The sequence below is a fragment of the Alosa alosa genome, chromosome 7, assembly GCF_017589495.1.
Source record: "Alosa alosa isolate M-15738 ecotype Scorff River chromosome 7, AALO_Geno_1.1, whole genome shotgun sequence".
In the NCBI taxonomy this organism is placed as follows: domain Eukaryota; kingdom Metazoa; phylum Chordata; class Actinopteri; order Clupeiformes; family Clupeidae; genus Alosa; species Alosa alosa.
In genome coordinates, this window is record NC_063195.1 from 12,013,967 (window position 1) to 12,086,055 (window position 72,089).

A 72,089-nucleotide genomic window follows, 5' to 3' on the forward strand; every position below is an offset into this window, starting at 1 on the left:
TTTGGCCACAGGGAAGAGTGCCACCTACTGGCCAGCCGCCAACACCACTTCCAGCAGGAACCTACTCTTCCAAGGAGGTTTCTTATCCAAGTACTAACTAAGCCTAGCCTGACGAGCCAGACTCACATTAAAATGTAGGGTCTGGGCACTCACCGTTTGCAGTGCTCAGTCCGAGGGGCGGGATAATCAGTTGTCTTTCAAATTCCCTCTGCACGCAATAGGACAGCGGCAGCGCTATGAGTCCCATGCGTTTCCCACCAGTGGAGCTAGTTGGCTTGTTCAAACGTTTGCCAACTTAATAAAAGCTCGTGTCACACTGTTCGCCAACAGCAACATCCATCTTATTTGTTTTCAAGTAGCAGGGAATTCAAGCCCAACCGTTGCAACTCTGCCATCCATCATTTTGTTAAGCCCACCTAACGACTCTATACACGATTTCATTGGCCTGATTGAGTTTCGATTTCTGGAGCTCACAAGCCAACGGAGAGTTGCTAGACTAGCCCTGGCAGCAAATGTAATTTGCTGCCGCTAGGGGCGCGTCTAGATTTCTAGGCTAAACTAAGCCTGCTTAGCTTCAGTAATTCAGCAAAGTCAGGGCACTGCCGGTCTGGCTGCTGGCTAAAAACAAAAGGGGAAAGGCATATACGATTCTAACTGTCTCACTGAATTGCATTATGCACACTCAATTCTCACTGGTATCTGCTAGACAACAAGTACCAAAACATGATTAGTTCATAGATTTCACATGTAAAATACATTTTATACAACCCCACCCCCAATTATTGAATTGTGTGCTTGTGTGCGTGTTCATGTGTGTGCATGTGCTTGTGGGTGTGCCTGTGAGTGTGCATGTACATGCATGCATACATATGTCTACTGTGTGTGTATGTGTCATCCGTATGATTACTGTGAATGTATGTGTGTGTGTGTGAATGTCTGTTTATGCACATGTGTGCATATGGAATGGGTTAACATGACCCCTGGAGGCAAACATATGCAAAAAATGGTCATCCTAGGCCCTACGGTTCTCAAGATATTCACAGAAAACTCTGTTGGTGTACGGTCACTAAATGTACACATAAATTAATTTATTGTATGGCCCCCCATGAACAAAAATCCACAAAACTTGGCATGCATTCAGAGGGTGTCATAATGATCCTACACTTTCAATTTCGTGCAGTTTTGACTATGTTAGGTCACAGATACCTGCGATTACAACACCTCATTTTTACTTTTTTGTTTTTATCTAGGTGGCGCTATACATGAAATGAGTGGTTATGGAATGGGCCCCTTAAGATCAACATACAAAAAAAGTGGTCCTCCTAAACCCTACGGTTCTCGAGATATTCACAGAAAACTGTGTCTGCCCTACCCTCCTTTCGATCAAAACGAAAAACGATGGTTCCATGCTATCCTTGTGGGGCTACATGCCCACCAAGTTTCGTTCACCCGGTCTTTGAGTGTCCCGGGAATCCTTGACGGAAAATTGGCCATACGAAAAATAAAAATAACAAATCTGACTAAACCTATATGACCGCCGCTTCGCTGCACGGCGGTCATAATTATTAGTAAAGGTCTGTTCATTCACATTAAATCATAGTTTTCATGCCATCAGAACTGGACCCTACTGAGAAACACACTTGACTAGCAAACACACACGGGCAAGAGTGCAGTAATATCACACTATACATCATGACATATTATTTCAATCATTATCACATGTACTCACCTCTGCACTGTGGTAAATCACTACGTTTGATCTATCTGAAGAACACAGATATACTGTTAACATGAGGAAATGTAACATTTTGTCTAAATGTGTGTGTGTGTGTGTCTTATGACTACCTACCATGTTTCCCTCTCTCTCTGTTTTTGTAGCACAGGAAAAGGGTAACTGCTAACACCAGTGCTACTATCAATACAGCTGTCAGTGTGTTCTGAAGAATCATTTTGCCATCTGTGGGAACAGAATGCATTACGTGAAAAGTGGTATATCCAGGAGGATAAAGGACAAAGTAAACTGCTGTCTATCCTACTGAGTGGCAGTGGCATTCTGATTCCCGCAAAACTTCGTCAGAAACAGAAATGTTCAGACTTGGGGTCAGACTTCACCTACAAGGATATTTCAGGAGTAAGAAGCTTGACATTGCGATGAGAGGACTGAACTATTTTGCATGTGAAAATGTAACTATGAGGCACTTTGGTTTTTATCTTCTAGTTTTTAAAGGGATATGGTTATGCACAACTTTTCCTAATTCATCAAAACCAAGGCTAAAATGATTTCCATTCAATGTTTCCTTTAAAAAATCAAGTTCAAGGTCAGGTGTGAGCTTGATGACATTAGGTGTGAGGAAGTGTATGACACTCTGGTGCATACGAGGAGAGTTGCATAAATACTTCCTTTCAATGTTTTTTTTTCTTTCTGGCAGCTAGGAGATCATGAGGAGATGATTACTGAATGTGACAAAATATTATGGGCTTGAAATCACATTATTTATATATAGAGGGAGAGCAGCTTCACAGAAGAGAACTTCTGACGGCAAATTTGAGGAAAAGTTGGTAAACCACCCTTCTCACCTAATTCGAGGGTGCTGATTCTGAATATTTTGTTTACCAAGCTCAATTCTGAGTTTTAAGCTGCATAATCAGCATTTTAACATAAAATAGCGTTTTTTTGCTTATGTTTCCCTAAATTGGGTTTATTTCAGAAGTAATCACTAAAACCAAATAAAAGTGTTCTTTAAATACATGTTTGAGCATTAAAGAAGCCATGCTATATTTTATTAACATATTTAATGGGAACATTATTACATGTAATAAACTCGAAAATTCTAATCAAAACACAACCATATTTTTATTGCTAACATAGTGAGGCACTCATGTGGTGTTCAATGCATTTCATCACAATAACAAGTTGCACAGATAACCTTCAACTCAGAATATATCCTACAGTACATATGAACTTAGATAGCGGGAACAAGCCTAATGCAGAACTGCATCTACCGTCAGCAACAACCGACAACACTGGATTTGGTATGTGTGCTTGCCTCCATAGAGCTTGATAATGTGCTCTTCTAATATGCCATTGAGAAGCATCACTTGGTGGTAGAGCCTCTGATCCTTGACGTCTAGAAAACAGAGTGGCTCTGGCATATAGTGTTGTCACGATACCAAAATTATGACTTTGATACGATACCTGCCATAAATATCTTGATACTCAATACTGAAACGATATCCAAATCACACAGGCCTCCTCCAAGTGTATTGAGTCATTTGTGTTGAATTTGGTGCACTTTTGGTCAATTCTGGGTTTTAAACTTCTAAACTACATAATTATTATTTTTGTAGTCAGTAAAATAGTAGTTTGTGTGTGATTAAGTCCTTTATTGTTTGTTATAGCTCATTTATATTGTGTGGTGTTTTGGCAATAAATTACCTTTAAAGGTGCCATGTGTAATGTCTGCCAAAAAATTAATTCATACTCCACATTCCATAAAAGATGGGGCAGTATACCTCCAGAAAATGAGTTGGTCTACCCTAGAGTAACAACCGAGACACGTGTGTTGCAGTTTGACTGGCTGTTATGTTGCCCGCATACCGCCTCCCATGGCCGAAACTGGTATTATGACACCTGTCGGGCTGTGGCTAGTAATTTAGCATGCTAATTTAGGTTGATATCTCTGCAGCACTATACCTTGTCATTTTTTTTAATGACACCATCGCCCTTATTTCTTCTGATTCTTTTGATGCGTGTAGCTCATTTTTTGGATATTTTTACCTCAATTCTTACACATTGCACCTTTAAATAGCCAAAGTAGGCTAGATCAAGGTCAGTGTTCAAATTACTGCATGCAAATCACTTAATGCTATGCAGAAGAGCCTAATCTTTAAGCCATCTGATGTAGGCTACCCTAGGCCTTCCCGTGTTTATGGGATTTCTTTGACAGTTGCAAAGGGAAAAAAGTGAAGAAAGTCATCTTAGTCAAGAAAGTCAGCTCCCAGACAGTGTAATTTAATAAGTATGTTTCAACCACTCAGGTCTTAATCAGAGGCCTACACCATTATCTGTTGCAATATCTGTGTGCATTCCTACATTAGGTCTATTTCTTTGATAGTTAACATCATTTGCTACCAAACAACAAATACCAATACGAAAGTTTCTCACAAACTTTCCTGCATACTTCTTAAATGTGCTGCAGTCAGATGGGTGTCCTAAAGACATAACTAGATCTTGAGCATCTATTACCAGTGTTGAATGAGCAGTTTTTGCAGTGATCACTACTGGACATTCCACATCGCGAGACAGCACCTGAGTGAGGATAGACTTATTTCCACTTCACAAATAACCATTGCTATCTGCAATAGCTACAGGGACATTAATCAGTTCATAGCTGAGGATTTGTCCTAGGTCCACTTTCCTTTCAGCATCATATGTAGTAATGATGCACTGGAGAATGTTTCTTTTTGTTGCACTATAAAGGATATCTTGTCTAAATTCTTTGCAAATAATGCAATCTCCATAGCACTCTTCAGCACTCCTCAAACATGCACACTCTTCCATTTTTCTGCATTGCTGGAATTTGAATGATAGGAAAGAGATGTTTTAACTAGGCAAGCACAGTCGCTTTTACAGTAAAAAAAAACAGTGTAAATCCTTTGTAAAGACTGACAACTGTTCATGATAGTTAGTGACAAAGGACTTTCTACAGAAAAATAAGCAGTCACCTACTATTCTATCAATTTATTATCAAGGAATCTATTTTGTTTCTAAACGTCATACTGAATCTTTATATTTTAATTTTAGCGTATTTTTTTTAGGAAAGAGATGTTTTAACTAGGCAAGCACAGTCGCTTTTACAGTAAAAAAAAAAAATACAGTGTAAATCCTTTGTAAAGACCGACAACTGTTCATGATAGTTAGTGACAAAGGACTTTCTACAGAAAAATAAGCAGTCACCTACTATTCTATCAATTTATTATCAAGGAATCTATTTTGTTTCTAAACGTCATACTGAATCTTTATATTTTAATTTTAGCGTATTTTTTAGGAAAAAGATGTTTTAACTAGGCAAGCACAGTCGCTTTTACAGTAAAAAAAATACAGTGTAAATCCTTTGTAAAGACTGACAACTGTTCATGATAGTTAGTGACAAAGGACTTTCTACAGAAAAATAAGCAGTCACCTACTATTCTATCAATTTATTATCAAGGAATCTATTTTGTTTCTAAACGTCATACTGAATCTTTATATTTTAATTTTAGCGTATTTTCATTTGCTACTTGAAGGTCATTGGGATAATTCCTGTCCTGTCCTACAACATATCTGATACACAGAGTATTAATGCCTTATATTTTTGCAATTCCTACGATATCTGATGGCAAAACCAAAAAGTAAGTGAATTATGCTAATTAGCAAGCTTAAAACTCAAAATTGAGCTTGGTAAACAAAATATTTGAATTCAGCACCCTCAAATTGTGTGAAACAGCCCCTTTACCGACTTTTCCTCAAATTTGCCAACAGGACTTTTTCTGAATGTTTGTTAGCTATCTGCTCTCCCTCTAATACCTTTAATGCCTTGCCAGGTACAGTCATGACTAACACTAAATGAATTCAAGCCTCCCTTTACAGAAATTTCAGGTTTCAGGCAAACAGCCATATTTTCACTATTATTTATTCTTAAATGCAAATATTTTTGTATAATATTTTTGTATTATTGTATATATATATATATATATATATATATATATATATATATATATTATTTATTTTCACATGCAAATTAGGTTTCTGGCAAACAGGTGTGTTAACCTTTTGCAATGTTGCAGCAAGTTTGCAGCAATGTCATATGCAAATTAAATTTGTCACCAGAATTTCACTGGAAGTTTGCCATTATTGGCTAAGTGTGGTGGCAAATCACTGGCGAACACATTCGCCACTAGTGGCAAACTTCTCATTGTTGCCAGAACTTTGCTGGAAGTTTGCGTCTAATGGCCAACATTGGCAAACTTCTGGCAATATTTTCTAGTGCATTGGTTCCCTAAGACTGGGTCCCGACCCACTGGTGGGTCGTAGGAGATTTTATTTGGGTCGCCAGCATAGCTTAGTGACCATTTATGTTGTGTAATACCCCTATCTTATACCTTATATAGCTTAGGAAAGCTAACAGCTTTCCGTTAGGATCTAGTTTGTTAACTACCACAGTCACGAGTTGGGTCGCGATAGTCTGTCATTTTTAAAAAGTGGGTCCCCAGAAAAAAAGTTTGGGAAACACTGTTCTAGTGAACTCATTTGTTTCCCACAAATCACCCACAAGTTTGCTGCAAATCTGCCGCAAACATTTCATTTTTGTAAGGGTCCTTGTTGACTGACCCTAAGGGTGGCTTGTTTTGTTGTTCGTGGCTCACACCTGTCTCCAGGAATCTCCAGGCTAGTGTGCAGTGTGGATATGAACGTCATTTATATTAATTTAGCCAAAATGCCCTAAAAGTCAAAACAACAGTACCATGATTTAGATTTATCTGGGTTTAGTCAGGTTCAAGGGGTTGACCTGTATATGCAAATATATTTACAGATGCTGTATATGAGCTAGACATGGATGTTTGCGTTTGTGTTAGCTTTACTGCTATCATTTTAGAAGCCTCTATACAAGCAATGGGTGATACAAAGCACTGGGTTCTAGCATTTTAGCAGCCCCCATGAGAATGCAGCAATAGATGCTAGCATTGTAACAGGTTGGACATCTAACACACACGGCTTACTTCTCGCATTCTTTCCATGACTTTCATTATATATAAAGCTGATTCGTTTTGACTGGATCTACTGCATGTTTCTGTCCATTATGCAAAATATTGGAATTCTACCTGCCAGCTTATATTCCATCACATGAATTCAGTAATGGATGTGGCATGATGGTTAGCATGTAGCCATTTCTCAAGTCAAGAAAGGATGTGTGAAGTAATAATGCCTTGCTCACCTGAGACCTGCACCTGCAGCTCCACTCTTCTGAGTAAAATGACATAACCTTCACCAGGTCTAACTCCACACGAGTATTTACCAGCATCCTCAACCTCCAGGTTATAGATGGTCACAGTAAAGACTTTCTCAATTTTGTTGTCAGACAGAGAATACTTTTGATTTACTTTTGATATAGAATCAAGGTTTTTACACCCCTCACTTGCTTTACAGAAATGCTTGGTGTGGTTTGTAAATTCCACAGAATATCTGCACTGAATAGACACATTTTCTCCCTTGTCTCCAGTTGCTTCTATGGGTAGGTCACAACAGTCACCTGTCAAACATTAAGACATTTGCCAAGCTTAAGTTCTCAGTGAGCTTTCAACAGTTAGCTGCATTGAAAAACAAAAATTACCGCTAGTTACTTTTCCACAGCATTAAATTAAACTAATTTTAGGTCAGTAGTCTCAAAAGACAAAATAAACAAAAGACAAAATCTGAGTTATATAGATTACTAAACATCTTAAATAAGGATAGCTATTCGATTTTACAGTGTGGTGTTTGTGTGTGCATACGTGCGATGCACTGAAACAATAATAACCGCTGGATTTACCTGATTTTATTGTGTACACTGGTTGCACATGAGTGACATGTCTAAAATCAGTCTGGCATTTCTCTTTCAGTTTACAAAATTGATTCATGCCGTGATTACACAATTTGATCAAGTTATTTCAATTAATTGTTTAAAGTTAAGTTACATGAAATATTCATGTAATTTCAATGTCATTGTATTTGCGCTATCCTCTGGCTAGGGCTAACAGCAGTTCCTTTTGAACTTGAATATGCTCCCAGCCCCATCCTCCTCCATCTTCTGGGACTAACCCCCTTACACTCCTGTCTGTCCTGTTCTTTCGTCCTGTTTGTCCTGTTCGTCTGGCTAAGGAGCATAGTTTGTATGTTAGCAGTTTGGCTAAGGAAGCAGCAGAGAGTTTGTATGCTAGCAGTTTGGCTAAGGAGCGGAGTCTGTATGCTAGCAGTTTGGCTAAGGAGCAGAGTCTGTACTGCTAAGGAGCAGAGTTTGTATGCTAGCAGTTTGGCTAAGGAGCAGAGTTTATATGCTAGCAGTTTGGCTAAGGAGCATAGTTTGTATGCTAGCAGTTTGGCTAAGGAGCAGAGTTTGGATGCTAGCAGTTTGGCTAAGGAGCAGAGTCTGTATGCTAGCAGTTTGGCTAAGGAGCAGAGTCTGTACTGCTAAGGAGCAGAGTTTGTATGCTAGCAGTTTGGCTAAGGAGCAGAGTTTGGATAAGGAGCAGAGTTTATATGCTAGCAGTTTGGCTAAGGAGCAGTACCAGAATCCATGAAAAAAACCTTTGTATCATTTTTTTTTGACGTTGAACCCTATATTGACCCGTCTATAATTTGAGTTGCTTCAGGGAATTGGCCCTGTATTGACAATAAAGTGTCAGCCAAAAAGATAAAGATAAAGCTGTGAGAGTCATTCCACCTGAGTGCACTCAGTAATCGAGTGGGTGTGAGTTGGGATAGTTTTGGAAAAGGCTCTCTCTTTCTCTTGTTAAGTTCTTATTAACCACACAGAACAAAGTCATTACCCTCTTCTATGCTGAGATGGATTTCAGTGTGCACTTTTTCATCTTCTACACAGTGGTAGGTACAAGCATCATCTGAGGTGAGGTTTGTAATAACAACTGTTAGGTAGTCCAAGAGATCATTGTTATGCTGCTTAAATCTGCTGTCATGTTTGAGGTGATTAGAAATGCAGGTTGTAGCATCTCCTTTGCAGAAGTATCTGTTCTTGTTTCGCTGACCAAATTTGCAAAACATTACGATGCCTCCCCTTGTAAATCCCTTCACTTTTCTTCCTGAAATTGCATACCAGAACTAGATGTACCGCATAGCGGTACAAAATATGACCGCCGCTCAGTCCTGTACATCCGTTCCGCGAAAATAAATCACACTTCAATTTGTCTCCATATTTTACTCCATCCCCCACTCTTGAAACTTTTTTGTGTATGCTTGTTTGGCATGCCTGAGTGTGTGTGTGTGCGGCTGCACAGAAAGTACCCTACTGGTGCTGAAAAGGTGAATAGATTGTAGAATAGCCAAAGAAGATGTAGAATTGTTATAAAACCTTTAAAATCTCTAAACAATCACAAGTAGGGCAGTTCATCACAGTTCATCCATTGCAACTGGATTGATGAAAGGTCACTTACACCTGTAGGCTACATTGTATTTGGGAAAAGCAAAAGGTATCAGCATAATGTTATTTATTTATTTATTTTTTATGTATTTATAAACAAAAACATCTCTGTCAGTTCCATGCCGTTTTCAACAGCTATCAAAAACAAAGGTCATTTTTTGGATGGATGGATTTTTTTGTGAATGTTTCTTCTTCTACATAAGATTTTAGTCATCTTTAGTTCATGTAATACTTTGTTGTCAATGCACAAATTAAGTAACAGTAGTCTGAAACGTTATTCTTAATGCACAAATTAAGTAACAGTAGCCTAGTCTGAAACGAAATGCTGTTTTACATCTAACCAGTGGTGCAAATAACTGACATGTCCAAATGGGCCTTGATGAAATGCGCCGCTAGACTGTTCATACACATTTTAACGGGCCAAAGTTGAAGAGCTTTTGTCCGTTATTGTTAGTGCAAATATAGGCTGATTCATGTTCCCTTGCATTGTTTAACTGAGGTCCATGGCTAGTCTGGCTTTCATCAGACCAAGCTCAATCTTTTAAGAAATCAAAAAATAAATAGCGGGCAGATCAGGCTGGGTTCACCCAGCCTAGTCCATAGGCACCGATATTGTTTAATTTTCGATTGAGATATACACGCTCTGGCTATTCTAAATGCAAAAATGCATCAGGGAGTTATGACAAAAGCGGTAACTAACAAACTAGATCCTAATAGAAAGTTGTTAGCTTCCCTAAGCTACAGGTAGGATTATAAGGTAGGCCTATTGACAACATAAATTGTCAATAGGCTATGCTGGCGACACAAATAAAATCTCCTTTGAAACCAATGGCTTACGCCTTACAGTATCAAAGCGGACTTAAACTGTCATATCGTGGCGAAAAGTTGTAATAACATTCACGCAGCTCCATGAGTCAAGGAAAGCGCGAATGAAGTAGCCACTTCTAAATGGGACCCACTACACAGTAGCTTAAGGTGTTTTGCTAAAGCAGCCATAATGAAATGAAGGTGTCATTGTTTGGATACTTCACACACGTGCTTTTTAATTTCACAGACTACAACTACCAAGCTGTAATCAAAGCACATCGATTCCCCTCTCACACCCTGCACGCACTTAAAACAAAATAAACAGGCGCGTCTCAGTCTCACGCATGTATAGGCAAAACTGTATCAGACCCGGTGTAGCGTTGGTAAATCTTCCATTGCACAGAATGATTTTGTAGCACGTGCAATAAATGACAGTCGAAAGATACAAAACAGTGCTGCTATACATTTGCTTGGTATAACCGCATTTATAGTTTTCTACAAATGCAATAAATCAAATGCCTCCATCACTCAACCAACGCTAACGGTAACATTACCTAGGTCCTTATTGATATTACAAGATTAACATTACCTGCAGTAAAACCAAGCATGTCCGATAAACATCCTCAGATTTATTTCGGCTTCAAGAAGAAATGGGAATTACACTTCATGTGAACATCGCCCCTATCCTTATTAGATGTTCGCTGCGGTAAATTACAGTCCTTGTATGAAGCCCATTGTTTTTTCAACCCACTTTTAACTTCCAACAAAATTACGTCTCACTGCAACGATCGCCATCTAGTGGACAAGCGACTACTTCTAGCCAATACTGAAAATGCAGCCATGATGATGATGATGAATATTTATTTTGGCTTTCTTTTTTAATCCTACTGATTTTTTTTTTTTTTACCGGGGGCAAATCACAAATGAGTGATTATGAGCCAGGTTGATGTGGGCCCTTGAGACCAACATACCATAAAAGATTCACAGAGAACTGTGTCTGCCCTACCCTCCTTTTAGGGGTCCAGTCCAACGGGGGCTGCAGATGAAAACGAAAAATGACGGTTCCATGCTATCCATGTGGGGGTACATGCTCACCAAGTTTTGTGTGTACCCGGTCTTTCAGTGTCCGGGAATCCTTGTTGGTGTACGTCACTAAATGTACATATAAATTATTTTATTGTAAGGCCCCCCATGAACGAAAGTACACAAAACTTGGCATGCATTCAGAGGATGTCACAATGATCCTACGCTTTTAATTTCGTGCAGTTTTGACCTTGTCAGCCAGAGATATTGAGATGAAAACACCTAATTTTTGCTTTTTTAATTTTTAACTAGGTGGCGCTATACATGAAATAAGTGGTAATGGGATGGGTTGACATGCCCCCTTAAGACCAACATACAAAAAAAAAGGTGGACCTCCTAGGCCCCTACGGTTCTCGAGATATTCACAGAAAACTGTCTCCGGCCACCTACAGGCCAGTTGGTGTATAGTAACATAAATTAATTTATTGTGTGGCCCCCCATGAACGGAATTCCACAAAACTTGGCGTGCATACAGAGGGTGTCATAATGATCCTACACTTCCAATTTCGTGCAGTTTTGACTATGTTAGGTCACAGATACCTTCAATTACACCACCTCATTTTATTTTTTGTGTTTAACTAGGTGGCTATACATGAAATGAGTGGTTATGGAATGGGTTGACATGGCCCCTTGAGATCAACATACAAAAAACAATGGTCCTCCTAAACCCTACGGTTTCGAGATATTCACAGAAAACTGTGTCTGCCCTACCCTCCTTTCGGGGGTCCAATTCAGCGGGGGGGCTACAGATCAAAACGAAAAACGATGGTTCCATGCTATCCATGTGGGGTTACATGTCCACCAAGTTTCGTGTACCCGGTCTTTCAGTGTCGGGAATCATTGGACGGAAATTTGGGCATCGAAAAAAAAAAAAAATCTGACTAAACCTATATGACCGCCCGGCTTGCGCTTGGCGGTCATAATAAGTGTAAAGTGCAATGAATCCAAGAATGTGCATTTGGTCGGGCAATATGTAGTTAGACAATCAACAACAGCAGGACAATCATTAGGTTGCAAGCAAGATCAAACAATAACCTCCAAAGTGGCTAGGTTGAGAATAGTGAGAATATGCTAATATTGTTTTGAAAAATAGGTGTGAGTTGTTGACATCATCACATATTACTCTCACCTGTGAACTTTAGATCCACCATTCTGGTCAAAGCCACATTATCCTCACCAGTTCTTAATCCACACCAGTAGGTCCCAGCATTCCACTTCTTCAGGTTATGAATAGTCACATTAAAGATGTTTCCATTTTTTTTGTCAGACAGAGAATACTTTGCCTTATCTAAATTGATTAGTTCCGACACGAAGACGTTTTTATTTTGCTTACAGAAGTGTTTCACAATTCCTTTGGATTCCTCAGGGTACCAGCACGGAATGTTGATATTGTCTCCCTCACGTCCAATAATTGTGATAGGGGAGTCACAGCAGTCACCTGTCAAAAAATAACAAAGTACTCAGATCTATACTGATAGACATTTAGATGTCAATGTCTGTCTGTTGAGCATTGCTAAATCGACCAATTTAATGTATGTATTTCTTCTGATGTTTTCAAGCTTCCGAGTTTGGGTAACCCTGTGTGTTTATGTCTCAGCGTTATGAGGGTGCGAGCAAGCCCTATGTGTATGTGTGTGTGTGTGTGCGCGTGTGGTTGTGTGGTGATGGGGGTTGGGTGTAAGTGTGTCAACAGTCATGCAACTGAATTACAGCATTATATTTAATTTTCATACAAGAATGGCTTTTTAACAAGACAACAATTAGTACTCTGTTCATGGCCGCAGATTAAAATATATGTAAAAAGTCAGTTGTCATAGGAAAACTCGTCTGCTACTGTAAGTAAACATAATCATAAGCAGAAACCAGTATTTTGTGAGATATTAAACCAGGTGATGCCTTTACTGCTGCAGAGGATCCCCAGTAATTTGTTACAATTACTGAATAACTTTAACATCCATTCCTGCGTTCAGGCCCGTCGCTAGAAGGCAAGCAAACCAGTAATGCAGTAAAGTGCAACGACACTGTTACCGGCAATACCGGGATCCCCCTCAAGGGGGCCCCTCTCAGTAGTCGCTGACAGCAGCCAGCTAGCCAGGTTTGTGGTCTCTGCTGCTGCAGCGAAAATATAAAACCTCAGGAGTCATAATGAAGCGGAGTTATGCGTCCGGAAGCCAGAAGAGAAAGGAAGAGGATGACAATAAAAAACAAGATAGTGGTAAGTGATAAATTACACTGGATAAAATAGCTCTACTTGTCTTGTACAAATGGTGTAATGTCGCAGCAGGAAGGCTAGCCTAGCAAAAAATGTGTATGTTAACTACCTGCCTGACGGCCCATGCTGCTTGTAACAAACTAGAACAGTTAAGCTTAACTTTTTTTTTTTTGAGCGGACGGAATATGGTTACATACTGTAATATGTTTATTAACGGGATAAGGAAGACGCAGATCTGTTCCAGAATCACTGTTTATCGTATTTAATGACATAACATTGCTATAGCTTTGTAATAGGTTTTGATGAAAGTGGCATAGCTTCTCTGCTATACTAACTATTCGACCGTGATAATCTATTTACCAAATGGGGGTTAGGAAAACACGATAAATTCCGTCCATCAAAGCAGACTGCAACATTCATGTCTAGTAGTATTCATGCACGCCAGCTGTTTACTGTCTTTAAATCATCAGGTGCATCTGTCTAATTCTCAAACAGCAGAATGCTTAAATGCTATGTTAAGCTACAAGTAGGCCTAGGTCAATGTATAACATTAGCTTGGGATGTTTTTACAGTAAGCATCGGTAGTTGTGAAAGAAGCTGCATCCCTTCTAAATATCAAAATATGGAAATGCTAACATATCTTTTCTTTCTCCCTCAAGGTGCTTTGCTTAAATTTCTCAGCCCTCAGGCTCTTCCTAAGGATACCTCCACTGATGAAGATGGCCTGAAAGGTTAATCTTATGTGTGTGTGTGTGTACTTGTATTTATGTTGGATTTTTAAATTGCTATACAACCTGCACTCTTTATAGTTTGAACAATGCATCCTTTTTCTGCATAAGATGGCAGTGTTTTATTTTCTCACTTTGTGAGAACTAAAAAATGTTAATGTGAGTGTGTGTGTGTGTTTAAGTATGTTGGATTTAGTTATTGTGCACTTTTTTACATTTATATTGGATTTTATGGTGGTGGTGTTTTTGCAAATGTTCAAAACTAATGCACAGTAGCCTATCTATATGCAACAGCAGTATTTGCACTGCCAACATGTTTTATTTATATAAAGTGTGGGTGAACTTAAACTGTATGGCTATGCGGTGGTTCCTGTAGGCTTTGTGTGCGGTGGGGTGGGTGGGGGGGCCTCCATGTCTATTTTGCTTGGGGCCCCCAAATTCCTTGAAACGGCCCTGATGAGCATGAGGAGATAGCACCTATCAAAGCTGCTAGGAGGCTATCGGAAAGGAAGGGTCATGTTGTAACACCAGTACAAATATCCCTCCGTCAACTCCTTGTCACCACAAAGACACAACAACATGGAATACACTGAATACATGCTGAAAGCGGAGCGTCTGCAACAAACTTCCCAGAACCTCAGCAGGCAGATGGAGACTCTGGATCAATTTTCAACCCCAACCTCCTTGATTCCTTGATCACCACCCACACCAAATCATGTCCCTACCCAATCAAACTCCCCAGGCCACCCAAACCCCCCTAATCTCCCATCACCATCCCCACTTACACTTAATAGGTTTATTCCACTGTATTGAAGCCACCAAATTCAACATGAAGAGATGAGCTATCAAACCCTACTTGACTGTGATCGCAACTTAAAGGGATATTTCACCATTTGGGCAATTACACTCATTTCCCACCTCCCTGACTTAAACAATTGAGTTTTACCTTTCCCCAGTTCATCCAGCCGTTCTCCTAGTCTGACAGCAACACTTTTAGCTCCAGCTCATTGAATCAGATTAGACCGTTAGCATCTCTCCTATAAGATAACGTTCTAATCTGATTCAATGAGCTGGAGCTAAAAGTGTTACTGTCAGACTCAGAGGCCTGTTAGAGGCCTCTGAGTAGACCTGTTCCAAGACATTGAAGACATAACATACATGTCATATGTACATGTAAGTAATTAACTGGTACACTTAATAGGTTTATTCCACTGTATCAAAGAGTAACAAGGTTGTAGCAGCACAGCTGTTACATGTACACTGAAGACAATGAGGCCTTGACTGGAGCTAAGAATGGTTTGTATATCAAATCTATCATGACCAGATGTACCCCATCCAGCAGGTCTCAGGTCAGCTCTTTGCCTCTGATGAAAATTTAGGCAAATTGGCAAAGTTTTGTAAAAGCACTCAGTATTACAATGTAACAACTATATGTAGGTACCCACAAACACATAATGCAAGAACAATGATAGTACCTGATAGTACATGTTGTTACACAGGTTGTACCACTGTACCTAATTAGGTAGGTACACTGTAACAGCGACACATTAAAATAAAGTGTTACCCTCAAATACATTATACTCCTTGTTTTATAACAGTTTCCATGTTTAGCGCTAAACTACTTCCGAATTTGAAACCAGTGCATCTAACATGATGATTCTTTTAACCATGGTTCCTGACCTGATTGACACCTGTTTTATCCAATAGTACTGGTTTTCAGCTTTAAAATGGTATGACAATTGCCTGACTTCAAAAGACATTAAGGTGTGATTGGTTGGTGCGTAACCAAACTTGACAGTGGTGCGTCCTGTTCTCATGTGCCTTGTTTACAATAGAGCATCACAGTCCCGCCCACAGCCGAAATGCGGTTAGGTGCCGGAAGTAAGATTCTCATTAATTTTTCCCATTGACGTTTTGGAAAAATCTGTATCTGTATCTAGGCTAACCAGCTATGGCATAACTCATAAGCATACAACATATAATTTCGAGTGAAAAAACGAAGAGAAAATCCAAAAAAAGTCAAAGGTACAAGACTGTGTACATATTTTCATTTCCGAGCGAAGGAACTACTCATCCCATAAACCACTGCGCCTCACTGAATAATTGAAAAACTTGTTTGGAAAAGAATGGATAGGCTATCATGTGATGTCGTGGTCTTATCGCCCTCTCACGGTGAATTGTACGGATGAATATTACATGATTTTGTGCTTCTTTGTCAATCGGACCTTCGTCAAAATGAAACGCCTTTGTGTGACAAGTGTAAAAATAGCCTGTTTGAACATGCACTGAAATAACCGAACATAATTGAACATAACCTGAACAAAAACCTACCCCCTACCACAAGTTCAGAGCCTATGTTACCATAGTTACTTACATAGCCTGATTATTTTTGAGCTTTCTGGAACTGAAATCCCAGGTTTACCGTTTACTTCTGGAATACCCCCCTGGCTTTCAAATGTGGATTCTACTGTGAAAAATAGCATTAACTGTTGATAGTATATGTTATGTTACCCAGGATTTTGTCACAGCTAAATCTAGCTTCTGTAATCTTTCAACCAAGGTTAGGAGTCATGTTGATTAGGGGTGTGCAGCACAGACACTCGCATATAGCACAACAGAATAGAAGCCACATAGTTATTAGCTGTTTCTCAAAGTCAAGGATTCGTGCTTGGTAGAACGAGCCCTGTCGATTCAAATTCTTGAAAGACGAGGCAAGGCTTTTTCTTAGCATTCGGAAAACCCACAATGGAACAGACGAGCGAGTGTGCAGGAAGCTGCAAATTGGTGGCGATGCCGTCAAAAAGTGTGATAACTTAACACGTAATAACCCCAATGAGAACAGCACAGAATCCACTGAATACATTGCAAATTACACACAAACCATTTATGACCAATTTAGTGTCTCAAAACAGGGGTCAGGATTTGGAGGGCTAGCTTCAGACAATTTACAATGCAATTGTCCACCGACATTTTTTAAAACGTAGTTCCAAGATTAATTTGAAATGTACACCGGTATATAGGCTATACTTTACATTGGGATTATGTAAGTCTCCCTATAACGTAAGACAAAGACAAAATAAATGTCTATTAGTTTGTCATGATTGCCAAGTTTGCCATTGACATGATTAAGCTACATATGTTGAGTAAAATTAATTTATCAGGATGCCAGTCAAGGCAATAACCAAATAGTCAACAACCCATCTCCCCTCTGCTAGATGTAGCACCACCTGATTAGTTCTATGCTACATTAAGCAATAGCAATAATAAACAATAATGTCAATGGAATATCAATGATCAATAACCCTGTTTATTTAAACAAATACCGTAATATACAAACATCACTAATAAGAACCACTTAATTAATTAACAGATATGTCTTTGGACCCCTCTTGAAAGACTCAAAACTATCACAGGAATGGAGAGCACTGGGCAACTCCTTCCACCAACGAGGAACCACTGAGGAAAAGAGTCTTGCATTTGACCTAGTGTTTATGGCTGGTCGACACAACAATAAATAAATAATACATAGGTTCATCATGAAAGCTGAACTGCCATCACTCTTAGATAGGAAATTAGACATACATTACCTTCTTTTATCTCCAAAATGAATGAAGTATGCAAGTCTCCATCTTCAACTGCACAGTGATAAGTCCCACTATCCTCTGAGGTGAGGTTTGTGATGAGAATGGTTAAGGAGTCCTTTTGAACACTGTTATACAGGAATACTCTGCTGTCGTTGTGGGTTAGTCGATTGTAAGGGCAGGTTGAAGCATTGCCCTTACAGAAGTACTTCTCCTTATATTTATGCTGATAAGTATATTTGCAGAAAATGAGTATTCCACCTGTCGTGAAACTTTCCAGCTGTTGAATTCCAGTTCCTGCGCCTCTTCCTGGCACTAAAACAGTCAAAAGATGATATCAACTCTTAAAACGTTGCATAACATAAACTTAAAATGTTGAACGTTACAGTCAAATGGGTTCCATTAGTGTGTATTTTACCTGTGATGAGGCAGAGAGAGAAAATTATGACCTTCATTGTGGATGTTTGTCGTCGAACCGTCTTGCTTTAGGTAGTGTGTGTGCTGCTGGTGATGTGGGTGGCTCTCTTCCTGTGTGTGGCTTCAAGTCAAGATGCATCCTGGAATGAAAACACACGTCATTTATGTCTGCCATTCTCTCGCTCTTACAGACCAGTAGTAATCCCTCACCGTCTGCTGTTTTACACAGCAAGCTCAGAGGTATGAGGCCACAACAGACTAACTTGAACAGAAGCATAACAGGGCATTCAACACATCAACTGAAGACAGACATGTTCATGATTTGTTTTATTGTAGGATTGGTTGAAACTGAGTCCCCATCAATGATACATAGTTTTATTGTTTTGCATTTATTTCTTTATTTAGAATATGGTTTCCATTTTACTGGGTTATCTAGAGGGAGGATGTGGTGAAGAGGCTAGGCTGCACTGCAGCGATATAGATAAATAGCCTCCTCTGTACGCTGTTGATGGTAATTCTGATAGCACATGTGTATTAACACCCAATAAATGTGATTTGTAAACAGAATGAGGTGAGTTTTCACATGAGGTTTCACTTACATCTCTTTGACAGGTAACTAACTTGGAAAAGGGTGTTATCCAATGCTCCAACCCTGTATGTAGCTAGGATCTACATTACGTAATCACAGCCACAGAGGATATGAGTCTGTCTTGCCATTTGACCTTTGACATCGCTCACATCATGCATAAATTCTAAATAATCCTTCCGTAAGACCCAGTGTTTGCGATCCAAGTCGCAACAGCAATACATTTACCTCCTGTGAAACACTGAATGGAAAGTTTCTGTCCTCTCAGAGAACCACAAACCCAAACCACACAGTTTCCTGATGACAGCATGATGCTTGCGCAGCCACAAGTAGAGTGACTGACAGACTGACAGTGACTGACAGAGCCCTCTGCTGGAAGTTATGCGACATAACAACTGGTCAACCTCTTTAACCAGGGGTGGGCAATTATTTTCCCCAGACTTGAACAGAACCATCAAGCATGGCAGGTCATGGTTTTAGTTTATGTATTTATTTATTCATTTAGAATATAGAATATAGAATATAGTTTTGTAGTTTCGAGGCGTATCTGCACGGTGGTGATACAATTCCTCTGTAAGCTGTTGATGATAATTCTGATACCACATGTATGTAAACACCCAAGTAATAGGATTTATAAACAGAATGATGAGAGGTGTCACTTGCATCTCTAACATGGATAATGGTTTGTCTTTTCTCACCCATCAACTGATTTGATCGTTTATTTGTTTGTTTATGCAAGTCCCTGACAGCAACAAAGGTTTGTAAGCAAGTAAATAAACAAGCCAGCGATACCACATGACACATTTTCAGAGCTGCCAACCCTCACGCGTTGGATTAGCGTGAGAGCCGTGGAGCCAATCAATTTAATGAATCTCACGGCCAGTGTGTGAGTGTTGGCAGCTCTGCATTTTGATGACGCCATCACAGAGAACCACAAACCCAAAACCACCAGCATGATGTCAGCACATAGTGACTGATAGACTAAAGAGCCCTCTGCAGGAAGATATTTGACATTACAACTTGTCAGCCTCTAACCAGGGGCAATTATTTTTTTCCCAGAGGGTCATATTGACATACTTGTGACATAAATGTGTCACTTTATAACGCAATCTACACATCTAAATGTCTATTAATATGAAGCCTAGGCTGATTTTTTTTGAAGACAACAATACTTTCTTGGTGTTTAAAACATTTGACTTTTTAACTGACACTTTTTAGTAGAAATGTATTTACAGCAAAGGTAGACCCACATATATAGTTTCTTGACTGTTGATGCTGTTTATTGTCAGTTTGTAAAGTTTAGGCGTAGTAGAAAGTAATGTTCAGAATTTCTGATCAATGTGATTGTCCTGTGAGACTGTGGGATCATGAATGCAGAGAAGGTCCTCTGGTTAATGATAATGAGCATGATGATGGTGATGATGAGGTGGAAGAGGATGTGGATGAGGATGTTCAGATTGTGAGGTTACGGAGGTTAATGATACAAGGATACAAGGAAGTTTATTGTCACATGCATATAGTTACTGGAAGTAAGAAATGCAGTGAAATTATGTCTGGTGTCAGCCTATTTGTGCATTAATGGGGGCTGCATAAAAAGGTGGGGAGGATTGGGATTGGGTGGGGGGCACCAACAAGGAGCACCCAAGAGCAACAGGGGCAAGGAAAAACCCCTTACCAAGGAAGAAACCTTGGGCAGATCCACGGCTCAAGGGGCTAACCCAACTGCCAGGGGTCTTGGTGTGTGTGTTGGGGGGATGACAGGGGAGATGGGATAGTGTGCTGTGTATGTGGGGAGAGGGCAGTGTGCAATATGTGTGTTGGAGAAGCTTCCTCATGAGACAATGTGCTGTGTATTGGGGGCAGTGTGCTGTAAGTATGTTGGGGATGTGTGTTGGAGAAGCTTCCTGATGAAATAATATGCTGTGTATGTAGGGGGCAGGGACTTACTATTGCAAGCAGAGTACTGTATGTAATGTATGTGAGTGATGACAGTGAAGATGTGTGTGTGGGGCGGGAGGGGTGGAGCAGTGACTGTGTGTGTGTGTGTGTAGTGTGTAGGTGGGGGCAGTGTGCTGTAAGTATGTAGAGGATGTGTGTTGGAGAAGATCCTGAAGACAATGTGCTGTGTGTGTGGGGGGGGGGGCAGTGTGCAGCAAGTATGTAGAGGAGGCTTACTGTAGCAAGCAGTGTGCTGTATGTATGTGAAGTGATGACAGTGATGATGTAAGTGTGTGTGTTGTTGTGTTGGGGGTCAGGGACTTACTATTGCAAGCAGAGTACTGTATGTAATGTATGTGAGTGATGACAGTGAAGATGTGTGTGTGGGCGGGAGGAGAGTGGAGCAGTGACTGTCTGTGTGTGTGTGTAGTGTGTGTGTGTGTGTGGGTAGGTGGGGGCAGTGTGCTGTAAGTATGTAGAGGATGTGTGTTGGAGAAGATCCTGAAGACAATGTGCTGTGTATGTGGGCGGGCAGTGGGCGGGCAGTGTGCAGCAAGTAAGCTGCAGAAAGGCTAGGCAATCAAGGACATGGGTAGATGGAGGAGAAATCAAAAATAATAAATAAAAAGTGTGCAAAAGTTGGAGAAAGTCAGATATGTGTGTGTGTGTGTGTGTGTGTGTGTTTTGACGTGTGATGAAATAAGAAAATAAATAAAAGGTCTGTAGCATAGGGAGAGGGATGTAAAAGTGCTAAAAGTCTTGTAGGTGTGTGTGGGTGTGTGTGTGTGTGGGGGGGGGGTCATGAGTGCTGAGGAGTGAATGAGTGCAAAAGTCAGTATAGTGTGAGTTCAGAGTTGGGAAATGTTTGAGAGTGCTGAGGAGTGAATGTGTGCAAAGTCAGTATAGTGTGAGTTCAGAGTTCGGATGGCCTGGGGATAAAAACTTCTCCTGAGTCTCTCAGTTCTGGCTTTGTGACTACATAGGCGTCTTCTTGATTTCAGCGGCAGGAATAATCCATTGTTAGGATGAGAAGAGTCCTTCAGAATCTTTTGGGCTCTTAGGAGTACTCTTCTGGAATAGATATCTTGTAGAGCAGGGAGTTGAGTTCTTATAGTACGTTCAGCTGAGCGCACTACTCTCTGCAGAGTACTACAATCTCTAACTGTGGAGTTCCCATACCAGGTGATGATGCTACCAGTTAGAACACTCTCAACCGCTGAAGTGTAGAAGGCCTTCATGATGGATGTAGAAACTTTGAATTTCCTTAGCTGACGAAGGAAGTAGAGTCGTTGTCTGGACTTCTTCAGAACATATTGAGTGTTAACAGTCCATGTTAAGTCTTCAGTAATGTGGACACCAAGGTATTTAAAACTTGTGACTCTCTCTACAGGTTGCCCGCTGATCATTAGTGGTAGTCATTAGTGATAATGAGCATGATGATGATGATGAGGTGGAAGAGGATGCAAATGAGGATGATGATGTTCAGATTGTGAGGTTACGGAGGCAGCTCAGGAAACACGGCTATAGATCACTGATGTGTCATCTTCTGGTTGCCCCAAATGACTACAGAAAACAAACATTAAAAAAATCAAGAAGAAAAACAAGAAACAATTGTTAATTAGAAACCAGTGTTAATTAGAGTTGTTTTAGGACATGTTTGAGTAGCCTACAGTATGCCTGCTGGCAGCCACTCGTGATTAAAAACGAGTCAGAAAGGTCGAGACAGGACCAATCGTCAAAATTTCAGTGTCCACCACTCTAGTTCATCCAAAACAAACCAGAAAAGGGAGTCAAAGTCAAATTTTCCTTTAAGATCAAAATATCTATTTGGTATTATTTTTAGTATGAACATACTTACATAGCGCTCTCTTAATTTAAGAAGATTTTGACTTATTTTAAGGAGTCTTAAGGAGTCAAGGCAAATGTACTCAACGCACTTGCAGACAAATTTGCTTGTTTTAGGACAAATTTGCTTAACGCACTGGCAGGCAAATTTGCTTGTTTTCAGGATGAATCTTAAAAGGAGGCAAACTCTTCTTAAATTAAGTCAAATGATTTTACGAGAAAGTGCTAGTTAATGAAAACAATACCAACTATAGATTTTAATAGATAATACGTTTTTGCAGTGTACAAACATAATATAAGTGAATCATTCTACATTATAAACACTAGATGGCAGTAGTGTGCCACTTGTTGGACATGTGACTGTCAGTATCCAACCTACAGTATCTGTCAAAGCACTCACATCCTTGCGTATTGAGGAGCCAATTAATATTATTATTCCCTTTAATGAGTTGTTCATCCGTGGATCAAACCTTTTTATTTGTAACGTGATTTAAGCACTCCTAATGTATCAAACAGGAATCAATCAATATTCTGTTATTGGTGTACGCCAGAGACTTGTATTATCCAACGGCCAGACACTCACCTCGTTGTTGCTTTATTGCCATTGAACTGGACACTGGCATACGGTACATCATCCCCCTGAGCTCCTGCAGTCTGTGTGGAGCCGTGGGGCTGGATGTTGGAGTACTGGACATCATCCTCTGGTGCTCCTGCAGCAGCAGCACCACTGGGGGGAGCAGCAGCTCTGCTCTGGAAGTTAATGTTGTAGTACTGGACATCCCCCTCTGGTCCTCCTCCTCCAGCAGCATCAGCCCTGAGCGCGGCACTGTGTGTTGCCCTCAATTGCTAGCCATGTTGGGAAAACAAACAAACACAGACAAAAACAGACAAACAAACAAACAAAGAAAATTAAAACAGTATACCGCTATATTATTTTATATGTATGTATGTATGCACGTATGTATTCATGCACGTGTCAACAATTAAATAATCTTTATCTGGGACCATCAACTCTGCATAAATAATTTCATATAGTTTATTAATATACAGTACTGTATGACATAATATGATGAGGATTTGTGGCTGCCAGTGAATGGTGGAGTTGAATATCTCACCTCTAGCTCGCCTTTGCTCTCTTTGTGCTTTTTGCGAAACCTAATATGATTTAACAGAATTTTAGACATAGTGCATTTACATTTACATTTAGTAACTTAGCCAGCACTTTTATCCAAAATGACTTAAAGATGAGGAGTGACATGAAAGCTAAAATAATGATGATAATTAACATGAAAGGGCAACCAGAAGAAATAAGCTGCTCCAGCTGGCTTGTCATTATTGATATCTCCTTCTTATAAGAAACTTTTAAAAGGAAATCATGAAGGCAACAGTAGTTCCCACTACTGACCATTTAAACACTGTGAGAGGGCAAAGCCATAGGGGCGCAAGGGGCACGGGAGTAGAGATGACTTAGAGAACGAGGGGCACGAGGAGTACTGTATGTGTCTTTTGCACCAGTCTTCTCTACTCACCAGACCCAGAAAACGGCACAGAGGACCACAACAGCTACACAGACTGCCACAGCGATCAGCACATTCATCACAGCACTTTGGCCACCTGGGAAAGTACAAATGGGGAAAAATAGGGACCGGTGAATAACATAAAACAACAAAATAATAAGCAACAGTCAGTATCTCTGTTCTCTACCCTGCATATAAACTTAAAGAACAGTAATAGCACCTCTCATTCAACATAATGCTGTGGTCACCCAGTATCAAACATAGAGAAGTGCGTCATAATTCATGTTTCACAGCGCAAAGATGATATCTCTCTAATTTCCATTTAATTTCAAAGATGAATTTCAGCGCAAAGATCTCTAATTTCCTCCCTCTCCCCCATGTCATTATTTCCTTTTAGTTTCACAGAATGGTTTGTCTACAAGAAGTGACTTCAAACAATGCCTACCAAACAAAATACACCACAGACTCTGGCCTAACCTTTCTGAGTGTCAAACTGATACTTCTGCTTGTTCCTCTTTTTCATCTTCCTCTTTAAAAAGAGCATTTTGGTAAATGAGTTGGATGACACAATACACCACTGTCTCTTCTGTGCGTTCCATCACCCAGTCTGACACTGACTGGCACCCAGGCTAAGTTAGCGTAATTCACTGGCAGTGGCTAACACAAGTTAGCCTGTGGCTGTTTGTCTCGCCCACTGAGCCGTCGGTGTGTCCCTTTAAAGGTGTATGCGCTAATAGAAATCAACAGCATGTTTCACATACATTTACATTTCAAATACCCTGAAAGTACCCTGTAAGTATGCATCATCCCAAAATGACACTTTTGGTCCTAATTTAGATGATGGGCAAAGTGCAAAGTCACTCATGAGATAAGATACGCTACATACGCAATTGTGTGGCTTGTGGGAGCATTGAACTGATTAGCATGCATTTTGGAGGATTAGACTTTTGGAAATTACGCTGCTGTCGGCTGGAAACCTTGTATGTCTAAGTCCATTCGTTTTCAGGGAATTAAAAAAAAGTGTATTTTGAAAATAGTTCAACATTGTGTCGTCAAAAAAAAAAAAAAAAGAAACGGATAAATATGGAGTTAAGCGGTTTCCGACAACAGCGATTAGGGACTGTTCGTTATGTATTTAAGGGGCTACCGAAGGAGTTTTGGGAGCGTCAAAAAAGACGTGACCCTCCCCTGCCAGCAAGACATTTTTCTATGACCCTCCAAAGTGATTGAGAAAAAACGCATGACCTTCCCCAGTCCCAACAATTTATTGATGCCTTCTGTACTGTGTCAATTTGGGAGCTTGCATGCTACGACTCCTTCCTTGAAATGCCTTGGAAAGGCTGTCGTTTGCACAATTTCACAAATAATCACCGGGACCGAAACAAACCTGTCAAGTTTTTCCTGGTTTATCGCGTAGCCTATTTTAACCTTTCCTCCGCTGTCTTAGGAGGAGCTGCAGGGCCGTCAGAAGGGGTGCGAGGCCCTGTGCGAATTTGACGGATGCGAGGCCCTTTTCACTTACGTGCATGAAATCATGCGATAGCTTACTTTACACATAGCCAAGGCTACCGTCGGTGCATTTTAATAGTAGTCTAATAAGCTACACCAGCTTGTCTTTAAGAGGGAAAATTGTATAGCCTATAACTTTAGCTGACTCCATGAATACAAACGTTAGGTGAGCCTCCCTCCTAGACTAAAAAAAAGTTGGGTGACTCTCCCCTCAACAAAGAATAAAGACATGACCCTCCCCTATTTTCCTCCGATGGTCCTTTCCATAAATACAGAACGGTCCCTTAGCACAGTGTCTTAAAGTACCCCATGCCAATCGTGAGATATGGTGAAGGGTATGTGATGTGGGGCTATTTTAATTGAAGTGAAGTATATTTCATTCCATTTTCAGAAAATCAGATTGAATTTACAAACATTCATATTACTGCACTTGTGCATACAAAGAGCCTGCACAAGATATATGTGTACCATGTGCTTGATGGAATAGGCCTAATCCTGAGCCATAATAATTACATTACAATGTACATTATAACATTACATTATAAATTTACATTACATTAAATTACATTATAACGTATCCCTGTACTTACGCTTTACATTGAGCCTGTAAGGTGGAGATTGGAGATCCTCAAATCCTCCAACAGCACAGGTGTAGTTGCCCTCATCTTCATAACTGACTGGGTGGAGCTGCAGCTGGTTGTTGATGATCTGCTTCTTCTCTACAGGACGTCCATCTTTACTCCAGGTGAATGAAGGCCTGCTGGTTAGATTGCAGGTGGTGCCGCAGGTGAGAGTGATGATGTCCCCCTTGGTTACATTGTTTGTCCTTTCAGTGGAAACAACTCTGAGGTCTACGAAGCGGAAGGATTTGGATGGTGAATTGGTGAAAGTGAAATCCCCCTGACAATGTAAAGCCATTTGAACGCAATATGGAGGATTTGAACAGTACAATCATATAGAAGCGTGAATCATGAGTTGAAGATTTCATTCATATTACCTGTGACATTCACTGAGATCCCTGGTTTGCCTATCCACTTTTGTTTACCTACAGTGGTTTCAATCCTACAGTAGTACTGATAATGTGCATCTTCTTTGGTTAGATTAGTCATGTGCAGAGAACACTGACTTTTTTTGTCTCCACAGTCCGCTGTGACCCTGCGTGCGAAGCTCTCATTCTTTGAGAAATCAACAGGTATATGAGAGTCTTGGTTAATCCAGAAAGCTTCTTTAACTTTATAATTACTGGGGTAGGTGTAAGAGCAGGACATGGTGACTGATGATCCCTCCAGAGCACAGATGTATGTAGGGCTGTAGGTGACATTCCATGTCCCGACATAAACCCCTAACACAAACAAACAAACAAACAAACAACAAACAAACATGGACACAGTTGTTAAGTTATGCCTGCTGACTTTCTACATGCATGTCTTTAGATGCAACATCAGGGTCAAGTTGTCTGTGCACACTTGTCAAATCATGTCACAATCACCACGTTTTTTTCCCTTTTCTATTTTAAATCTATTCTGCTATGGCTCACATGAAAACAGGAAGTTTCTACATTCTCCTCCTCTGGCTGTCTTGTGGCATTTGCAAAGTAACATTTGAAGAGTTCAGATGCAAAACCCTCTAAATCCGTCTGACCACTTTTCTTTTAAATGAGCATTTAAATTCAGGCTCCTATAGGTTTTTGCCTATAAATCGATATTTCAGACCAGGAAAGGAGTGGTATTTAGTGGGTTTAGAAGTTAAATTATTTGATTAGCGTATACTATGTGTGGAGAGCATCACCTCACCATCTTTATCTCATTTTTGACATTTAGAGGCTTTTGCATCTGAACTCTTCATTTATTGTTACCATAAGGTCTCCATTTTGAACGTAGCATGGATATTAGTCCTCATTTGTATGTTGCTTTAGATAAAATTGTTAGCTAGATCATTGTATGTAAATGTTTATGTAAAATCCACACAAAAAATGAAGTTGCATCTAAACAAGCAAAGTGTCACAAATAACGCTGGGATACTACACACAAAAAAAAAAAAAAAAAAAAAAAAATAGAAAAAATGTGATCTACATGTATAGCATTATATGAGGAATCTACTTTGAGCCCTCGGAAAAATGAGTACATACCCTTATGTGTGAGTAGGAGCAGGAAGATAAAGGATATACACTCTGTCATTAATGACCCCATAACCTGCATGATGATGACAATAATGAGGTTATACACTCTGTCATTAATGACCCTGTAACCTGCATGATGATGATGATGAGGTTATACACTCTGTCATTAATGACCCCGTAACCTGCATGATGACAATAATGAGGTTATACACTCTGTCATTAATGACCCTGTAACCTGCATGATGATGATGATGAGGTTATACACTCTGTCATTAATGACCCCATAACCTGCATGATGATGATGATGAGGTTATACACTCTGTCATTAATGACCCCATAACCTGCATGATGATGATGATGAGGATATACACTCTGTCATTAATGACCCTGTAACCAGCATTATGACAATAATGAGGTTATACACTCTGTCATTAATGACCCCATAACCTGCATGATGATGATAATGAGGTTATACACTCTGTCGTTAATGACCCTGTAACCAGCATTATGACAATAATGAGGTTATACACTCTGTCGTTAATGACCCTGTAACCTGCATGATGACAATAATGAGGTTATACACTCTGTCGTTAATGACCCTGTAACCTGCATGATGACAATAATGAGGTTATACACTCTGTCGTTAATGACTCTGTAACCTGCATGATGACAATAATGAGGTTATACACTCTGTCGTTAATGACTCTGTAACCTGCATGATGACAATAATGAGGTTATACACTCTGTCGTTAATGACTCTGTAACCTGCATGATGACAATAATGAGGTTATACACTCTGTCGTTAATGACCCCAATAAAGTTAACAACAGACAAATCAAATGTGGACATTGTTGTTACAATATATGTAATGGCTGAGAAAATATACTGTATCCTAAAATGAGCCAGTAAACAGGCACTAATAATAAACAAATACATTATTCCACTTATATTTACAATGCATTTTTTGTTATTGAGCAGACACTCTAATCCAACATACCGTACAATTAGGGTACATACCGTACCAAGGGTTAAGTTTATAATGATAGCTGCCCCTTGGATTTAACACACACCTCTGGTGTTGAATTTGGACTCCCAAATTCCTTTACCACTAAACCACCACCGCTGCCACTGGCCCAAACATATGTTTCTAACCATGAATGTATGCCAACCACCAATGAAAAGCTATAACAATACATAAACACATGCCAAGAACAGAATAGAAGTTCATAAACACTTCTAAATATGTCCGTCAACACACATGAGAGCTGGATAAGGCACTCACCATGTTGGTCTGCTGGTGGCTCAAGCACAGTGTCGCTGGTGAGAACAGGGTGACGTGGCGTGGGAAGGGATGACTCAAACACAGTGTTGGTGGTGAGAACAGGACACTGCAGAGTGGTGTGGGGATGGACGTGAAGTCCACCTGCCTTATAGTTGCAAGCCAGTGTGTGTGCTTAGCCGAGTGTCAACATTCAGGAAGTTTGGTATTTCTTTCTTTTTTGCTCTGTTTTCCCCTTTCTATCTTCTCAAACACAGTAACTTCTATATTTTAAGTCTGTGCAGTTAGGCAACTATGGCAATGACTTGCAAGTCTGTGTGTTGTTGCGTCATCTTGAATGAAATCTAATGAAATGGGTAGTCTAAAAATTCAAAACATGAAAATACATAAAAACCAACAAACTGCTACAGACATACATACATACATACGTACATACTGTACATACATACATACATACATACATACATACATATATACTGTATATTTTCCTTAAAATAGCTCCACATCATCACATATCCTACACCATACCTAGAGTTTTAGATATCAGTTAGCCTAATAGCTGGTTTGATTTGCATTATGAGATTATCTTATAGAAAGTACCCTATGCCAGACGTGAGATATGGTGAAGGGTATGTGATGTGGGGCTATTTCAATTTCAAAGGCCAACCGAACTTGATCAGAATGCATGAATTTCCAAAAGATGATTGTTTCATTTCTCTTTTTTGTCAACATTAGCATGTGTATGTATAGGGTTTGTAAACTTATGAGCACAACTGTATGTCCCATCTCATGTCTGATAGTGAGTGATCTTACTTTAACATATGACAGGCTTGTCTAGAGAATGTGGGTGTATGCTTCACCCACACTACTCACTAGAGGGCGCTGTCCTCACACAAGCCAAATGCATCTGTCTTAGAGGACATACCAGATGCTACAAACCAACATAGGGGAATACCTACATGTAGCCTAACCTAACTTACATATGTAATGCTTATGTGAGAAAGAATAGCCAGGTAACTACATTAGGTTACAATAAAAATATATCTATATACTTTACTGGGACTTTTATGTGCAAAATAAGCGATCAGCGATCAGTTGGCGATCAGTGATCAGTTGTGCAAATCAAGTGAGCAGTAATGGAAAGACACCTGACCAAGAAACAAAAATTAATGTGTGTGTGTGTGAGAGTGTGTGTGTGTGTTTGTGTGTGAGAGAGACAGTGAGAGAGACAGCGAGAGAGAGAGAGAGAGAGAGAGAGAGAGAGAGAGAGGCCCTCACTATTTTGACTGTTTCTTCTCTGGACCACAAGAACACTAGGGCAAAGGTGTACAAGAGCAAACAGCATGTCATTTTTTTCAGCAGACATTTGCAACTCCGCACCTAAAGGCCACATCTAAATATGAACCAATGTGTGATGCATAGACACAATGTGCTTAACATAGATTATGGCTGTATGTCGTTGCAGCACTTACACTAGTAATGTGTCTACAGTCAAGTGCAGAAGTGTGTTTGTGCGTGTGTGTGTTTGGGGGGGGGTCACATCTATGTGTTTGTATTTTAAAGCCTGACCACGTTACACTTTCTGTCAGTCTTCGGTTGGTTTATGGTTTCAAAGTGACGCAAGTCAGAGCGACTGCAATGATTTGCACATTTCCTCTCACTTCTGTTTTTTCCCTTGTCTTATTTTTATTATTTGGTGTTGTTTTTTCCCTTGTCTTATTATCTGGTGTTTTGTTTTTTTCCTTGTCTTATTATCTTGTGTTGTTGGGGAACTACATTCAGAAACACAAACACACACTGGAAATTCACTGGCCATAATGATATCGAACAAAAAAGACTATAAGCTGTGCACCGTTTACATAACTGTCATGGTACACCTGGTATTAAAGTTAATGCAATTTAAATCACGCAAATCGGAATTGCACTGATTTGCTCATAATAACTACTGAATTGGTCTCTCACTTATGTTTTCTACCTCATTTTGTACAGATATTTTAGTGGCATGGACGCTTGAGTTTCAGTCTCAGTGGCTGTAGTGGTCGGCTGCATTAAGGCTCTCTATGTTGTAACAAGTCTGTTGGTCTGACATCTGTCTTCTTTATATGCATTGTCAAATATATCTAAAATCATGTCACTCTATGAAAGAATATTAATTTATTGTATGTATTTGTTAAAACCATGTTACGTACAGAACAGTACACAGTGGAATTCATATCACATTGGAATACATAACTATGCACTTAAAAAAACATGATGAAAGTAGCTGAATTGCTTTACACTTAAGGATAATGGCAAATGCTTAGCCATGCACAAAATAAACTTAGACTTAAAAAGGCTAACGATGATGACAAAAAACAAGATTTGCTAAACAGTTTTCAAAGTTAAGGTTCAAAGCAAATCTTGTAGGCGTATGTGTATGTGCAATAAAGGCAGATTTGAGGTGACCTATTTTAGGATTCAATTCACACATATTTCCAAGAGAACAATGTTGGTGCCTTTGTCTAGATCGGGCCGCTGATGCCTCAAGGTCTTCTCTTAGTCACTCTGTTGGCCACATTATGTTTGTTCACCCCAGAGTCATAAGCAACTGAATGCTGGTTTACTGGACATTTGCCAGATTACTTTTTTATTTATTTATTTATCCTTTATTTTACCAGCTGATGTCTCATTGAGATATTCAAATCTCTTTTACAATGGGGCCCTGGGGCAACAAATACACAAGTTCGACTCTCCTCAGTCTCACTGGAGCCGTGCGGCTGGATGGCAGAGTACTGACCCTTGTCCTCTGCTCCTCCTGCAGCCTCAGCCCTGTGGGGAGCAGCAGCTGACCTCTGGAAGTCAATGCTGGAGTAATAGACCTCTGGAAGTCAGTGCTGGAGTAATAGACCTCTGGAAGTCAATGCTGGAGTAATAGACCTCTGGAAGTCAGTGCTGGAGTAATAGACCTCTGGAAGTCAGTGCTGGAGTAATAGACCTCTGGAAGTCAATGCTGGAGTAATAGACCTCTGGAAGTCAGTGCTGGAGTAATAGACCTCTGGAAGTCAATGCTGGAGTAATACACACCTGGCTGGTTCCAGCAGGGAATCGTGGATACATTAGTAGCACATTAGGAAGATAGACAGAGAGAGAGGCAGATAGATAGATAGATAGATAGACAGACAGATTATCATGCTTAATTCTCACCTTGTCTTGTTCATCTGTTGTCCTGGCTAATTAAAGGCCAGAGGTAAAAACAAGAGATACTAATGGTGAGAATAGCAATAATAATAACGGTAGTAGTAATAATAATAATAATAATAATAATAACATAACATGTCTTGCATTTGTAGGGAGATAGTAAGAAAGCGGAACAGTGCTTTGCTCACATGTAAACTGTTTCCCTACCTTATCCAGACGGTGCCACAGATGGACCCCACGACTGCACAGTACTTTGCTCACATGTAAACTGTTTCCCTACCTTATCCAGACGGTGCCACAGATGGACCCCACGACTGCACAGTACTTTGCTCACATGTAAACTGTTTCCCTACCTTATCCAGACGGTGCCACAGATGGACCCCACGACTGCATAGTACTTTGCTCACATGTAAACTGTTTCCCTACCTTATCCAGACGGTGCCACAGATGGACCCCCGCGACTGCACAGTACTTTGCTCACATGTAAACTGTTTCCCTACCTTATCCAGACGGTGCCACAGATGGACCCCACGACTGCATAGTACTCTGCTCACATGTAAACTGTTTCCCTACCTTATCCAGACGGTGCCACAGATGGACCCCACGACTGCATAGTACTTTGCTCACATGTAAACTGTTTCCCTACCTTATCCAGACGGTGCCACAGATGGACCCCACGACTGCATAGTACTTTGCTCACATGTAAACTGTTTCCCTACCTTATCCAGACGGTGCCACAGATGGACCCCACGACTGCACAGTGCTTTGCTCACATGTAAACTGTTTCCCTACCTTATCCAGACGGTGCCACAGATGGACCCCACGTCTGCATAGTGCTTTGCTCACATGTAAACTGTTTCCCTACCTTATCCAGACGGTGCCACAGATGGACCCCACGTCTGCATAGTGCTTTGCTCACATGTAAACTGTTTCCCTACCTTATCCAGACGGTGCCACAGATGGACCCCACGACTGCATAGTACTTTGCTCACATGTAAACTGTTTCCCTACCTTATCCAGACGGTGCCACAGATGGACCCCACGACTGCATAGTACTTTGCTCACATGTAAACTGTTTCCCTACCTTATCCAGACGGTGCCACAGATGGACCCCACGACTGCATAGTACTTTGCTCACATGTAAACTGTTTCCCCTACCTTATCCAGACGGTGCCACAGATGGACCCCACGACTGCATAGTACTTTGCTCACATGTAAACTGTTTCCCTACCTTATCCAGACGGTGCCACAGATGGACCCCACGACTGCATAGTACTTTGCTCACATGTAAACTGTTTCCCTACCTTATCCAGGCGGTGCCACAGATGGACCCACGACTGCATAGTACTTTGCTCACATGTAAACTGTTTCCCTACCTTATCCAGACGTTGCCACAGATGGACCCCCACGACTGCATAGTACTTTGCTCACATGTAAACTGTTTCCCTACCTTATCCAGACGGTGCCACAGATGGACCCCCACGACTGCATAGTACTTTGCTCACATGTAAACTGTTTCCCTACCTTATCCAGACGGTGCCACAGATGGACCCCACGACTGCATAGTACTTTGCTCACATGTAAACTGTTTCCCTACCTTATCCAGACGGTGCCACAGATGGACCCCACGACTGCATAGTACTTTGCTCACATGTAAACTGTTTCCCTACCTTATCCAGACGGTGCCACAGATGGACCCCACGACTGCACAGTACTTTGCTCACATGTAAACTGTTTCCCTTACCTTATCCAGACGGTGCCACAGATGGACCCCACGACTGCACAGTACTTTGCTCACATGTAAACTGTTTCCCTACCTTATCCAGACGGTGCCACAGATGGACCCCACGACTGCACAGTACTTTGCTCACATGTAAACTGTTTCCCTACCTTATCCAGACGGTGCCACAGATGGACCCCACGACTGCACAGTACTTTGCTCACATGTAAACTGTTTCCCTACCTTATCCAGACGGTGCCACAGATGGACCCCCACGACTGCACAGTACTTTGCTCACATGTAAACTGTTTCCCTACCTTATCCAGACGGTGCCACAGATGGACCCCACGACTGCACAGTACTTTGCTCACATGTAAACTGTTTCCCTACCTTATCCAGACGGTGCCACAGATGGACCCCACGACTGCATAGTACTTTGCTCACATGTAAACTGTTTCCCTACCTTATCCAGACGGTGCCACAGATGGACCCCACGTCTGCATAGTACTTTGCTCACATGTAAACTGTTTCCCTACCTTATCCAGACGGTGCCACAGATGGACCCCACGACTGCATAGTACTTTGCTCACATGTAAACTGTTTCCCTACCTTATCCAGACGGTGCCACAGATGGACCCCACGCCTGCATAGTACTTTGCTCACATGTAAACTGTTTCCCTACCTTATCCAGACGGTGCCACAGATGGACCCCACGCCTGCATAGTACTTTGCTCACATGTAAACTGTTTCCCTACCTTATCCAGACGGTGCCACAGATGGACCCCACGACTGCATAGTACTTTGCTCACATGTAAACTGTTTCCCTACCTTATCCAGACGGTGCCACAGATGGACCCCACGACTGCATAGTACTTTGCTCACATGTAAACTGTTTCCCTACCTTATCCAGACGGTGCCACAGATGGACCCCACGTCTGCACAGTACTTTGCTCACATGTAAACTGTTTCCCTACCTTATCCAGACGGTGCCACAGATGGACCCCACGACTGCATAGTACTTTGCTCACATGTAATCTGTTTCCCTACCTTATCCAGACGGTGCCACAGATGGACCCCACGACTGCATAGTACTTTGCTCACATGTAATCTGTTTCCCTACCTTATCCAGACGGTGCCACAGATGGACCCCACGACTGCATAGTACTTTGCTCACATGTAAACTGTTTCCCTACCTTATCCAGACGGTGCCACAGATGGACCCCACGACTGCACAGTACTTTGCTCACATGTAAACTGTTTCCCTACCTTATCCAGACGGTGCCACAGATGGACCCCACGACTGCACAGTACTTTGCTCACATGTAAACTGTTTCCCTACCTTATCCAGACGGTGCCACAGATGGACCCCACGACTGCACAGTACTTTGCTCACATGTAAACTGTTTCCCTACCTTATCCAGACGGTGCCACAGATGGACCCCACGACTGCACAGTACTTTGCTCACATGTAAACTGTTTCCCTACCTTATCCAGACGGTGCCACAGATGGACCCCACGACTGCATAGTACTTTGCTCACATGTAAACTGTTTCCCTACCTTATCCAGACGGTGCCACAGATGGACCCCACGACTGCATAGTACTTTGCTCACATGTAAACTGTTTCCCTACCTTATCCAGACGGTGCCACAGATGGACCCCACGTCTGCACAGATTCCAACCACAGTGAGTGCATACAGTACCTGTCAAGGTTGTTATTTCCTATTCAAAAACAAACATACAAACAAACAAGCAATACATCTAATAACACCAGAGCAGAGGTGACATGACAGGGAACAGGAGAAAAAAGATTTAGAGAGAAATTGAATTGTGAAAAAAAAAAAAAAACATTGCAGAGGTGTACACTGTTTTTCCCCCCTTTTATATTTCCCCCATACCTCTTAATGTGATATATATATATATAAAATATATATAGAGAGTGATACCAATGCCTGTAACTGTGATGGGCACAGTAGTTGAGTTCTCAGCTCCATATTTGTTCCTGGCCTCACAGTAGTACTGTCCTCCATCCTCAGATCTGATGTTAGTGATGCTGTACTGCTGTCCTGATCCTACTGGATTGGACTCATTCACCTTAAACCAGGTGTAGCTCTCCACTGGTGGGTTGGCATCACTGCTGCAGGTCAGAGTCACCGAACCTCCACCTACAGAATCTGAGATGTCTTTCGGGGGAGCTGGGAAAAAAAGAGAGTTACAGGATAATGTCACTGCATGCTTTTGGGTCCTGGCTCAGAGCTGATATGGTGTGGCGTTTTGTACTGTACTCATACCAGACACTAAGCTGCCACAGATTAGAGGGGGCATCTTCATAACCCTTAAGTGCACATGAATAGTTGCCTTCATGCTCGACAGTGACATTTTGGAAGAGGAGTTCTCTGATGCTTGTCCCTTGGCCAGATAAAAGTTGTCCGTTCTTCTTCCACACAATCTGGACATCTGGATTGCAGGTGTTATTACACCAAAGATGTGCGTTTTGTCCTGTGACCACTCCTTCAGGACCCCAAACACGCAGATCTTATGGAGAAAACCATTGCAAATATGAGAAATACTTGACGGTATAACATTAGTAGCTAGTGCCTCTTTTTTCTCATCATCTGTAACTTAAAAACAGGTCTATTGAGATTGGTTTCATGATACATGTATTTTATTTTGTTGCGATTTGGTATACCCTTGTTCAGTACAGAACTATATTATCATTATTTGTAAGTTGCAATAAACACTATCATTTAAACATGAAATCAGGATGATGTGCTCTCATTACCTGTGACTGTCAGAGATATACCAGAGGGTCTGCTGAAGGCATTGATTTTTCTTTTCAGTTTGATGTGAACATTGTATTTGTTGGAATCTGTCTTTTTGACATCATTGAACAGAACAGTAGAATTCCCTTCTGAAGAGTCACTATACTCTACTCGACCTTTTAATTTATCTGTTAAAGCGATATCATTCTTGTTTCCTTTGTCTTCATAAACCCAGAAGACTTTATCCAATGACTCTTTAGGCAGAAGAGTGGAAGAACATGGAATGGCGACAGAAGAGCCAGTTGGAACACAGACATTATCAGATGAGATGATCTCTCCCCAGTTCAAACCAAATACATACACCTACAAGGGGACCAACAGTCAGTGAACAAAGACAGCCTCTCCCTCTCTCTCGCTCTCTATCTCTCTCTCTATATATCTCTCTATTTCTGACTCTCTTTCTTTCTCTCTCTCTCTTTCTCGCTCTCGCTCACACACACACACACATACACATACACATACAGACACAAACATTATTCTTATGTTGCTGAATTGGTATCAGACAGAAACATACTGTAACTATACATACACATATTCATGCATAACATATAACTGTCCCAATTATATCAAATCAACATGGTTTTGACAGCTCAAGTCTGTGTACTAAAGAGGCAGCACTACTAAAGTGAAGTAAAGTCCACATTACCTGGAGCCAAGAGCAGAATGACAGTAAAACAAACTGCAGCACACATGGTCATCTCTAAAGACATACAATGAGTCAGTTGACTGCAGCACACATGGTCATCTCTACAGACATACAATGAGTCAGTTGTCCGATCGGAAAAGTCAAGAGATTTTGTTTTCTTTCAAATCATTATTCAATATTATTGATAGTAATTATTGAATTATTGCTTTGTGGTTGCATTGTGAGAGTTACTGTATTGTAATCAGTCAACTTACAGTGTATAGAGAGTACCAATAAAACCAATATCCTGTCATCTTACCGACTGTTGGTTACTCTTGTGTGCTCCTACAGTATAAGGCTGTGCAAATGAACAGAGACTGACGAGATGCTACACTGACATCTCTCTCTCTTTCTTTATTTCTTTCTCTCTCTCTCTCTCTCTCTGACTAAGCAAGTACAGGAAGAGATTATAACCACAAATACAGTGTGTGTGTGTGTGTGTCCTTGAAAGTGTGTATGTGAGAACATCACGAGTCTGTCTGAGACTAGTGGTGTTAAGAGGGACATGCCAAGGTCACGGTCACATTGTCAAATCTGTTCTGTTCAAAGCTTTATAGTCACACAAGTCACTAATATAACTAATACAGTTATTTCATGGCATATTAAATATTAAGTTAGTACTTTTAACTCATGCAGACCCCTGGTGTTCATGAAGGTTACTGCTAGTATAAAATAGACAGGAAAAGAATAAATAGATACAGAACATTGCATGGTACAGAACAATGTGAAAACCAGTGAAATGATGATGTGGAAATCACATTCAGAAACTGAGAGGACTCCTTCTGAATAATTTCTTTATTAGAAAGTTCAGATAACAAACAAATAAACAAACAAATAAAAATGTACAGTAGGGTATGCTAATACACAACTATAGCCTATAGCCTATATTAAGACACATGTGCACATATTGTTTGTAGAGATGCACAGAGTTTGCACATGCTGATACACAGAAGACAATGTACTGTATCCTCAGTGCTACAAGAAGTGGAGACAATTAGAAAACCCCCTACACCGTGCTACCTATGTGTGTTGCTACAGGCTTCTTCTTCTTCTGCTGTTTGTTCTGCTTAGGCTTCTTGATGGCTGTCACAGTAGAATAGATGGTGGTGAGCTCCTCCTCTGGTTGGACAGGGGAACTGCAGGACATCAGACACAATCACAGAGCTCAGTAAGAATAAGCACTGACCCTAACTCTCACAACGTATGAAACAGTTACTTGAGCAATACACATACTACTGTACATTAGAATAAGTGCCCAGACACCCCACTATGAGAAATAGTCAGGTAATGATTAGGCAAAAGTAGGATTACGGTGTAAGATTCAAGGTTGTCGGGATTCCAGACTGTGTGAGTCTGTCTGAAATCCCGTCAGTCTGGTTGATATTTGAGGTTTCAGATTAAGAAGAGGGATTACGGTATAAGATACGTCTTCATCAGGATATCATTGTATGCAATATGTCGTATAATTCCAGGCCATCTCTCTCCACGTGGAAGAGGGTCTCACTTTGACTTTTTTGGTCTGAGGATGTGCACAGTGACATACTGGACCTCCTCCTCCTCCTCCTTTGGCTGAGTGTCTTCGGTCTGTCCGTGGGGCTGGATGGTGGAGTACTGCATGTGATCCTCTGCTCCTCTTGCAGTCTGTGTGGAGCCGTGGGGCTGGACGGTGGAGTACTGGACATCATCCTCTGTTGCTCCTGCAGCCGCAACACTGGGGGAGCCAGCAGCTCTGCTCTCCACAGATATCTGGAAGTGAGTGTGAATCATGACACTATCATAAATAAAGATAAAAAAGATAAAAAAGTCTGTCCCTGAGTGCCTTTTTTGCAACACTTTTTGCAACACTTACCTCTTCCTTAGTTTGTCCTCTAAAAGTCCATCATGGAAAGGAAAGCATTGATTCATTATTTGATTATTTGACTGTTGGTTGGTATAACAGAATGAATTCACTAACATTTGGGACGTACCTAATCATGTGGAAGAGAGCACATGAGAAGCCCACAATTGCAGCTACAATGACTCCGACGATGACAAATGCGACAAATGTGGTTTGCTCTTCTGGTAGGACTGGAAATAAATGCATGAACGAAGAAGAAAAGAAAATAACTGTTGAGTGTTATGGATAGTGACTAAATGATGGCATTTTCTACACTGTAACCCCATACCTGTGATGAGCACAGGAAATGATTTCCCGGCACCAATTTTATTCCTGGCCTCACAGTAGTACTGTCCTCCATCCTCAGGTCTGATGTTAGTGAAACTGTACTGTTGTCCTGATCCTACTGGAGTGGACTCATCCACCTTAAACCAGGTGAACATGTCCACAGGTGGATCCCCATCACTACTGCAAGTCAGATTCACTGAACCTCCCACAAAAACACCAAAAGATTCACTGCCTGGAATGAAGGTGTTCTTTGGGGCAACTTAAAAGGGAAGAAAGGTTGCAATAAATTACAAATGTGCTCAATACTGAAGGTATTTTTAATTGATGTTGGTTGCTTGTGTACTTACACTTGACATCAAGCTTCACTGAAGTAGATGAATGTTCCTCAAATCCTCTCAGTGCACAGGCATAGTCACCCTCCTCTCCAGTACTGACATTGACAAGGATAAGGTCATTATTATGTCCTTGTTTAAAATACTCTTCACCATTCTTCTTCCATTTCACCCTAGGGTTGTCTTCCAATCCACAGGAGTGCTTGCAGCTCATCTTCACATAACTACCTTCAGTCACTGGCTTGGGAATCCACACAGAGAGTTCTGAGAAGAAAAAGAGCAATTACCAATAGACACAGGAGTATATTTGGATGATACGCTTGTAGTTCACAATAAACAATCTGCCTTCACCTGTTACTGTCAAACGGAGCCCAGGTCGTTGCAGCCATTTTTCTTGATCATGTCCAGTAACAATCCGTGGGTGATACTCTCCTGCATCTGCGACCGTCACCTCCCTCAGAGTCAGTGTGCAGTTGTTGCCAATATCTGCACTGTACAAGACTCTGTCCTTGTATGTTGGCATATATAACAGATCAGTGGGTTCTATGTTTGGCCGAGGATTTATGGTCCAGAAGACTTTAGTCACCGTGAGACCAGGTGGATGAGTGAATGAGCAGGAGATGACCACTGATGATCCACTCACAGCACAGATGTGGTCATGAGTTAAGTTTACTCCCCATTTCTGACAAGAAACTCCTGTAATTCAAAGTGCACAGGCATCATAAAAGTACTCTTGACAAAACACATTCTAAATAATATGTAATATGAATATGTCATTCATTATTTTACGCCATAGATTTGTTTAAAGGAACCATATGTAAGATTGTGGCCAAAACTGGTACTGCAATCACTTTCAAAATACTGAAGAGCGATGTATCCCCTCCCCCTCCCCCCTGACTCGAGGTTGCCAACCCTGATGGCTTAAACACTACTGACTTAAGTGATTAGTAGATAGGTGGAGGGTGGCGCATCAGGCCAAAACACAACATGACATGACAAAACACAACATCAACATCAGTTGAGGGCTGCAACTTCACTTTTTAAATGACAATATCCTGGCCGGACTACTGTTGTCAGTGATATAAGTATTTGAAATGAACATGATTTCTTAATGTCTAGTGACATATCAGGGCCATTTTATGATTAATTGAAATATTTTTCTTACATACGGTTCCTTTAAGTCTGGTTGTCTTCTCAATGACAGTAATATGCATTGTGAGTACAACAACACAGCATTTTAAATACAGGACTCCCACCGGTCATGGAATTTTGAAAAGTCTATTCCAGGCATGGAAAGTTTGATCATGTTTGGGGCAAAGTAAGGGAATATCAGGGCATTTACTTTAGATACATTAATACAATTTTCATGCAGCATTTGTGTTTATTGGGTTGTCGCAACTCTCTGGTTAGCGCTTATTCCCGCTTCTAATTCTAAAATCCCGATTCTAAAACGCTATGCGGCTGCTCTAAAATATTTGGCTGGTTAATTTATTTCTATGTACCATTCATTTATATATCTATTCATATATATATATATATATATAGGCTGTCAAAATAACTGATTAATTTTGATTAATTCATTTGAGAAAAAATAACTGATTCAAAAAAATAGTGCAGATTAATTGATTCCGTATGACCTTTGACCCTGTGGCCTGAAATGCCTTGTATGTGAAAAAAACAAAACTTCTTCCCGAAGCACTTTTGAATTTATTTCCTCAGCATATTAGGTCATATCATAGATTATTATGGCAATTATTTGAACAGTGAAAATAATAATAAAAGAGTTTTTGAACTTTAATGTCACTAATGCTGATTAATCAATGATTAATTTGAATTTAAATATTTAGAATACTTTCACAGCAAAAATGCGATTCATTTAGATTAATTAATCACAGAGTAATTAATTCGATTATTTTTTTTAATCGATTGGCAGCCCATATATATATATATATATTTGTTTTTTTGTCAGGGAAAGTCATGGAACCCTGTAAATAGCTCCGCTGATCAACTTGCATTTCCCCTTGGGATTAAAATAGTAGTCAAGGTGCAGATTAAAGTATGAACATATTTACCTTGGATCATGACCACACAGAAAACCAAACACATATAGCGGAGTCTTTGCACCATTATTGATGTGATGCAGCATCTGTCATGTCAAATAGCATAAAAAACAATAACATTGAATCAGGTGCAAACAGAATTAAGTTAAGGGGTTAGCATGTTGATTTGACAGGGCAAAGGCAACAATTAGACAACAGTTTCAACAACATGATAAATATGTCCATTCACAAGACATTCCCGGTGGCACAGCTAACAATATTGAGCTAATGGTAACTCAGAATAAACAAAAAAATGAGGGGAAATGTTTTAAATTTGGCATTGTGTAAAGCACAAGACAATCTACAGTTCCACATACTGACGAAAATCCAGTGTATACTAATGTACATTCATTGTATTTGTTTTTAACATTTCACTGGCAATCTTCTAGTAATAGAGATGATGTGTTCTACTTTCCTACAGGTTATAATAACAATACAGTATGTGCACAAAAAAACATGTTTACATTCTGTAGTTTGTGTACAAAAACCTAGATTTGTGATATTATTTGATGCAATATGAAAACGTATACAGCATTGATGTTGATTTGACTATTAGACTTACTTTATAGCACACTGGCTATTATGTACACCAGTTGACAAGTTTTTAAAACTAATTGCAAGACTGCTTCAACAACATGAACATTTCCGTTCCCAAAGAATTTCCGGTTGCACAGCAAACAACATTGAGCTAACGGTAACTCGGAATAAACAAAAATTAGATGAACAATATTTTTTAATTTGACATTGTGTTGAGCACTACGCTATAGTCTAATCAATATCATTGCGAAGTATCTGTGTTTGATTTAACATTTAACTGGAAATCCTAGGAACATATTGAAGAGTATAGAGATGACCTACTTTCCTTTAGATTATAATAACAATGTGCATACAAAAATAGTTTACATCCTGTGGCTTGTATAAATATCTAATGTTGTGATATGATTTGATTTTATGCAATGCAAAGTAGTAGGATGATGTTCATGTTGATTTGTACTAATACACAACTTTAAAGCACATTTTAGAGACTAATACACAAGTTGGCAAGTATTACTGTATTGTACAATGCAGTGTCTAACTTGTTTCTAAAGTAAATTAAGCCCCACCACTTTCAATGTTTTATTTTTTAAAACTAAAACTAAGTGAACACAGGAAACTAGCAGAAATGCCCACACAGCACCATACAGTATATTCAGGGTGCATTGCTATGTGGGTTCATAGCGTCTCTCTCTTTTAACCACGTGGGGGGGGAGAAAACAGGTTGTGGTACAGAGTGGCACGCTGGGGGGCCTGAGACGATGTAGAGAAGAGAGAGTGGCTTACTGACACAGGCACAAAATGTCCATCCAAAACTCACTTACAGCAGCGAAACAAATTATAATATGTTTCAGTAGATGTTAAAGTGCTTTAAAAACAGGACATTTACATCACTATTGCTATGGTTTCATTAAATATATGTGCTTACGAAATATATGTATATGTTAAATAACAGATATGTTTTTTTTTTCAGTTTTATATCAAACATGACTGAATTGTAACATTATCAGTAATCGTAAATCCAGACAGTAAGACTCAAATCGCATGTATAGCAATTAGTGTCATGCAGCGTTAACTTTAACTCATTTTTGATGGGTTCGTAACATTCCTAAAAAAAATAATAATCACACAAAGCCATTTTTAAACGAAAAACAGTGATTCCCAGTATTCCTGGAACAAAAAAGCATACTCTTAAAAGCAAAACAGTTTTTTTTTTTGTTTTTTTATCAAAATCTGTTAAACATGTTCTGTAAACCAGTGGAAAGCCACACTTACCATGTGTTGCTGCCAGCAAGCTTACCCAGCCTCAGATGAGGAAATGTGTGTTGATGCAGCTTTTAACCACAATGAGCTGAGATGCTTGCATACGTCTCAACTGCTCTGACAAATGACTGATGAGGACACATACACACACACACACACACACACACACACACACATATATATATATATATATATATATATATATATATATATATATATATATATACATACACACACACACAAAGACACACAGGTACAGACACACAGACAAACACCAAACAGAATAAGTAAGTAATCCATTAAGTAAGTAAATAAACAACATATCTACCGCATCAAACAAAATTCATTCAAACTTTAGTCATACAAAACATGGCCTTAGGCATAGGCCTAACCACCCATGTAACCGTCATTTTGTCTGTATGAACACCTTCCACTCTTCCTCTCTCTCTTGTAGATCAGATCTGAGCAGAGCTGAGGTATTAGGCATGTGTGTGGTCTGTGGTTGACCTAGAAAAATCTGTAGCCCTGGACTTACTGCATGTGTCTGTGCCCTGCTCAAACGTCACCTTGTTTTTTATGCAGATCCTTTTTGAACAGTCTCAGTAGATGCAGATAGTGCTGTGATGACTGTTTCCTTTTCCATTTCGTTTTTATCTGATATATAGTCCTTGCCTCTACAAGCTGCTGGCAACCTCTTGAGGATATGGAGTGTGTGTATGTGTGTGTGTGTGTGTGTGTGTGTGTGTGTGTGTGTGTATTTACACCTGTGTAAATAGTTCATCCTGTTTCCTCTAGAGGATAAAAGGTCAGGGTCTGTCTCGAGGTAAGACACACACACACACACACACACACACACACACGGGTCACACATGGGTCAAGAGGGAGAGTGTTATGTCTTTTGACATTTTAACCTCATCAGTATCACTGGTGATAAAAACTGTCATCAGAGACACATACTGTACAGACCCAAATGAGGCACAAACTGTGCAAATTGTTGTGTGTGTTTTATTTTGTTAGTTGTGTTAGCTCTACACTTACATCCAGGTACAATGCAGTTACCATTTCAGTCCTGCAGATGGCACCAATTCATACCCACTGTATCCAGTTGATACTATCATCTAATTGTCCATTTAGTCATTAATCAGTACAAATGTTTTGTGGTGAAGTGAACAGGAGAAAGTAGTATTTGCTTGACGTTTTGACCTTTCCTTTAATGTCCCCTAGCTCACATACTATATGATATATGAACTTGTACTGTTGTTACATGCATATGTCGTAACATACAATTTTAATGAAATTGGAATGAATGACATCAAACATGTTTGCACGATTTGCTTTTACTTGTAATATCACAATAATGAGTTTAGGTTATTTTTGTTGAACAGAAGAGCTGCAAAAAGAAAAAGAAAATCAACATTAATTTAGAAAATGAAGACAAATAGTGGTCTCAACAACGTATCTATCACCACATTAAAACATAAGAAAAAGTGGCATAGAGCATTATGTCCAATATTCTAATATGTGGGATAATGTTCTGCATTGGGCCCAATATTCCAATATGTAGTTTAAAGGAACCGTATGTAAGAAAAATATTTCAATTAATCATAAAATGGCCCTGATATGTCACTAGACATTAAGAAATCATGTTCATTTCAAATACTTATATCACTGACAACAGTAGTCCGGCCAGGATATTGTCATTTAAAAAGTGAAGTTGCAGCCCTCAACTGATGTTGATGTTGTGTTTTGTCATGTCATGTTGTGTTTTGGCCTGATGCGCCACCCTCCACCTATCTACTAATCACGAAGTCAGTAGTGTTTCGCCATCAGGGTTGGCAACCTCGAGTCAGGGGGGAGGGGGAAGGGATACATCGCTCTTCAGTATTTTGAAAGTGATTGCAGTACCAGTTTTGGCCACAATCTTACATATGGTTCCTTTAATGTTCTGCATTTCTCACTAGTGAGTCACTTTGACACTGAGAAGTATAATTCTATGTCTGCATCATGACTTACATCATTTTAACATCTGCTTGAATTCTACTTGAGAGTGTTCATTTTGACACATCCCCATTTGTGTTCTTTCTCGAGACAGACCCTTATAAATGGTCAGGTTCTGTCTCCAGGTAAGAAAGGGGACTCACCTGCGAGCAGGTCAGTGGGGACTGACAGTAGCATACTGGGTTGTGCAATCCTGACTCACACCTCTGGCGCCACCAGAAACAGCATCTCTGATGCTATCTGATCTCTGGAAGTCAGTAAAGAAACACAAAGTCACACTTTCTGTAAAGTTCAAAAGAGTCCAGACGCAAGATTTGTCTATGATATGCAGTGGATATTCATACGTCAGAATGTCTCCGAACATCTTCATCGCTGCACCTCCGTCTAAATCAAATGACATGTATGAATAAGGATTCAAGACAAAGAAAAATAGAGAACACAGAGTTTGGTTTATTGAATGACTGAGACAGTGAGTCACTGATGGGCTGAATATGTTTTAGTCACATGACCCCATAATAAGAAGGAGGACGAAATAAAAGTCTCCTGATCCCTTTTAATTTTCAAATATTTCAACTATTTTAACTGATGTGTATTCAAATTTTAGTAAACAATATAAATATTCCAAAAGAAAGTTGGGTTATGTTGTAACCCTGGTTCTCTGAGTGAAGAGACCATCTCTCCACCTATTCCATGTACGGAGAATGCCCCCCCTCCTCCACCTGTCAAGTAGTGGAGAGATGGTCTCGAGATGAAAGAGAAAATCTAAACAATATCACACATTTTACTTTGTTAAGAAGTGGCAACATTTAAACTTCTGATTGAATTCGGCTTCATTCTGTTTTCCCGGCAAGTTAAAAGGTCAGGGTCTCTCTCCAGGTAAGAATAAACACTCACCTGTGTGCAGGTCTGATGAGGCTGATGTTAGCATACTGGGTTATGCAGTCCTGACTCACACCTCTGGTGCCCTTAACAGCTTTGCTCCCTTCAAATCTCTGGAAATTACATCACATTAGTCCTAGCCTGAAGAAAGATTTGGATGAAATTCCATTCAAACTTTATTTCAGAACCACAAAATGGTCCATAGCATAGAAAAAAAGAAATATAATAGATAAGATCATCTTCAAATATCAAAAAGTATTAAGTATTAATCGTTTCATGGTTATTTCATCAAAAAGACTAATTTAATCAAATCAATCAATTGTTATTTATACGCCAAAATGTCCTCCAAGGTCTTCATCGCCACTCTTTCCTCTAAATCATAAAGTAAGAAAGGAAACATGAAATACTAATCAACTGACTGACGGAGACAATGAGTCACTGATGGACACTGGAATCTAAAGCTCTACCTACCTGATCCAATGTATTGCGCAAGACAAACTCACAATTCCAAGAATAAGGACGCCAATAATGACAAATGCTGCATACTGTTGTTTTACTGAAAGAAAGAAGAACAAACATACTCACAATATGCACAAGAGAGACAAATAGAACGAGCAAAAGTAGCTAGATCAATTAGATAAATATACTGTAAATAAAATTAAAAAAATATATAGAGAGTGATACCAATGCCTGTGACTGTGATGGACACAGCAGTAGAGTTATCAGCTCCATATTTGTTCCTGGCCTCACAGTAGTACTGTCCTCCATCCTCAGAGCTAATGTTAGTGATGCTGTACTGCTGTCCTGATCCTACTGGAGTGGACTCATCCACCTTAAACCAGGTGTAGATCTCCACTGGTGGGTTGGCATCACTACTGCAGGTCAGAGTCACTGAACTGCCCTCCACTATTTCACTAGAGGGACTGACTGCTACTGAGGTGTCCTTGGGAGGAACTTGGAAAAAAAGGCAACCACGTACTGTACTTCTGTCTTATGTCATATAACTTATAGACTGAAGATTATTGACCTATGATCTATGGAGCAACATTGTACTTCTCTGGTCACTCATTTTACTTCCACATGGCATTCAACTAACTTTACTTACACATGACTTCAAGCTTCACTGCTGTAGATGAGTGTCCATCAAAGCCCCTCAGTGCGCAGGAATAGTTGCCCTTATCTTCAGTGCTGACGTTGATGAGGATGAGTCTGCCATATTTTGTTTTGATCACCAGATACACCTTGTCCCTTTTCTCTCCATAGCACTGTGGCGTTGTCAAGTCAAGTCAAGTTTATTTATATAGCACATTTCATACACAGAGGTCATTCAATGTGCTTTACATAAACAAAACCAAACAATAATAACAAATAAAAGCATAGAAGGGCAATATAGTCAAAGAATAGTTAAAAGGTAAAGATCATTGGTTGTCTTCCAATCTGCATGAGTTATTGCAGACCACCCTCACCTCCTTACCTTCAAGCACTGGCCTGGGAAACCACACAGAGAGGTCTAGGAAGGAGAGATGAAAACAGCAGTGAGAAACAAGCACGTGAGGATATTAGGATGACATTGTGGTAGTTCACAATAGACAACACTTTGCCTTCACCTGTTACTGTCCAACGGAGCCCAGGTCGTTGCAGCCATTTTTCTTTATCATGTCCAGTAACAATCCGTAGGTTGTACTCTCCTGCATCTGCGACCGTCACCTCCCTCAGAGTCAGTGTGCAGTTGTTGCGGTCCTTGTATGTTGGTATATATAACAGATCAGTGGGTTCTATGTTCTGTCCTTGTATGTTGGTATATATAACAGATCAGTGGGTTCTATGTTCTGTCCTTGTATGTTGGTATATATAACAGATCAGTGGGTTCTATTTTTGCCCGAAGATTTATGGTCCAGAAGACTTTAGTCACCGTGAGACCAGGTGGATGAGTGAATGAGCAGGACATGACCACTGATGATCCACTCACAGCACAGATGTGGTCATGAGTTAAGCTTATTCCCCATCTCTGACCAAAAGTGCCTGCAATTTAGAGTACACTGATATCATGTATATTTTCTCATAAAAGCAAACTGTATGGAACATTAATTTTTGCAAATTATATAACTTTTTAAACATGAGCTTTGCTTTCAAATTTTAAGTGGCTAAAACACATCAATTTAATATGAAATTTAGATGTTTACATTTACTGCAGACTGCAGACTGAGGACCATATACTTAGGTGGGTGACTGTCAGCCATCTTTGATGCGTTGGCCTGTATGACAGGACAGAAATGTTTATCAAGGTCGCCCAGGAGATGGCGCTGCTAAATGAAACTAAGCAGTGAGCACCACCGCATGTTATTGTTTGCATGCTATGTACACTATGCTAAAGCTGAGCTATAGTTTCTATTATTGATGCACTTCTTTCCAATAGACTGATTAAGCTATTATATATATGCATACTGTAGTTTAGAGTAAGTCTAAACACTACAGAAAGGGTACAAGCATTATCATTACCACACAGTCATGGATATGTTTAAAACTGGCGAATAGTAGAGTAGTTTCGATGTATGATTTAAAAAGGTGAATATTATGCTGCATTTTGAATATCCATTTTAAACATGGTGTTCGATATTTGATTTGTTTAACGGAGGAGATAAGTGCACTTACCCTGTGTTACTGCAAACATGACCAGTGTAGACTAAGGAAATGAGAGAGAAACATAAACATGTTGCAAGGTAGGGGTTTGTGGTTGACCCAGGATGACAGTGGGCATTATTGCCTTCCTGTACAAAGGTAACCATGAGCTTTTGCTGTCCTACTCTTCACTGTACTTGCAACTGGATAAACCTGTTTCAGTCGATATGATATGATTGTCCAGCTGCTTTGAATATCAATTTATTGCACTTTAATAGCAATTTATTGCACTTTTTATGTATTGACTTCATTGTACAAAGCTTCAGCTGTTGGGTGATATTGAACAAACTGGGAGAGAGATAGAGTGAGTCACTCAATTCAGGTTTAATGAAGCCATTGCACATGCATGCATACATGCACATAAAACACACAACATGAACACAAACACACAAACGTTCTCATGAAAAAAGTAATGTTGTACATCACTAAGGGATTCCCCGGTGTGTCCTGGCTAAATTTCCAACCTGGCTCATTCAAACTGGCCCCCTAATCATCCCCACTGTAATTGGTGTTGTTGTAAAGTGTAACGTGTCCTAACTAATACACAGCATGCAAAGCGACATGTTACAGAAGTCTGCTTACTCGTTTGTCAATATTTCATATTCAACATTCATATCAATGTTGTGGCAACACTGCGTCCAGAAACACTGCAGGGGGCACTGCAATACCTCCTCTATGGCCCCTTTGTTAGCCTATGCTGATTATATATTAGTCTTGGAGACACTTAAAAATGCACAATTTACACAGCGATAGTTAGCCAATGTAGAGCTTCAAAGTAAGGTTAACGAGTATGTAAAACATCAAGCTTTGCTCAGTTGATTATAATGTAGGTTATTCAAACCATCTATCTGATCACACAGTATACTCTCATGCAGTACAATCATAAACGTTGTCTTTGCAGTGATGGGCACGCACATGTCTTTAGGGTAAGGCTAATGCCAACTGCTGACAATGGGGGATGTGTTTGTTGCAGGGTTTTTTTTAGCATTTGCCTTCACACACACACACACACACACACACACACACACACACACACACACACACACACACACACACACACATTGTCTTTGCAGCGATTGGCATGCACTTTGGTTTAGGATAACCCTAATGCCATTACAGCTACTGTTTGAAGCTACAATGTCACTTTTGCATTAGATCGTGTCTGAGATCTACTAAACATTAAAATGGGTGAACAAATTAAATAAAAAACAATAGGCACTCTGTATTGGAAAAGTATCAAAAAAGCCTTTAATAAAGCATGGCAAAAAGGCCATTCCATGCCAAATCAACAGATTTTAGAAAACTTCCCGCCTGACCGTATTGGATTTAGGTCAATAATGTTATTATACCCAGCAACTACTCTGCAGAAGTTTGAACTTGTTTCTACTTTATTTTCTGAGATAAGGAAGTTTAAATAAACAGGCTAATGTGTCTGATAAAATGCTGTTTTTTTAAATGACTAAGTTCCTTGGGCCATTACTTCAGGGAGTATTCTACACTGTTAAGTGTCTTCAACTTCTAAAATCATTGGCCTACAGTTGTATATTTGTTGAGCTATGACAGCAGGAGAAATAAGCCATGTGGCTGTGCTATTCGGAGATTTATATTGTTTCCTCTGGGTGAACTTACATAGGTTTGTCACTAAAGTACTTCAAACACACCTCAGGTTCACATGTCAGGTGGACAGAAAACTCCCCGCTAATTATCTGTCCCCAAGTGTTTAACTGTATGAACAAAAGTTCCGATACAAAACCTTCTAAACGCCACATCTGTCAAAAATGAGATAATTATGGTGAGTAATATGCTCTCCCCACATAGTATACATAGCTAAATGGTCTGAAATATGTATAAAATGTATAATTTGTAGGCAAAAACTTATAGGAGCCTGAAAAAAAACCCTCTGTCAAATGAACAGTGGTCAGGCGGATTTAGAGGTTTTTGCATGTGAACTATTCATAGCTATTCTTTTGGTTTAGGATCTAAGGTGAGGTATATGCCGCCGTCAGCCTGAGAGGGGCTGAACTTCAGGGGCTCGTAGATGTTCTCAGAGGAGCTGCTGGTGGGTGCACCTGCCTCGTGATCTCCTCCGCCAGGTGGAGTGGTGTCGGGCAGGGGGATCAGGTAAACGTGCTCAGGCTGCGGGTTGTTGGGGTCCTCAGACTTGTCGCATGGAGCCATTGCCATGGCGCCGGTAGCCTTCAGGGGTGGACAGGAAGTCAAGACTGAGAGACAATCATGTGCTACTCGCTCAGGAATATCGCCATTCAGAAACATGCACTGGCAATATAACAATATAGAGATACAATCATGGGCTACTCGCTCAGGAATATCGCCATTCAGAAACTAGCACTGGCAATATAACAATATAGCAGAGCAGAAACTAATGCATGTGGAGCCGCTGGTGGGTGGACCTGCCTCGTAATCTCCTCCGCCAGGTGGAGTGGTGTCTGGCAGGACGGTCAGGTAAATGTGCTCAGGCTGCGGGTTGTTGGGGTCCTCAGACTTGTCGCATGGAGCCATTGCCATGGCGCCGGTAGCCTTCAGGGGTGGACAGGAAGTCAAGACTGAGAGACAATCATGTGCTACTCGCTCAGGAATATCGCCATTCAGAAACTAGCACTGGCAATATAACAATATAGAGATACAATCATGGGCTACTCGCTCAGGAATATCGCCATTCAGAAACTAGCACTGGCAATGTACCAATATAGCAGAGCAGAAACTAGCAATGCCGATATATCAAAAAAACAATCAGCCCTGAAACTAGCAATGCTGAGGTGGTGTCTGGTGATATTATTAGCTTGAATCAGCCCCTGATGCCAGATGCAATGGAGTGTTAAAGTAAACAGAAAAGCTAGTGGAGAGGTGTATAGAAGGAATGTGTGTTTTTTTTTTTGTTTGTTTTTTTGCAAGAACATACCTGGACCAAAGCATTATTTTAGCTTCTTACAGTATAGTGACAAAATTGCAATGCCTTTGTGAGGTCAAATACAGCAATGTATTAGTATAAGTATATATACTCCCATTGATCTCTTTGTATCTGCCACATCCAAGGTGCATCATTTCATCATTTAATTATTTAGTGATTCTATCTAAGTAAGTAAGTATATATACTCTTTTGAACCCGTGAGGGAAATTTGGTCTCTGCATTCATCCCAATCCGTGAATTAGTGAAACACACTCAGCACACAGTGAACACACAGTCTCGCCCTGGGCAAACAACCTTCTTGATCATTGTATCACCCCTGTCAATGTGGTAAGGATTGTTAGCTAGTATGCAGTCCTTAAACAAATATTATTATAATACAGAAATAAGTAGATTTACCGTATGTAGGATGATGGTGTGCTAGGAATGCTATACAGCAGAAATACAGTGTTTTTAACTGCTGTTATGAGACCTGTAGGCCTCTCCACTCACTATAAAGCAGAAATACAGTGTTTTTTTAATGCTGTTATGAGACCTGTAGGCCTCTCCACTCACTATAAAGCAGAAATACAGTGTTTTTTAAACTGCTGTTATGAGACCTGTAGGCATCTCCACTCACTATAAAGCAGAAATACAGTGTTTTTTAAACTGCTGTTATGAGACCTGTAGGCCTCTCCACTCACTATAAAGCAGAAATACAGTGTTTTTTAAACTGCTGTTATGAGACCTGTAGGCATCTCCACTCACTATAAAGCAGAAATACAGTGTTTTTTAAACTGCTGTTATGAGACCTGTAGGCATCTCCATTCACTATAAAGCAGAAATACAGTGTTTTTTAAACTGCTGTTATGAGACCTGTAGGCCTTTCCACTCACTATAAAGCAGAAATACAGTGTTTTTTAAACTGCTGTTATGAGACCTGTAGGCCCCTCCACTCACTGCTGATGGAGAAACTGCATTGCCTTGAGGCGAAGCCTGACTGGCAGAGACTTGCGCTGTGGATTAAGGAAACAAATCAGAACAAGATTGCACCAGACTACGTTTCCTGTTGTTGTTGTAATACACACACTAGACTTTTCTGAAAACTGACAGGTGTGCACAATGTTATTTTTGAAAACGGAGAGGGTGAAATGTCCGTTTATGAAAATAGCCGGCCACGTGTAAACGTAGCATTAGTCATACATCTGCATAGTAAAAGTTAAGCATCTAAATGCCATTCACTACATGTTTTTTTAAGTATCTCTATGTATGTGACAAATAAAATGTACAGACAATATTTGTTCACTCAACACTTGGAAGGCATTTAACACAAACCACTTGATGCTGAAACCTGTCCAATGCATACGGACAAACACTCAACTTTCCATATGAATAATGGACAGGAATCATACATAGGAATAATGCAATACATGAATATACTCCAAAACTGGCAAATGGTTCATAGTCATTTCTTACATTATGACATTAGTATCTTATATAATCACATACCTTTTACATGTAAAATGTTTATGGTATTCTTATAGGACCCAAAAATCCACTATAAGATGCACCATATGTGCACTTTTTAAGAATGGAACCAGGAAGTGGCTGTAAACAATCTGATAATGAATGATATGTATTGGTCTTAGAGAACCATATGAAAAAAAAATGCTGTATAGTGTAGTGTGTGAGAATAAGAGAACGAGAGAATAAGAGACAAATAAAAAGTGACAGGAAGACACATAGTATGGACCCTTTCAAGAGAGTTCCATTATCAGCATCATAGTTGGCCCCACAAGACTTCCTTTTTAACATTCCATATGTTATCTTAATGCAGAGGAAGTAGATTGGGGCCCAAATAGAACGTTCAAGCATTGTTTTTGTTTTTATTGTTGAAAGGGTCTATACTCACCTCTCCTCCTCTTCACTCTACGCCTGTACATCATGCCTCCAAACAGTATAGCAGCCACCGCCAAGATCAAAACGAGGATCACGCTCAGTACTGAACATAAAAACACAATAATATGGCCATAATAGGGCCATTTGGGGGCTGTATGGTACATCTTAGAACAACGCCATTTAAATGCTCTATATTTTTTATAACTGCAACATGATGTTAATGAAGTCTCTTTATAGAATGTCACTATAAATGACTATTAAGTTCTCTTTACGTTGCATCCAGTTTTTCAGTTATTAATCACTTCAGTAGAATTCAGTTATTAATTCAGTTAATTCAATTGTTATTAATTCAGACTGAATCACTTCAGTAGAGTTCAGTTATTCAGACTGAATCACTTCAGTAGAACATGGAAATAGAGAAAGGTGGAAGGAGGAAGGGAGAAAGAGCTGTAGAGTGAGTAGAGATATATATATATATAGAGAGAGAGAGAGAGAGAGAGAGAGAGAGAGAGAGAGAGAGAGAAAGAGCACAGTGGACGAGAGAAAACCTCACCATTGGACAGTGGTGAGGATGTTGATACTGGGGGCGTTTTTGACACCGGTGATGTCGCTCTTCCATAATCGGTAGTCGACCTCAGTCGACCCCCTGAGAAATGACAGCAACCAGTATGACCTCATCACACATGTGCCTCAGACCAATCATTACATTACCATTTTCTTCTGCTTGTTATCAGTCTGTGAATCATCAGAATGAGCAACTTGACAAGTGGACAAGGGAAAGCAGAAGTGTATAAATCTAGCAGAAACTGCTTACCGAAGACACGCAGTTTCACCTCTGTTGTCATGGTGATCCCTCCGAGGAAACCCCCGGTTCTAAATCCACACCAGTAGCTCCCAGCATCTGCGGGGGTTAGCTTCCTGATAGTCACCAAGGAGACTTGTGTTTCGTTGTCTTTGGCTACCAGGGAATACCTTGAGTTTGGCTGTGAGGACTGAGAGGACACGATCTCAGGGTAAGCGGACATGCCCTTCTGTCTGTAGAAGTACTTGACGCTGCCGTTACTGGTGGGTGGGTATGGACAATCGATGATGACGTCACCACCGACATAACCCGACTTCACGATGGACTGCATGCAAAGTGGATCTAACCAGTGAACAGAAGAATTTAAGAACAGGCTCATGGCAGTAGGCCTAGAACAGGCTCATGGCAGCAGGCCTAGAACAGGCTCATGGCAGTAGGCCTAGAGGCCACTGGGTTATATATATATATATATATATATATAATATATCCAATCTAATTGGTCAGCTGAAGGTTGATTGTTACAGTATGTCTACTGACTACTGACTGAATTGCTGACTGAGAAACCCAAATTGTGCAGTGTCTGTCTGGCTTACAGTAATACAGCGGCAGTGTTGGGCCAAACTCACCTGGATCCACTCTCAGTGTCTTTGTAGTGTTAATGTAAACATTTGGAGCTGTCTCTACGATACACATATAATTTCCAGAATCATTTTCCGTGAGCGCAGTGAAGAGAGAACGGAACAACCCGTTGTTGTTGTCGAACAGAGAGATTCTCTTGTCAGGGGGTTGGGAGATGCCGCTGGATAAGCAAGACGTGTCGTCAGTCTTGCAGAAGTACTTCCTCCGGTCTCTGTACTCGGGTCTGTAGCTGCACTCAAAAATGACGGCTCCTCCAACAAAAGCTTTCAGTATAGCGGAACCCATCCCTCACTTTAAAACTATAATGGCAGAAAAAGATTCACATGTTGTGCAAGTCTTCCCATAACAAAATTATAATGGGGCATGGAAGAGATTAACAGGAAAATATATCATCGACTACAGGTAATGACATTATGAAAAAATGCTTAATGTTCACACAGACAATGACTACAAAGACGATAAATAATTCCTCTCAAGTAATGTGTAATTGGGCAACAAATACCTTCATAAATAAATACATCTTTTGTTGTATGCATTGCTACATCATTACAAACTTTACACGGAATACTCTTACAGATGTGTCTATACAATTACTGTAGTGCTATTTCTATTGCTACTTAAAATCAGCTGTGACATTATAATAGTAGGCTACAAGTAAAATCCGTTCTAAGGTTGAAACAAAGCACATTTTGAAACAGCAATTTAAAATCCACTGTAGCATAAAATGTTAAAACAGTTAGTTGTCTACCTGAGAAGATCTGAGTTGTGAGGAGGAGGTTTGGGCTGTTGACTGTCCGCTCTTTACACAACTCACATTTGTGGTGACCAGGGTTTATTGTGTCACCATTTCCTTTTTGCACATAATGATGGAAATGTGTCCATCACTCTTCCCCTTTTTTCAACAGCTTGAACAGCTTTACTTAGAAGAATTGTCACACATTTGTATGATATGTCATTACTTCATGGGACTACACATTATTATTTGTCCTGTTTTTGCATTCTGTTTTTATATTAAATAATTTATTATTATTATTATTATTATTATTATTATTATATTATATTATATTATTATTGACAGGTACGATCTTTCGAAACGCCATGTTATTTCCCATAGACATTTGACGACCGGAAGTTTGATGGACATGGAAGTTACGGAGGCGGGACTTATTCTGGAGAGGTCTATTGTAGCCAGTGTTGGGAGTAATGCGTTACAAAAGTAATGTAATTACTGTAATATATTGCTGTTTGCGGTAAAGCGGTAATGTAGGGCCTTACAAAAAAAAATTGGGTAATATTTACTCGGTACAAACTTCAGTAACGCGCGTTAAAATGCCTTTTAACCCAAAATTAAGCGTTTGTTTTGTTTTGATACATATTCGCAAACACCACCGCGAGAACAACAGACGAGAAAAAATCTGCGCAAAATAGTAGAACGTATCTCCTGATACTGGTTGAAGATGACTGTGGCTGCAGCAGACTCAAAGTCGGACTCTATTTGCGGGATGGACATAAGCCTACACTCATTATTTTTAGCTTGTCAGAGACAAGGCTATGAAGAACATAATAGTTAGTGCACTTTGTGTGCGAAACCGAAAGATCTCACTATGCGTCGCGAAATAGCACAAGTCATTTAATGAAACATCTAAAGTGGTGCCACGCTAATCTTTTTTATTCTTGATAAAACACAAACTATGTTCTTCTAGTGCATGTCAGCGTTGAGCTGTGAACTTGAATTAAAGAGAATAAAGGGTAGAAATGCAGAAAAAGATTGTGTAGCCTGGCAGTGCCACCGCTCCCACCACGCGCATCACACACTTTGCGTAGGGCACCAAAGGACAGAGGGGGCACCCAAATGTAACCAATGAATAGTAACTTTACTGCAAACTGCGTTTCACTCTTCAGTTTGATACTTTTTGGGTTCTCTCAATCTCCACCACGTAGTACTAGTAGAATGGAATTGGTGGGTCTTCAATAATTCGTTTCCCAAGCATTTAGGCTACATGAAGACATTAATATGCCAAGTCGACAAAAAAATCCATTCAGATAGCTAGGTGGATACCAGGCTCATAATTCACTTTTATTTGCAAAACGAAATGTGAAGCAACATGTCATTGCATACTTTCCAAAGCAATGAAGGCTGCTTAAAACAACTTAACATTGTGCATATTATTGTTAATATTGTGCTATCAATGTAACTCAACAAACAAGGCTTGTAAACAAGAGCTGGCAAAAGGGCATTATGAGAACGTAAAGATCAATGCTCTTAAAGTGACCGTGCACCATTTATAAGAAAACAGCATTTCTTCAGAAATTAATGTTAAAAAACACACAGTAATGGTCTGTATAATAGGCCTTTTATTTTACTTTAGGTGTTTGAGTTATCATTTAAATGTCACTCACTCAAAGCCACTCACTTAGGGCACCGAAATGGCCAGTAGGCCACCATCTTGACATGTCTTTATTAAGCTTTGATTTACAATAGGCTCTCTATTGAGCAGGGCTAGACCTTAAAGTTACAGTATTTATATCACAATTTACCAGACTTTGACCTTTTGTCGGTTTTTAACAAAATTCTGACTATGATTGTTCCTTGTTTTGCATCATGGGCACTGCACCTATTGCATTATTACTGTATGTTGTTAGCCTTAAGTCTAGCTCAGTCATTATGCTATACCACATCTCCCTCCATTGGAAGAGCAATGAGCTGCATTGAGCGTAATAAACTGCATTTATAATGGCAAATCCATATTTCTAGATATTTTGGTGAAAGTAACTTAAAAGTAATGCAATAGTAATGTAATGCCTTACAATTCAGAGACAGTAACAAATTACTTTGAAATGACAGTAATAAGTAATGTATACTACGATTTTGAAGTAACTTGCCCAACACTGATTGTAGCTGGAGAGAGTCTGTGGTGTTCTTACAGACAACATCAGAGCAGCTGGAATGTTATCTTGTAACCATCATATTTCATCCAATTGTAAATATATCCCTCTCTCTCTCTCTCTCTCTCTCACACACACACACACACACACACACACACACACACACACACACACACACACACACACACACACACACACACACACAAACACATACAGAACATGGGGGGTAAAATAGGTCTATAAACTGTAGCCTGTGTTTTTAAATTTGAAATATATAATAGGCTATATGCCAGAATCAGCTCCAGTGCTGCTCCATTGAGCAGGCAGTGGGTCAGTGGGGGGGTGCCAGTTTATTTTATTTTTGTATATAACCTAGGCTATATAATGCAATAAAGGCCACATGAAATATAAACTAGCGTATAGGCTATGACAATAAACGTGACAAAAAGTGTCGCTAGCTTCACTTAGTTATTTTTAAAATATGTATAGTATTTATCACTTAATCTTTAGTAGCCTATGTTGTTGTTTATTAATAAACACACTAGTGCTATACACTTTAGTAGCCTCGTCTATATTAATAAACACACTAGTGCTATACACTTTAGTAGCCTCGTCTATTTTAATAAACACACTAGTGCTATACACTTTAGTAGCCTCGTCTATATTAATAAACACACTAGTGCTATACACTTTAGTAGCCTCGTCTATATTAATAAACACACTAGTGCTATTACTACACACTTAGTGCTACACACTAGTATGTAGTCTATAGGTTATATTAACGTATATGGTGGATTGCCCTGTGTGTGTGCACGTGTGTGTGTGTGTGTGTGCGTGCGTGCATGCGTGTGTGTGTGCTACACACTAGTATGTAGTCTAGGTTATATTAACACACTAGTATGTAGTCTATAGGTTATATTAACGCACTAGTATGTAGTCTATAGGTTATAGGTTATATTAACACACTAGTATGTAGTCTATAGGTTATATTAACGTATATGGTGGACATTTTTTGCTTTTCGGAATTCTGTAGTAGGCTCTTACTGTATGGACCCTTTCAAGAGAGTTCCATTATCAGCATCATAGTTGGCCCCACAAGACTTCCTTTTTAACATTCCATATGTTATCTTAATGCAGAGGAAGTAGATTGGGGCCTAAATAGAACGTTCAAGCATTGTTTTTGTTTACCTTATTGAAAGGGTCTATATTAGGCTACAATGTGAGGGCAACACATTAAATCCACATCCCATTTTGATCACAGGACCCTATAGCACTGGCCCTCCCATAGTGTCACTGCCATTCATTAGTTTGAGCCACACCCACTGGAGCCACATGCATGACATTCGCTACATGGCCGAAACGCAGATACCATACAGCCACAGCGCAAAAAGGGGAAGCACTTTTCCAGTGTATGTGTCTGGTGTGCGAGGGCACCTTCTCGATGGGTTTGTGATGTACGAGACGGTTGACCCGACAGAGGCTCTCTCTATCTGAATCCTTATTCAGTAATTATGACCGCCGCGCAGCGTATCTGTGACCTAACATAGTCAAAACTTCACGAAATTGGAAATGTAGGATCATTATGACACCCTCTGAATGCACACCAAGTTTCGTGGAATTCCGTTCATGGGGGGCCACACAATAAATTAATTTATGTTACTATACACCAACTGGCCTGTAGGTGGCCGGAGACAGTTTTCTGTGAATATCTCGAGAACCGTAGGGCCTAGGAGGTCTACCTTTTTTTTGTATGTTGGTCTTAAGGGGGCATGTCAACTCATCCCATTACCACTAATTTCATGTATAGCGCCACCTAGTTAAAAATTAAAAAGCCAAAAATTAGGTGTTTTTATCATAATATCTCTGGCTGACATGGTCAAAACTGCACGAAATTGAAGTGTAGGATCATTATGACACCTTCCAAATGAATGCCAAGTTTTGTGAACTTTCGTTCATGGGGGGGCCATTCCATTCCATGTGCACACATGTGCATAAACAGATACACACACACACACACATACATTCACAGTAATCATACGTATGACACATACTCACATAGTAGACATATGTACGCATGCATGCACATGCACACACACACATACGCAGACAAACACACACACACCCACACACATAAACAAAAACGTGTGCACGCACACATGCACACAATTCAAGAATTTCTCAAAATTATGAACAGGCAAGATGGGGGTGGGGTTGTATAAAATCAATTTTACATGTGAAATCTATGAACTAATCATGTTTTGGTACCTGTTGTCTAGCAGATACCAGTGAGAATTGAGTGTGGATAATGCAATTTAGTGAGTTAGAATCATATAGGCCTTTCAGCGTGATTTATTTTTGTGGAAAAAATGTGCTGGACTGGGCGGCGGTCATATTTTGTACCGCTCTGCGGTACATCTAGTTTTCTCAACCTTAGTTTACATTATGTGTGATAACTCAAAACAGCTACTCTTGTCAGATGGCCATCATACATCATTGAAAAGCTGAGATTCCAGGCTTTCAGAAAAGGTATGGTAGCCTTTGCCACTTTTTCGGTAACGGTTTCCATATTTTGAGGCCCTGGCTCACGGTCTATCTTTCTTATTTGCTTAATACTCTTCTAAAAGGGTTTAAGACATGTTTTTTAACTATTTAAATACCTCAGAGTTTCAGTTTGTATAGATGTATCTTTATGTATTGTTATAATTCTGTTAATTTTATTTTGTCTATTAATAATATTGCCATTTTATATCATTTGACTTAACCATAGGCTCTCGACTTTAATGCTAATGTAATGTTTTGTAATGGCATTGTAGTCCACTTTGGACTAGGTACAACAAATGTGAACATGCTCTTAACCATCTACAGAGTGCTGACATGACTGTGGAGTCAATGACATGACCATCACCCCAACCTGACTGGAGCTGGAGCTGTGTCATGTGATCCAGATGTTTTAGTTCATGCGACTCTGGCTCTGATACCTACATGTTAACAAGTGTCTTTATTTCCAACATTTTGAATCACATTGATACAAATAAAGAAAATAACCCCAGAGATGTGAGAAAGCAAAACACATTTAATTTGAAATACTACAGCTGATGTTTTCATGATACAAGCCTTGATTACAAGCAGTTCATAGCTCTTATAGACTCCATAAATTTAGATATTTTACATCATCCCATTGATCAAATGGTAGAGGCTCTCAATCGTGAATTAGGCGCTCTGCTTGACAGAGTGGCACCCTTAAAGACTTAAAAAAGGCCCTGTAGCAAACTGACACCTTGGATGAACGAAAATATCCATGATCTAAAAAGATCATGTAGAAAAGCTGAGAGAACATGGAGAAAAACTAAGTTACAGGTTCACCGTGCCATTCTAAAAGTTATAATGCATCTGCAACAGCAGTTGCCCTTTACATGTCATAAGCTGCAGTTACCACACTTCACTGTATTCGCCTTATTCACCTGGAGGCCAGAACGAGGCTAATAAAGCTCACCGAAAAAGAAGAAGGGTTCACTGGCCTGTTCTTTTTCTTCAGTGAGTTTGTTTTGGCAGTTTGCAAACTGAGTGCATTACCACCACCATCTGCTGGACTTAGGTGTAATGGGAAGTTTACCCTTTAGCCTTGTTCTGGCAAATACAGGCAAATACATAAGAAAGTTCAAATGCTAATGTGCTAATAATAACAAACACTTAATAGCATGAAAAGGCCTAGTTGACCTTATACATTCACAAGAGCAGTTAACAAAGGTGGGAACACAGCAGATAGCCTTATGTGAGAAAGTGCTACATTAAAATATCTATTTCAACATACATTATGAAGCCAATTCCTAGCCCTTCTGTGTCTCTGTTCAAGTCTACAGTTGAACATGAAAACATGTAATCCCTTCTGTGTGAGTGGAGTCCCTCCTTTGCGAAAAACACATCGGTAAAGTAATAATCATGGATTTGACATTACACAACTTGTATCAGCTGAGGGTGATACAGCATAAACATATAATATAATATAATATAATATAATATAATATAATATAATGACTTATGTGAGAAAACTACTAAAAACTGTACTAAAATACAATTCCTAGCCCTTCTGTGTCTCTGTTCAAGTCTACAGTTGAACATGAAAACATTTCATCCCTTCTGTGTGAGTGGAGTCTCTCCTTTGCTAGATGCCTCTGGGCTGAACACCGCTGTAGACCACAGAGTTATCCACTCTTGGCTGCACACTGCTGTAGATGGGAGAGGGCTCCCCTTCTGGCTGAACAGGGGAACTACAAGATAAACACATCAATAAAGTCATAATCATGGATATGACATTAGAAAACACACTGGCTCTGACAGTACACATACTGTATCAGCTGAGGATAAAATAAGTTATGTTATTCTCATAATTTGCATTTTTACAGCATAAAATATAATTTTACATCAAAGTATTTAAAATCATCAAATATGTAAATACAACAATTCACTTTTGTGAAAATTATGTTTCTCACAACTCATGCCAGCAGAGTCAGTAATAAACTCTAAATGCTGAAGAGATCACCTATGCATCCATCAACACCTGCATTTTAGTGCTCACTGGTGTCAGGTCAGAGACTCACCCCTTTGCAGCCCCGCCTTGAACTGGACACTAGAGTACTGGACATCATCCTCCTGAGCTCCTGCAGTCTGTCTGGAGCCGTGGGGCTGGACGGTGGAGTAGTGACCAGCATCCTCTGCTCCTCCTGAAGTCTGTCTGGAGCCGTGGGGCTGGACGGTGGAGTAGTGACCAGCATCCTCTGCTCCTCCTGCATCCTCAGCAGCTGTGCTCTGGCCGGTGACACTGAAGTAGTGCTGGTCCTGAGGAGACAGATGATGAAGTCAGAGTTAGATGCTGAAGCAGGATGGACTGAACCTGACACTGGAGAATCAGACACTTTACCTGTCCACCTGGTTCCTGTCTCCTTTTCATCTGCCTGTGGAATGACACATACAATCATATAAATGAAAAATACATTATGAATAGTGATAAGATACAAACCTGTAAGAAATGTTTAGTCTGAGTTTGAGTGTCTGAGTCCCATTGACTCACCTCAGCCAGACAAGCATACACAGCAGACCCACCACTCCACACACAGAGACTACAACCACAGCAGTCACTAGTGGACTCTGCTCTCCTGTAACAGTCAATGGGAATGATGTGAGATGGGGCATCCCAAGTTAAATCATCGCTATAGAGACATGGAGATGCACTGATACCTGATGCACTGATGCCTTCAACTGTGATGGATACAGCAGTAGACACCTGTGATCCAAGTCTGTTCCTGGCCTCACAGTAGTACTGTCCTCCTATCTTCAGAGCTGATGTTAGTGATGCTGTACTGCTGTCCTGATCCTACTGCAGTGGACTCATTCACCTTAAACCAGGTGTAGCTCTCCACTGGTGGGTTGGCATCACTGCTGCAGGTCAGAGTCACTCTGCTTCCCTCAGTTATGTTCCCAGGAGGGTCAATCACAACCACTGGAGTCCTTGGACCATCTAAGGAGAAAATTATTTGTGGGATTATTGAAATATGAGAAAATGCAAGTCAGAGTGTGAAAATTGCCAAACCTCCATGCAACCTTTAACCTCTAAAGACACATTGCTTTTTAAACTTACATAAAACATGTATTTCTGTATTAGGAGATGTATTGGAACCATAGGTGTTAGTGGCCTGACAGCTGTAGTTTCCACTGTCCTCAGAACGGACATTACTGAAGGTTAACACCTTCTCTCTGTAGTTAACTTGTATTGTTCCCTCTCTCTTGTACCAGCTGTATGTGTGTGGGGGTGGGTTGGCATCAGTGCTGCAGGTCAGATTCACTAAACATCCTGCAACAATCTGCCCAGGAGGATCTATCACAATCACTGGAATCCTTGGACCATCTAAATAGAAAATATTTTCTGGGATTACCGAAAGATGAGAAAATGCAGGTCAAATACACTAGAACATAAGTATAAGTATATATACTCTTTTGATCCCGTGAGAGAAATTTGGTTTCTGCATTTATCCCAATCCATGAATTAGTGAAACACACTCAGCACACAGTGAACACACAGTGAATGAAGCATACAATAATCCCGACACAGTAAGCTGCCTGCTACAGCAGCGCTCGGGGAGCAATGAGGGGGTAGGTGCCTTGCTCAAGGACACTTCAGCCGTTCTTATCGGGGTCGGGGATCGAACCGGCAACCCTCCGGTTACAAGCCTGAAGCCCTAACCAGTAGACCACGACTGCCCAACAATGCCAAACCTCTATGAAACCTTGTATGTTTCATTTTTTCCTGATGACATATAAAACAATTACTTTAAACTCACATGTAACATGTAGTTCTTTGTAATGAGATCTGCTGTGACCATAGGTGTTAGTGACCTGGCAGGTGTATTTTCCACTGTGCTCAGCACCGACAGTGAAGGTTAGCACCTTATCCCTGTTGCTCAGTGGTATTGTTCCCTTGTACCAGCTGTATGTTTGTGGTGGTGGGTTTGCATCAGTGCTGCAGGTCAAAGTCACTCTGCTTCCCTCAGCTATCTGGCCATGAGGTTCAATCACAACCACTGGAGTCCTTGGACTGTCTAAACACAAAACACAATCAAATATATTTATGCCATTTTATAAAATAAGGAAAAATATGTAGTCGTGTACATAGTGTGTTTAAGCAATAAGCCCCGAGAGGTCGTAGGTTACACTGATTCTACAACAGCTAAGGGGTGTTGTTAGGCACAACCCCCCTTAGCTGTTGTAGAATCAGTGCAACCTACGGACTCGAGTGGCTTATTGCTTTTCTAAAACTGTTACTATAAATACCTGGCAAAGTTTCATAAAGTAAAGGCACGGCAACAATAAATATAACGAGTTATTCCTAGATAATTATTCTTCCTCTAAAAAATATATTTCCTCTATTGGAATGGTTGCTGCTCATGATCATGCCAGTCAACCGGCAGCAGTCACTGCAGACATCTCCTGCATCTCCTGGGCGCATGCTCGTGCAGGGACCGGCAGTAAGTCACGTCTGTTAGTAAACTCTGTTTGTTTGTTTTTGTGATTGTGTCTTTACGCACCTTTTACGCACAGTATTTAATGGCCAACAAAACATCTTACTGCTGGACTTTTAATATATTTTATTGAGTTGACCAGAAAAGCATCAAATCATGGAGATAACCGTCTTGTTCCTTATGTGGACAGTGATCTATCTCGCGGAAGCGCTAACCGGGTTCACCAAACCGGAGCGCATAACATACAGCAGAGACGTTCTTCTCCAATGGAGTTACTTTCAGGATCTTCGTGGTGTGGATCTAGTGGTTCCCAATCTAAACTGTTTTGCCGATCAAACAAGTGGAAAAAGGGATTCTACCGCCGCGATTCCCCGCAAGATCACTGGAAGCGAGGAAAGCGAGCTGGCCTGTGTCAAAGACTAACAACAACAACTAACAACAAAGGAAACAACCCCTCTCCCGTATCCCTTTGCCTTCCATAATTCTCTCGAATACGCGAAAAATAAACCGGTCTCTTCGAAACAAGGTCGATGAGCTGCAAGCCAATGTCAGATTCCAACACGAATTCAGAGACGCTTGCTTGTTGGCGATCACAGAGACATGGTTGTCGGAGAGGGATTCGGACACCGAACTTGACAGCTTTGGCTCACTGGTTTGGTTTGGCTGACTGGTATGTCACGAGGGGGCGGGGTCTGCCTATACGTGAACCAAAGATACTGCAAAAATGTTCTCGTAACAGAAAGACTGTGCACTAAAGACTTTGAACTGTTGTCCGTATCACTGCGCCCCCCTTATCTTCCCCCGAGAGTTCCCCCAAATGTTTGTCATGGTTGTGTATATCCATCCAAGAGCAAACGCTGACAACGCCTCAAAGACTATATTGCAATCTACCCAAAAACTACAGGCAATATCACCCAACGCTCCAGTGCTGATCCTAGGGAATTTTAATCATTGTTCTGATCAGAAAACCATTAGGGACTTTGATCAATATGTTAAGTGCCCTACCAGACTCAACAAAACGCTGGACTTGTGTTATGGCTCCATCAAAGGAGCATATAAAGCTATTCCCCTTTCTCCACTTGGGGGGGCCGACCATAATTGTATTCAGCTTATCCCATCATACTGCACTGCACTGCAGAGGGGAAAAACGGTCACCAAGCGGGTTAAAGTCAGGACTGATGAATCCATACTGAGTCTGCAGGGCTGCTATGAGTGTACAGACTGGGAAATGTTTAAGCAATCCTGTTCGGACATTGACGTTCTTACAGATGTTGTCAGTTGTTATGTCACCTTTTGTGAAGATAATGTTATTCCTGAAAAAACTGTAAAGGTGTACCCAAATAGTAAACCATGGGTGACGAAAGCACTCAGGGCACTCCTATACAGGAAAAGACAGGCATTTAGAGCGGGGAACCTTCCGGAGCTTGAAAAACTGAAAAAGGAAGTTAAACATGAAATCGCAAGAGCAAAGCGGAGCTATAAAGAAAAGCTCGAGGACCAATTGGGGAACAATAATTTAGGCTGTGCTTGGGATAGCATGAAAACCATAATCGGAACAAAGGAAATAAGAAATTCTAAATTGGAGCTGAATGGGTTCACATGTACGACGGAGTATTAGGGACACACATGAAGAAAAAAAATATTTTTGCCCTGGCGAGATTAAACTCGACATGTTGATGTCGACATTAAACTCGAAATACAGTTTAAACATAGCCTACAGTTTAAGCTATGTAGCCTACACTAACACACAATATGTGGCATGAATAATAGGCCTACTTCAAATAGGTGTTATTTCAGATAGATTGCTAGATTGCAGATATTCAGATAGATTGCGTCTTCTGTTAACTCATTGCCATCATCGTGAAGCGCTGTATCTCGCGGTTATACCATGCACTATTATATAGCTAGAATAATACATGTTTCCAATGATATAATGTTTCTACAGTAGGCTACAAAATGTTATTTCACTCTGTTTTACATGGGTAAGGCCACAGCACATCCAAATAACTGCCCTTCATGACCCACAGGCCGTCATTCTCCATAGCTTAACATGGAACTCATTTTTTTAAAACTGCTTTTCCATGTCTCACCTGCATAGGAGGCTATAACACAGATATGTATAAGTATACAGGCCTATACTCTTTTGATCCCGTTAGGGAATATGTGTGCATTTACTTAGTTTACTCACTAGAATGGGGTTGCCTGGTCAGGAGGACATGTCTGCAGCTTCATTCGTCCCTCCATAGACATTCAGCAATAGGCTGTTTTGCATCCATTACAAACAAATATGCAATGTGAAAGTCTGGGATTGGGGAGAGCACTTAGTATACCTAGTCTAGTGCATAAGCATGAAGTTGAACCTTTAGATGAAAAACACTCTTTAATAATAGGCCTACAATAAATAAATAAACCGCTAATGACGTTTACTTTTGACCATCGCATTTATCGCCTGTAACTCCGTGATAACAGTAAAGTATTTGGCTGAGCAACGGAGGTTAATATGTTCTATGTTTTGTCCACATGATGTAGGCCTATGTCTATGTCTAATCATTGTTGCACTCGAAGAAAACTGCAATGTTTCATTCGTCCTCCCTTTCAATCGTCCCGAGCGGTCGTTCTCTCTCCAAACTAACTTTAGCCTATTCTCAAAATGTTGAGTTTAATGTCGACACGTCGAGATTAAAGTCGACAGGATATTTCAACTTTATTCTCGAAATGTCGAGTTTAATGTCGACATGGCGACTTTAATCTCGTCAAGGCAAAAAAAAAAAAAATCTTCATGTGTGGCCCTAATACTTCGTCGTACACATCTGATAGAAAGCTGGCACAGACATTGAATTGAGTTTTATCTGAGGTTTGACTCACCCACATTTAATGATGCCATTTTAGAGCAAAAAAACTACCTAATGGATAGTGCCCCAGCGCCCTTTGATTTGCATACAGTAATAGATACCTTCAGACACTCAAAGGTTAAGAAGAGCCCCGGGCCTGATAACATAGGGGGTCGCCTACTCACTTTGTGTGCTGAACAAATTGGTCCAATATTTTATTACACATTTAAGCTCTCCCTGAGAGACTCTCAACAGAGAGTCCCCAAAATTTGGAAAAATGTGACTATTGTTCCAGTGGCCAAAATCAGTCGCCCTAAGGTTTTAAATGATTTTAGACCAATTGCCTTGACCTCATTGGTGATGAAATGTTTTGAAAAACTAATGAAAAGGGTGCCAATTTGCTTATAGGGCCAGGCGGGAGGTTGAGGATGCTACAGCCACTCTGCTTAATCTGATACTTAAGCACCTTGAAGGTAGCAACACTCATGCCAAAATTGTATTTGTCGATTTTTCATCAGCTTTTAACACTATTCAACCACACATGTTAGTTGATAAGCTGTTAAGTAATTTTAATTTAGATTTCAGTTTAATGGGTTGGATTTTGGATTTTTTAACGGGCAGAACTCAGAGACTAAGGGTGAATGGGGTACTTTCAGAAGAGATACTGTCCTCTACAGGGTCACCACAGGGTTGTGTCCTGTCCCCTCTTTTATACATTTTATACACTAATGACTGTCGCAGCCAGCATACAGTACAAACAGACATATTTTAAAATTTGCAGACGACTCAGTTATTGTCAGTCGAATCTGAGCATGGTCCTTTTTTAAACAATTTTATAGCCTGGTGTGATAGTGCTCACTTACACTTGAATGTATCCAAAACTTAGGACATGGTCATTGATTTTAGGTGCAACCCCGTCACTCGCCAAAATAGTGAAGGTCAGTGGCAAAATCATAGGTGCCAAGCAAAGCAGCCTATCAGACATGTACAGTAGATTTGTCCAAAAAAAGGCAGAATCTATTTTATCAACAAATGTTCATCCTCTTCACCCTGAGTTTCAGTTGCTACCTTCTAAGTTACGCTTCAGATTCCCTGCAGTTAAAACCAATAGATATAGACATTCATTTGTTCCATTTCTCTATTGAACTCTATTGGTATGATTTCCTGCTGTATGAAGGCTATCCATGGAGAGCTGAAAGTGTTTCCTGTTTTTATTGTATTTTTTCTGCCTGTATACACACTGCACTGATTTCCAGCATGTATGTTTTCTTCACCCATTGGGTGTTCATGTTGTCATGTTGTACTTTTTGTCCTATGTTGTCTATGGATGTCTTGCTGCAAACCAAATCACCCTTAGGGGACAATAAAAGCTTTAATAAGTAAGTAAGCAACGTTGAGACGCAGCTACTTTAACTTTTGTATCAAGTTATGGTAGTGCAGTAATATAGAACGAAATGCGGTCAAGGTGTATGTTTATGCTGCATTTTACAACGGCATTGGACATGATTCAGCCAATCACAGTCAAGGACCAGAACTATCAGTTTTAGAAAAGTAGTTGAATACTTGTGAATATAGTGTTACATATCACTAGCACAGAGATCTATTATATATGAGAAATGTACAACATGTACTTGTGGTGATGAGCAATAGATATGAACATCTTACACATGGCAGCCAGTAATGAAAATGCTACTCACAGTAAACTTGCAGGTTAACTGTAGATGATGCCTCACGGGCACCATTACTGTAACTCACAGAACAGTAATAATCTCCACTTTGTGTATATGTGAAGTAATGGATGGAGTATGTGTTCTCTGTTCCTTGTGTCAGGGTTCCATGATGACCAATCTTGTACCAGCTGTAGCTCAGCACTGGTAGATCAGGTCTGCTGATACAGGTCAGAGTCACGTGTGTTCCTTCCACTATATTATTATCAGGGGGACAGATGGACACTGATGTAGTCTGTGGGGGATCTTGGGCTTCTATGAGTGACAACACAACACTGATTATAGGTCTGATTATATGAGACAATTGCAGGAGATAATGAGTTTCCTTCACATACACTAATACACACACTCTCAAACACACACACACACACACAAACACACACACACACACACACACACACACACAAACAAATGTGATGAACCTTAGTAAACAAGCATAATGACATGTTATTTCCCTTTACCTCTGACATACAGTTGGACCCCTGGCTTTCCAATCCACTTTTCACCTTCAGTGTGTGTCGTTATCCTGCAGTTATACGGACCAGTATCTGATGTAGTTAATGAGTTTATACGTAACTGGCATTTCCCAACTCTGCTGCAATCAACATGGATTCTGGAGTTATAGTCTCTGTCAGAAAAGAGATCACGATAATCCCAATAGTTCTCTTTTGTCCAGTAAGTTTCTTTAAGGGTCAGCGCACTAGGGTAGGTGTAAGAGCAGGACAAGTCCACTGAATCTCCCACAAAAAGCACAGATGCTCTCAGGTTGGTCGCTGCTCTGCTCTCTGCTCTGCAGCTCTGGCCTGACACCCCACTGCTGACCACACACACCTACAACAGAGAACACACACCATGGAGAGATTACCAGTATTACCACACACACACACACACACACACACACACACATTAAACAGAGAACACACGTCATGGAGAGCTGACCAGTATAACCACTTTCACAACAAAACACATTGTTCTGAATCAAGGTCAACACAAACACCACAATAACTGTATGTCATACTGAAAAGGAAAGCAGCATTAAAAAAAAGAGGTTTCCCATCCTAGTACTAAACCCAATCCCACATCTGCTTAGATTCAGTTATTCATTTGGTCCGGATGCTGACACACACACACCCACACAGCTAACTTCATCTTTTTTGTTTGTGGCTAACACATTCATACACACATCACTTCTCAGAAGAGCTGCAGCTCTATATAGAAATGCAGAAGTTTGCTGTTTGCCTTAACTCGCATGAAATGCACTAAATATTGTATATATGTTTAACATGTATGTCAATGAAATTAACCATCACCATTTTGGTACATTATTCACATTGTGTTAAATACTTTCCCGATCATATGCAGGAAACACACACCTGCCAGTCCTAGTAGTTAGCCTAACTATGTACTGTAGTATGTAACATTCCACACCACAACACTGCCAACTGTATCATCAAAGGATACCAGCTAACAGGCTAACAAGCTTTCACAAAAGAACAAAAAACAGTGACATAAACAGAAAAAAAACATAAGTGTTTGATGTTACGTACCTTTAGTTGTGACCAGGATCATCACAGACAGAGAGGTTATTACCAACAACAGCAAACCCTGAAAGTTTCAGTTCAATAATTTAACTGCATGCTTTCTAGAAACATGCTGGTTTTTCCTGAACCTAAAACTAAAGCAGTACAGAACAGCAGCCTAAACATGTTATTTAGAAGGATAGCTAAACTGAATTTGTTTATATTTTTACAGCATGCTTTATGAAGCTCTTAAAAATATAGCTCATAGCTCTTACCATGTTTTGCGGCTCATTACCATCGGCAAAGGCTAATGTCAGCAAATGTCTGGAGAGTAAAATGAAGAACTCTCACTCAGAACGCAACTATTAAACGCTGCTAATGAATGAGGAAGGAAGTTCTAAGCAGAGAGATTATTCTCCATTCGTCATTTCCCTGCAATGTGGTGTTTGTGTTTTAAGTTACTGTTAACACCAGACGAGCTTATCAACTGAGCCAGAATGGCATGGTAAGAATTTCAGAAAGAAGGAAAGAAAGAAAAACACTATAATAATTGTCCTGAACTTTAATGAGAAATTAAAATAATAATTAACAACACATACATCTATAAACACACACAAAAACATGAAATGCTTTTTTTTTTTGTCATATTGAATCCTGCTATTTGCCTCTGGGCTGAACATGGACACAGGATCAATCACAACCTTTGTGTTCCTTGGAGGGTC

At 40.2% G+C, this 72,089-nt stretch overlaps 3 protein-coding genes across 3 annotated transcripts in view; all 3 read right to left on the reverse strand.

The window, feature by feature from the left end:
* LOC125298079 overlaps positions 1-12,227 on the reverse strand; it is a 14,074-nt gene extending 1,847 nt beyond the window's left edge. The window contains exons 1-3 of the mRNA XM_048248739.1: positions 12,193-12,227; positions 1,850-1,957; positions 1,730-1,764 (exon numbers count right to left, since the gene is read on the reverse strand). Coding sequence (XP_048104696.1) covers positions 1,730-1,764; positions 1,850-1,957; positions 12,193-12,214 — 165 coding nt within the window. The 5' untranslated portion in view covers positions 12,215-12,227. The remainder of the gene's footprint in view (positions 1-1,729; positions 1,765-1,849; positions 1,958-12,192) is intronic.
* Positions 12,228-21,903: 9,676 nt separating this feature from the next.
* LOC125298223 (hepatocyte cell adhesion molecule-like) lies at positions 21,904-28,856 on the reverse strand. The gene is made up of 8 exons (XM_048248929.1): positions 28,798-28,856; positions 27,525-27,588; positions 26,394-26,738; positions 25,987-26,247; positions 23,900-23,984; positions 23,486-23,525; positions 22,954-23,216; positions 21,904-22,088 (listed from the first exon to the last, which is right to left on the reverse strand). The coding sequence occupies exons 1-8, from the start codon at positions 28,798-28,800 to the stop codon at positions 22,034-22,036; spliced, it is 1,116 nt and encodes a 371-aa protein (XP_048104886.1). The 5' UTR covers positions 28,801-28,856; the 3' UTR covers positions 21,904-22,033.
* A 20,605-nt stretch (positions 28,857-49,461) lies between these two features.
* Positions 49,462-55,675, reverse strand: LOC125298231. Its single transcript, XM_048248937.1, has 7 exons — positions 55,378-55,675; positions 54,764-55,093; positions 54,503-54,595; positions 53,963-54,052; positions 53,011-53,066; positions 51,561-51,683; positions 49,462-51,341 (listed from the first exon to the last, which is right to left on the reverse strand). The coding sequence occupies exons 1-7, from the start codon at positions 55,673-55,675 to the stop codon at positions 51,105-51,107; spliced, it is 1,227 nt and encodes a 408-aa protein (XP_048104894.1). The 3' UTR covers positions 49,462-51,104.
* Positions 55,676-72,089: the final 16,414 nt, after the last annotated feature.

Excerpts from the sequence above, each read along its gene's own strand:
- LOC125298223 (XM_048248929.1), bottom strand. Across the intron at positions 23,217-23,485 it reads AGAGCAAAGGCGAGCTAGAG|CAATTGAGGGCAACACACAG; the intron begins GTGAGATATTCA and ends CAACATGGCTAG. Across the intron at positions 22,089-22,953 it reads GGCAATAAAGCAACAACGAG|TCATTTGGGGCAACCAGAAG; the intron begins GTGAGTGTCTGG and ends TGTTTTCTGTAG.
- LOC125298231 (XM_048248937.1), bottom strand. The coding sequence starts at position 55,675 with ATGGGTTCCGCTATACTGAAAGCTTTTGTTGGAGGAGCCGTCATTTTT. Across the intron at positions 55,094-55,377 it reads GACACTGAGAGTGGATCCAG|ATCCACTTTGCATGCAGTCC; the intron begins GTGAGTTTGGCC and ends TTCACTGGTTAG. Across the intron at positions 54,596-54,763 it reads GGTGAAACTGCGTGTCTTCG|GGGGTCGACTGAGGTCGACT; the intron begins GTAAGCAGTTTC and ends GTCATTTCTCAG.